Source organism: Malus domestica, chromosome 04, assembly GCF_042453785.1.
Source record: "Malus domestica chromosome 04, GDT2T_hap1".
Taxonomy (NCBI): domain Eukaryota; kingdom Viridiplantae; phylum Streptophyta; class Magnoliopsida; order Rosales; family Rosaceae; genus Malus; species Malus domestica.
Genome location: NC_091664.1, coordinates 5,402,460 through 5,474,548, shown reverse-complemented (window position 1 = coordinate 5,474,548; position 72,089 = coordinate 5,402,460). Strand labels below are relative to the sequence as shown.

At 36.1% G+C, this 72,089-nt stretch overlaps 5 protein-coding genes across 6 annotated transcripts; 1 reads left to right on the top strand and 4 right to left on the bottom strand.

The window, feature by feature from the left end:
- Positions 1 to 22,016: 22,016 nt before the first annotated feature.
- Positions 22,017 to 24,078, top strand: LOC103408194 (transcription elongation factor SPT4 homolog 2-like). Its single transcript, XM_008347060.4, has 5 exons — positions 22,017 to 22,282; positions 22,377 to 22,468; positions 22,577 to 22,632; positions 22,986 to 23,047; positions 23,820 to 24,078. Exons 1-5 carry the CDS (start codon positions 22,190 to 22,192, stop codon positions 23,868 to 23,870), a joined length of 354 nt encoding a protein of 117 aa, XP_008345282.1. The 5' UTR covers positions 22,017 to 22,189; the 3' UTR covers positions 23,871 to 24,078.
- A 3,824-nt stretch (positions 24,079 to 27,902) lies between these two features.
- On the bottom strand, positions 27,903 to 28,989 carry LOC103419198 (endochitinase EP3-like). The gene is made up of 2 exons (XM_029100931.2): positions 28,629 to 28,989; positions 27,903 to 28,471 (listed from the first exon to the last, which is right to left on the bottom strand). Exons 1-2 carry the CDS (start codon positions 28,930 to 28,932, stop codon positions 28,071 to 28,073), a joined length of 705 nt encoding a protein of 234 aa, XP_028956764.1. The 5' UTR covers positions 28,933 to 28,989; the 3' UTR covers positions 27,903 to 28,070.
- A 7,590-nt stretch (positions 28,990 to 36,579) lies between these two features.
- LOC114824338 (transcription factor bHLH143-like) lies at positions 36,580 to 40,636 on the bottom strand. 2 transcript variants are annotated; one of them, XM_029100930.2, is made up of 4 exons: positions 39,871 to 40,636; positions 38,951 to 39,530; positions 38,567 to 38,729; positions 36,580 to 38,483 (listed from the first exon to the last, which is right to left on the bottom strand). In XM_029100930.2, exon 4 carries the CDS (start codon positions 38,464 to 38,466, stop codon positions 37,366 to 37,368), a length of 1,101 nt encoding a protein of 366 aa, XP_028956763.1. In that variant the 5' UTR covers positions 38,467 to 38,483; positions 38,567 to 38,729; positions 38,951 to 39,530; positions 39,871 to 40,636; the 3' UTR covers positions 36,580 to 37,365. The 2 variants fall into 2 exon arrangements, with proteins under 2 accessions (XP_028956763.1, XP_028956762.1); XM_029100929.2 differs by having other exon boundaries at positions 38,951 to 39,541; positions 39,871 to 40,033.
- Positions 40,637 to 41,783: 1,147 nt separating this feature from the next.
- LOC103432766 (peptidyl-prolyl cis-trans isomerase FKBP12) lies at positions 41,784 to 44,745 on the bottom strand. The gene is made up of 5 exons (XM_008370970.4): positions 44,364 to 44,745; positions 44,195 to 44,228; positions 43,798 to 43,859; positions 42,767 to 42,819; positions 41,784 to 42,117 (listed from the first exon to the last, which is right to left on the bottom strand). Exons 1-5 carry the CDS (start codon positions 44,449 to 44,451, stop codon positions 42,016 to 42,018), a joined length of 339 nt encoding a protein of 112 aa, XP_008369192.1. The 5' UTR covers positions 44,452 to 44,745; the 3' UTR covers positions 41,784 to 42,015.
- Positions 44,746 to 45,479: 734 nt separating this feature from the next.
- On the bottom strand, positions 45,480 to 66,975 carry LOC139194904 (transcription initiation factor TFIID subunit 1-like). Its single transcript, XM_070819938.1, has 24 exons — positions 66,726 to 66,975; positions 65,989 to 66,186; positions 65,639 to 65,757; positions 62,839 to 62,896; positions 62,139 to 62,245; positions 61,891 to 61,953; positions 61,705 to 61,750; positions 60,594 to 60,845; positions 60,364 to 60,455; positions 59,082 to 59,229; positions 57,702 to 58,806; positions 56,868 to 57,070; positions 56,494 to 56,731; positions 55,872 to 56,208; positions 53,860 to 54,069; positions 53,638 to 53,730; positions 50,655 to 50,855; positions 50,276 to 50,482; positions 49,594 to 50,083; positions 49,096 to 49,280; positions 48,821 to 48,937; positions 48,327 to 48,386; positions 47,108 to 48,244; positions 45,480 to 46,138 (listed from the first exon to the last, which is right to left on the bottom strand). The coding sequence occupies exons 4-24, from the start codon at positions 62,882 to 62,884 to the stop codon at positions 45,776 to 45,778; spliced, it is 5,700 nt and encodes a 1,899-aa protein (XP_070676039.1). The 5' UTR covers positions 62,885 to 62,896; positions 65,639 to 65,757; positions 65,989 to 66,186; positions 66,726 to 66,975; the 3' UTR covers positions 45,480 to 45,775.
- Between the last annotated feature and the right edge of the window lie 5,114 nt (positions 66,976 to 72,089).

Genomic DNA, 72,089 nt, shown 5'->3' with positions numbered 1-72,089 from the left:
GCTTTGACTCGAATCACTAGAGGAAGGCACTGCATGTACGGCATCCTTGGTGGCAGTGGCAACGGATGCACGATTTCCCCTTGCTCCATTAGCGGCTCGTTCCTTGGCACGTAACTTTTTCTTTAATTCAAGGAACCATTCAGGCACTCCATGCTTTTGAAAACATGTATCTTTCGTATGACGAGTTTGCCCATAGAAAGTACACTTCAAATCATCCTTATTTTCCCGAGTAAATGGTCTAGAATTTGTTGGTGATGATGAGTTATAGGGTCGGCTAGCAGAAGGTGGCCGTGACATCATGGCCACGGGCAGGGATGGGGGTCCTCCTTGGTTCCCAACGCCACTACTTCCCATCATAGTTGCATGGCGTTGTGCTTCTCGCCTAACAATAGAAAACATTTCCTCCACGGATGGTAAAGGTTGAGTTCTCAAAATATCACTACGTACTTTATCAAAGATATCATCAAGCTCTGCTAGAAAGGCATACACACGGTCCAGTTGGATCTCTTCTCATTGTGTCTTCAAGTCAATAGCACATTCCATCTTGATTGGTCTTCTTTGATCCAATTCTTGTCAGACAGCTTTGAGATCGGTATAGTACACACCAATAAGCCGCTCTTCTTGTCGAAGTCGAAATGACTTCACCTTTAACTCATAAACCTAAGAGATATCAGACCCATCATAATACGTTTGAGCAACTTCAGATCCATGACATTAATCAACCACCCTTTCACAATTGCATTCCCTGTCTCCCAAGCTTCATACTTGGCATTATCCTCCTTAAACTCTTTGATGCTCCTTGTCACAAACCCTTTCTTACCACGCCCATCGATATGCATCTCTAATACTTTAGACAAAAGAAGGTAGTTTGATCCATTAAGTTTTACAGTACTCGATATGGCTGAAGCATCACTTTGAATTACAACCGGACTCACGACTGAACCATGGGTAGAGCTATGCGCCCCACCCTCCAATTTCAGCCTCAATTCTCCTTTGTCATTTGCCATTGATCATGGCAGAAGCATCATACAACACATGGCAGATACAGGCGCGCAGCAATAATCTCGGCTTTGCTGCAGGGATGCAGTGAAGAACCAAAAAACGTGATTTTTTTTTCCTTCTCACGATAGCAGAAGCACGATGGGATTAGGGTTACAATTTGGCTCTAATGCCAAATAAAATTTTAAGGCTTAATTTTCCTGTATTCCATAATTCTGAATAAAAGTACATACAATCCTTGTTACAAAAGGAAACAACAATAAAGGACACAATATTCTTCCTAAAACATGACTCTAATAACTAAAAAATATTTACATTCCTTTTCTCCTAAATGTTGACTTACACCAATAATTTATACTTCCTGTCATTTCCTCATTGTGCTACTAAGTAGTAATGCATAGGTGCAATGGTGGAGCCATGATTTCATGTGTAGGAGAGGCTCTCACATATAGGAGCACCCGAGTTCGAAAAATATACATGTAAGGGTCTTCCGAGGACCCTCCAAATGTTTGATACAGGTCATTTTTGTGCTTAATAAATGTTTGTTGTTATGAATGTTAGGAATATCTCAACATGTTTCATTGACAACACTCGACAAATTATCTCTATATCACCCATATGATTGCTTAAGCAAATGCCGATATCTGTTGACATGTGCACAACAAGCACACCAAGCAAACCAAGTGAATAAACTGATTTTTTTTTTTTTTGCGCACTATACGCTCTATTCCTATCTAAAAACTTGTATTTAACACAAGGACCCCCAAGGTTAAAATCCATAATCCACCACTGCTTACATACATAGGTAATTTGAACTTAGAACATGAGAGATTGGAGTAATTTGCTTAAAAACTAAACGATCTGGTAAATTCAATAGAGAAAACTAAAAACATTGCACAAACCTAGAAACCCGAATATGAGGTAGAGTAAGCAAGAAATTTTAAAAAAAAATATAGGGTTAATCTTAGTTTACTACCCTAATGTTTCATGGTTTTCAACATTTGGTACATGAATTTTTTTTCATCCTAGAGTCATACCTCAAGTCTTAATTTTGGGACAATCTCATACTTCCGTTAGTCTTTATGTTAAGGACTTTGTTAAAACGTGATGTGGCACTTGATTGGGCAATGACAATGCAAAATGTGGCACTGTGGGCCCTACATAGACCTATAAAACAATTAAATTATTAAATAATATTTTTTTGCCTAGCCCTTTCTCCAGTAAGGAGGAGACCAAATAAACAAAAAATAAAAAAATATATGATAACCTCCATCTTCTTGAAGTCTTTATCACTCACACCTTCTCCGGCCACCCTCACATCTCCTCCGACAACCCACTCCCAAGCTTTTCAACCCGTCATCTCATCATTCGACTCTCTCGTTGTCATAGTCATCTCCTTCACCAAACCCACAACCTCTCTCGCTGCCATAGTCGTCAATTACGGTGATCCAGATCCGAAGACCTTCTGGAAGATTCCACGGCTTGTTGAATATGGCCACAATAGTGATCGAGTACTCGGATTTGGCTGCGGCGGTGAGTGGGCTGTTTGAGATCAAGTACCCCGACCGAATTGGGATGAATCGAAGACTTCAGATCTTAACTTCGTTCGTACAATTAGGAACCGATTCTTTGAACCAAAAAGGGTCCATAACCTTGGCGACATCTTCAGAGCTCTCCCTTAAATCTCAAATCCCCAGCAACCTCTGCCCTCACGACCTTGTAACTAGGCCTGGCAATTCCTGACACGACCCGATAACCCGACACGACACGACACGAAATTAACAAGTGTTCGGGTCGACATGATAACCAATCGGGTCGTTATCGGGTAACCCGATAAGCACCTGTTAAGATAACGGGTTAGTTCGGGTATACACGTGGGTAACACGATACACGATAAGCAGAATATTAATTTAATAATTTTATAACCCTAAACAAATACTATAATTTTATATATATATATATATTAATTTAACAATTTTATACCCCTAAAAACTATAATAATTATATATACTATAATAATTATACCCCCAAAATATTAACTATAATAATTATATATATATATATATATTAAATTTTAAATTAAATTTTATACCCCTAAAAACTATAACAATTAATATGCATCTGCCATCCGCCCTTTGAAAGAAAAAAGGGAGGGAAAAAGTTTTCAAAAAAAAAAAAGAGGGAAAAATGAAAATGATAAGAAAAGGAAACAAAAAAGAGAGGGAAAGATGGGTGTACCAGTACCACTAAACCGTGTAGTGTAGGTGAGGTGAGGTGTCCGCCCTTTGAAGAAAAAGGGAGGGAAAAAGTTTTCAAAAAAAAAAGGAGGGAAAAAAGAAAATGATAAGAAAAGGAAACAAAAAAGAGAGGGAAACATGAAATACATATCCTACGAAACTAATTTCAACAATCCAACCGTCAAACATGTTTGTATATGTTTAGAGATCGTATACGCTAAAAATTGCAAAAAAAAAACATTCAGAGATCAAGTAACAGGACAAAACGTTTCGACGGTTATAAACGAAAAATCACGATTTAACGATTATTTTAACTCCGATTTTGATAATTTATTACAGCTACACTCCTTGACCCTATGTGAATACAATGAATGAACTCAATCTTCAATTTAAAATATTTACAATAGTGGATACCACAAAATCTTATGTTATACTTAATGAAAGTATAAATAAACTCTTAAGTATTAGTGAATCTATTATTTTTATGGGATACGCATTCTACGAAACTAGTTTCAACGATCAAACCGTCAAACATGTTTGTATATACTTTGAGATCACATACGCCAAAAATTGAAAAAAACAAACATTCAGAGATTAAGTAACGGGACAAAACTTTTCGATGGTTATAAACGAAAAATCACGATTTTAACGGTTATTTTAACTCCGATTTTGATGATTTTTTACAGCTACACTCCTTGACCCTATATGAATACAATGAATGAACTCGATCTTCAATTTAAAATATTTACAATAGTGGATACCACAAAATCTTATGTTATACTTAATGAAAATATGAATAAACTTTTAAGTATTAGTGAATCTATTGTTTTTAAGGGATATGCATTCTACGAAACTAGTTTCAAGGATCCAACCGTCAAACATGTTTGTATATACTTCGAGATCATATACGCCAAAAATTGAAAAAAACAAACATTAAGAGATCAAGTAACGGGACAAAACTTTTCGACAGTTATAAAATGAAAAATCACGATTTAACGGTTATTTTAACTCCAATTTTGATGATTTTTTACAGCTACACTCCTTGACCCAAAATGAATACAATGAATAAACTCGATCTTCAATTTAAAATATTTACAATAGTGGATACCACAAAATCTTATTTTATACTTAATGAAAGTATGAACAAACTCTTAAGTATTAGTGAATCTATTGTTTTTATGGGATACGCATTCTACGAAACTAGTTTCAACGATCCAACCGTCAAACATGTTTGTATATACTTCGAGATCACATACGCCAAAAATTGAAAAAAACAAACATTAAGAGATCAAGTAACGGGACAAAACTTTTCAACGGTTATAAAACGAAAAATCATGATTTAACGGTTATTTTAACTCCGATTTTGATGATTTTTTACAGCTACACTCCTTGACCCTATATGAATACAATGAATGAACTCGATCTTCAATTTAAAATATTTACAATAGTGGATACCACAAAATCTTATGTTATACTTAATGAAAGTATGAATAAACTCTTAAGTATTAGTGAATCTATTGTTTTTATGGGATACGCATTCTATGAAACTAGTTTCAAGGATCCAACCATCAAACATGTTTGTATATACTTCAAGATCACATACGCCAAAAATTGAAAAAACAAACATTAAGAGATCAAGTAACGGGACAAAACTTTTCGACGGTTATAAAATGAAAAATCACGATTTAACGGTTATTTTAACTCTGATTTTGATGATTTTTTACATCTACACTCCTTGACCCTATATGAATACAATGAATGAACTCAATCTTCATTTTAAAATATTTACAATAGTGGATACCACAAAATCTTATGTTATACTTAATGAAAGTATGAATAAACTCTTAAGTATTAGTGAATCTATTGTTTTTATGGGATACGCATTCTACGAAACTAGTTTCAACGATCCAACCGTCAAACATGTTTGTATATACTTCGAGATCACATACGCTAAAAATTGAAAAAAAACAAACATTAAGAGATCAAGTAACGGGACAAAACTTTTCGATGGTTATAAAACGAAAAATCACGATTTAACGGTTATTTTAACTCCAATTTTGATGATTTTTTACAGCTACACTCCTTGACCCTATATGAATACAATGAATGAACTCGATCTTCAATTTAAAATATTTACAATAGTGGATACCACAAAATCTTATGTTATACTTAATGAAAGTATGAATAAACTCTTAAGGGTTAGTGAATCTATATATTAAATTAAATTTAAAAATTTGACTAGTAGTGTATGAATGTTTTTTTATTAAGCTCTTATTTTCGAGTGTAGATGTAGTACTTAAACGATAAATGTGTTTTAATGTTTTGAAGTATTATTTATGTGGCAATGTGTGGTATGTGCAAATTTAAGAAAAAAAATTATTTTTCTTAACGGGTCGGGTCACTTTACCCGTTGGGTAAAGTGACCTGACCTGTTAAGGACCTGTTAAGATAACAGGTGTGACACGACACGGCCCGTTAAGATAACAGGTGTTACACGAAAACGACACGAACACGACAGACACGACCCGTTTGCCAGGCCTACTTGTAACCCTTAACAGAGGTTTGTAGACCTCGTAACCGTCGCCCTTCCTTTCGTTGACAATGGAAATGGGTGGGCGGAGATCGATTCGGCCATTGACAGAGGAATTGAAAGGGAAAATAAAGCATGCCCAATGATATGCATATCGATCTGATTTGCTTCCAAGAATTCAAATTCTTTGTCCATGGAGTTTGCCCATTAAATTTTTTCCAATTCCAATTTCCAGTGTTTTCCCTATTCTTGCCCTTAAAAAATTGCAACAATTTGGGGACGAAGATGAAGGCCAAAGAAATCCCGCTCATCTCTTCACTCCACGGCCAAATCTCACTCATTGGGTTTTCATTTCTTGTTCTATAATCTGAGGCGCGGCGAAGCTAGGCAAAGCCGAAGGCACGTCAGACTGACTAGCCCAGATCCCAACCATTTCTTTTCTACCTAAACCACCCAGCCAACCCTGATCCACCAGGACCCGCACCTATTGCTGCTCGACCGTGGCAAGCTTGCGCCTGCCTGACCACCTGCTGCAACCGGCCAAAACCACCAAAGTTACACCTCCGTCGTACCTAGATCCGCAAAAGAAATAATTGCAGAAGAGAGAAAAAGGGACGGGGAGAAAGGAAGCAATTGTCCCCACCTTTTTGTATTTTTTTTAATTTATTATTTTTCTAAGTTTTTTAATTTTTTGAATTTTTAATTTCCACGTGGACCCCTTAATGACATATGGAGCCCAGTCATTGTCCACATGAGCATCACGTCATCAGTTAATGGTAGACTTAACAGCCAAACTAACAAATGTATGAGACCATCCCAAAATTAACACTTTAGATATAACTCTGGGATGAAAAAAACTTCATGTACTAAATGTTGAAAACCACAAAACTTGAGGGTAGTAAACTGAGATTTACCCAAAAAATATAAGTTCAAAACCAAAGAAAACTTGATAAGATAAGGAGGGGAAGTGAAGATTGCACCGCAATAAGAGAGATGAAGAGAAAAATGAGACCTCGCTGGAACGAAAAAGATTTTGACTTTAGAACACACTTGAATTTTAAGGGTTTAGACTGATATGCAGAAGCAACAACATATGTTATAGTAGCAAGAAGAAAAAAAGGCAAGATAGGCTAGGGAGTATTCTGGTCCCTTAATGGCTCGGCCACGACGTAGGTTGTAGTATGCTTGTGAAATCTCATTCCTGGATTTTACTGTTATAACCTACGCATTCGTATTATTGACATTTTATATTATTTTTCTAGAAATTATTTGAATTTAGATTTTAATCAAACTAGTTACGAAGTTTGAAGTTTGGAAATTAATTATCTAAAATTCGTAGACCTTTGGAGGTCACGATTTATATTTTCGAATTGAGCTCAACCCTATGAGCATGTAGGCGAAAACCGTTCGTGAATCGAAGTTGAAACGAAGGAATTAGAGACGTTTTAATTGTTTAAAAAATAAAAAAATTAAAAATTAAAAATTAAAAAAAAAAGAGAAAAGACCGAAGGTTGCCAAATGGCAGCGGAAGAGAGGGGGAAATGAGAGAAGCAGGAGAGAAGAAGGGGGAGAGGGCCAATCAGAAAGGAGGAAAATGAGGGAAAGGAGGGAAGAGAGAATGAGAGGAACCCGAACCCTCCATTCAGCCCGTTTCCCTTTTCCAACCCTACTTGGTCCTTTTCATCACCTCCGGTGATTTTTCGTCGATTTTTCCGGCGAACCACGTTATCTAACCACCTAGAAAACGTTCCACGACCTTCCCTCTATCAATCTCACCCAAAAATTGATCAAATTTGGCTCAAGTTCATTAAAAACCGCACCGATGGGTGCAGTGGTACCACGCCAGCGATCGGGCATTTTTGAAGGCAATCACATCGATCTCCATCACCATTAGACTCTCCTTGAGGCTGAGAACAAAGCCCAAACCAACTTGGAGGCGGCGAAGCACCGGAGAAGTCGATTCGATGCCACCCATTTCTAGGGTTTCCGGTAAGTTCGTGGCGATTTAAGGCCTTTCCTGGCCAAATTGGCCTTAGTCATAGGTATGAAACTTGCTCCACTCATCAAGATCTTCAATTCTGTAAAATTTGATAATTTTTAGAGTTTTAGAGTTAGTTGAATTTTCCTGCGAGTTGGGGCGGGCGGTCGCCATGTGCGGCAGCTCGTGGCCCGAGGCACCCCCTGACCTTCCTGGCTAAATTTGATACCCCAATTCCATATGTGAAGTCAAATTGACGAAATCTCATCGTTTGAACATACTTTTGATAGAGACCACCACTTAATCATTATATAAATTGACGATCCAACCATTGGATCGTCACCAAAATTTAATGCATTATAGAGTGTAATATTTGAGGATATTAGGAATTAACGGATTGGGAATCTGACGTACGGATCTTCCCGAATTGAATTTCTAAGTTTGTAAAATCAATTGTTGACCGCCACCTAATCCTAGTAATTGGCGGAGATCCGACCGTTGGATCGCGATGAGATTTTAGTATGTTGTTTTTTGAGAATAATGTGAATCTTAGGAAGTTACGGGTCCGAAATACAATGTGTGGATCTTCCGGATTGAATTACTAGGGTTGGGGACCCCACTGTTGACTGAGAGTTGACTTTTGGTCAACATGTCTCGAACCATTTGAATTACTAAAATTAGTATTACTAGAGACTCAGTGAAGCTTTGCGGACTTGTCTCAGTGAGTGACTTTAATATATGTGATATGGTTATTACCCTGATTTCTTATATTGTATCCTTTGTGGATTTGAGTTGGTTTTATAAATGTGTTTTATATCAAAATGTGATTTTTCTTCACTTGGCCATCGATCTATGTTTAATAAATGTGATTGGACTTATGGATTTGAAATATTTGTGAAATGTGATTTGAAGTGCATATTGAAATGTTTGATAAACGTGAGGGCTAGTAGAGGATCGTTACCTAGTGTCACGGTGTTAGGTGACACCGAGTCTACACCATGTAGCAGTGGTATATTGATGGTCCTGCTTGATTAATCCGCGTTGGGGGACCATACTTTTTATGGATCGCGCTTGGTTAATCTACTTTGGGCAATCCTTATGGCCATGTATACTTAGGAGTGATCATGCTTGGTTAATCCGTGATGGGTGATCATTGCCTACCAGTTCCGCAGGTGTGACTCTGCTTGGTTAATCCACGTTGGGGGGTCACTACCTACTTGGTTATCTTGGTCCTGCTTGGTTAATCCGCGTTGGGGAACCATACTATTTATGGATTATGCTTGGTTAATCTGTTTTGGGTGATCCTTATATTTTAGGTATGGCCATACACATTTAGGGGTGATCATGCTTGGTTAATCCACGTAGGGTGATCACTTCCTAACAGTTGTAGGAGTGACTCTACTTGGTTAATCCTCGTTGGGGGTCACTGAAGGGTGGCTCTGCTTGGTTAATCCGCTTTGGGGGGGCCACTTCCTGTTTGGTTACTTATGTAGGCTTTGGCCTTACCGCGTCCCCCTAGCCCTAGTTTTTAATGTACATATGAACGATGGTTTTTGAGAATCTTGTGTTTTGAATTAGAAAAGTCGTTGGATGTCTGGGTGACTCCTTCGTAGTTTTCAACGACTTGATTATGATTTCATAAAGCATGATTTTATACTTGATGTTTATAGATTGTGATTGATGGTCTATTTTTATTGAATATCACATACTTGTATTATTGTCACTCACCTGAGTTTCGCAGCTTATCAAAGTTCTGGTTTGCCCAGTACACCATTCCCATGATGTAGCACTGATTATACATGTGATAGGTTTGGGTAGATTACGAGAAACTACTTGAGATTTTGTTTCATTGAGTGGTCTGGAATCCGATGTTACTAGATTCCATTGAGTGGTCCGGAATCCTTGCTCTTGCTCATTTCCATAAGGTTAGTCTAGAACCCTATATTTGATTGAGTGGGAACTACCCACAATAGACCTTGTGAATATAAATTAGAATTACCATGTTTATTACTTATAATTCAAATAGATAATTATGTAGAGTTCCTTAACTGAATTCGGGAAATGATATGTTATCGCATTGATTGAGTAACGTAGTTAAATGCTAAGATCATGCATCTTTGATTCATGAATTGATTAATTGACGGGATTGTGGAATGACATTGGATATGATTGTTATTATTATGATTATTTTAGTTGATCAATGTGGCTTGAGAATAATAATGTGTTTCGTTGGTTATTTGATATGTTACATGCTGTGGGTTGAGGTATCATGTTGAAAACATAGTGATTTATGCGATGGATGAAGTGGAAATATTAATTGTCATGTGGGATTGTTATGTAGCCTGAACCTAGTAATTTCATACATGTCAAGTTCTAATAATTGATTGATGAGTGCTATGATTTTCCACTTAAAAGTATTGTGATAAAAGTTGAGGGTAGTGTTTGGTGAACTACGAATGGCTTGATCCCTATTTAGGATACATAGGCAGTCTAACGAGGATGTTAGATGCAGCCATAAAGTATACGAAAATTACTACGAAATTGGGACTTGAGTTGTGTTTTGTTCATAGCCCGGAGGCGAGGTGCTATAGATATACGGGTACTTGGTGACGTCATGTGTCGATCCTGGACGTATGTTGGGATCGGGGCGTGACAATGCTCGCATGCCAAACGGGGTTGGTTTTGCGGGTTTGGGTTTGGTTGGTTTGCGAGATCCCATATTTTAAAAATATGTGTTTAGTATTTATTATTTTACAAGAGCTGTTTTATATAATATTTATTTTATATTTATATATATGGTTATTTTCTATATATCTGTATTTTGTAAAAGCTTAGGTTTGCATGATTTGCATGAACTATGGCATGAGGTGGATTTAGTTTGGCTGTGGCATGTGCTAGGATTAGAGGAAGAAATAAGCTGCTTTTCGAACATTCTATTTGCTGAGTGTTGGCAGCTATGTTTTGTAGGTGACATAATATATATATATGTATGGTTCATAGCTATCTCGTGGAGGCGCTTGTAAGCACTCTAGCTGGTGCATATTCTTTGAGGCTATAAATTTAACGTGGCATGCCCATGCTTAATAGCTACCCTTTATTAGTTATTAGCATATAGGTTTGAGCTGCTTGTAAGCAGCCTAGCAGTTGCACGTATCTCCTCAATCCAAACCATTCATGCAGGTGACACTTACTAGCTGATGCGAAAATTAACTTAACACACAAATTAAACCCTCTTGTTGACAATTGTAGTATGGATAAGTAGAGATCGTTCTGGACCGGGGATTAGGAGGGATTGCTAATCTATTCTAAACTGACTCAAAAACATTAAACTAGGCTTGAAAACACTTAACTAGACTCAAAGAACTCAAAACTAACTGACAAGACTCAAAACTAACTAGAATGACTCAAAACAGCTTAAAACAATTAAATAAACTCAAACTAGACACTAGGAATGACTTTGAACGAAAATTGGTTTTAACTTGACTCAAAACACTTAAAAACACAAACTAAGACAGATTCTAACTAATTTGATACACTAAAGTAAAGGGGATTGGGTTTTAGACGACTTTTAAGTAAAACAAAACAGAAACTAGAACTAGACAGATTTTGGACGAATTTGGTGAATTAAATGGATGATGGGCTAGTTAAAGGGTCCTTCTCCACACATACACACTTGCTTATGAAACGATTTCCAGTTGCTTTTCAATAAATTATGAAGCTCAACACCCCGGATTAACCGTGATGCACTAATTAACCTTCAGATTTTCCTTTACTCATTGAATTGGATGAATGCATGAGACAACCCAAATCATTCTCCAAAGGTCCCCTACATGAATGCATAATAAAGATACAATCAGAGATCATTACGTTCCATGAAAACCATAAGTGTTGACGAGACATTCGTAACTATGAATGCATGATACGTTTGCCAAGAATTCAATTAACGCGATTGTGACTAGCAACCTTCACTACTCATGAATATAAATTTGTAACGATTAGGTGAAACTCATTTATATTCTAGCATCAAATTCAAGCATGCAAACTAAGTAAGCCTTCTTAATCAACATACAAGAATAAGTTTTGAATAAAATAGTTAAGCAAATTGCATTCGCACTTTATGAAATCACAACTGGAATTAATCAATTTATAACACAAATATGTTCATGGTTTCGAAATTCCCCCTGGCCAAAAGGGGTTTAGTTCCTCATACTTGCAATTAAACAGAAACAATTGAAATTAAACATTGAAAACCAAAGTAGAATACACCTAGAATGCTCTAGCAATCCAAATTGAATGGCTAGCACAACTCCAAGCAATCCTCCTTCTTCTTCTTTGCAGCGGCACAAGGTGTGGGATGATGGATGAGTGGTAAGTTATGGTGGTGGATGGATATAGGTGAGTTATGGTGAAGGGTGGATGGGTCTCTCATGAAATGCACGGCTATTTATAGGGAGAGGATGGATTAGGTGAGTTAGGTGAGTGCACCATCCATCAATTTAGGTGAGTGCACCATCCATTCAATTTCTGGTAGGTTAGGCTAGTACAGCAACCATTCTTGCAACTTGCATTTGTTTCTCCATATTTGTAGCATGTTCCTAACCTCATTTAAGCACCAAAAACGTCCATCCAACTTGCTCCACATGCATGCACTCCAATTCAGCCCAAAACTGCACCAAAATGTACTTTCTTGCCAACTTTGTCATTTGAACCTACAAACACACAAAAAATAGCTTAAATCACTATAATAAGTAGAAACTAACTAGATAAATGCCAAGAAACAGACTAACTAAGTCGCATAAATATGCTCCTATCACTGGCCATCCATTAAACTAGAAGGTTTCACATAGATGCCATCTTCTCATGACACGGTTACATGCTAATTGACACTTCAAATGCCACCACAACCTAGCCGCAATTATCATCGAATTACAGATTTCATGTAGCCGCCCTCATTCTTCTATAAATAGGAACAATGCTCTTGTCTAAGAACGTCCTGCAAAAGAATTAGTTTGCATGAACTGCCCACATTGTGAGTTACGTAAAGAAAGAGAGAGATGGTTGAAATCAAGGAGCTTCCTCAAGTTCTTGGAGCTTGGCACTTGGGATGGGATGGAACACAACGTTTGGCTCTAACTTTGGCTAGTTTGATTATTGCTTTTGTATATGTCAATTTGGTGTGTGTGTGCGTGTGTGTGTGTATATATATATATTGTTAGAGTAATGTTAGGGATACTAAATTTGTAGACTAAATTTTGTAAACTAAATGACCTGGAAGTTAATGATTGGATTATTATTTAAACGTTGATAAACGTGCTCATTTCTTATTGGTGACACATCATTTAGTTTGCAAATTTAGTCTACAAATTTAATCTTCCTAGCATTACTCATATTGTTATGAATGTGATTTGGTTTTGAGAATTGGTTTATTATGATTATCATTATTGTCTAAAGAAAAAAAAAAAGTTTTGATAATTATTGATAATGTGAATTTCTGATTGCTATGTGGAAAAGGAAATAAAATCATTTGACAACTACATATCTCCTCAGATGAGAAGGAAAATCTGAAAATTATGGTAGTGGTTAGGATCTTTGTGTAGTTGTGCTTGAGGTAGGTATTGATAACATTCATCTAAGGACTCACAGATGAATGTATGCAGAGGAATATCAAAGAAATGAAGAGAGAAAGATAGAGAGAGATAGAGAGAGAGAGAGAGAGAGAAAATGATGAATGAAAGCTTTGTTATTTCATGAGAGATCAAAGATTCATTTACAAAATGATTCGATACATGCTTATATAATCTGCAAATGTAGCTTATCAACTAAGCCATCTGTGTAACTAACTCTTAACAAACTAACTCCAATAGCTGATATGGCACTTATGATGATGTGTCAAATGATGTGGCAGTCACTATATATCTTCAACATCACATGATAACATTCATCTAAGGACTCGTAGATGAATGTATGCAGAGGAATATCAAAGAAATGCAGAGAGAAAGATAGAGAGAGAGAGAGAGAGAGAGAAAATGATGAATGAAAGCTTTGTTATTTCATGAGAGATCAAAGATTGATTTACAAAATGAGTCAATACATGCTTATATAATCTGCAAATGTAGCTTATCAGCTGGCATCACCATTATAAGGAGTGATATGATTTAAAACTTCTACATTTGATGTCATGTGGTGAGTTGCACCTGTGTCAACTACCCATGTATCAGCAGCTGAAAAACCATGGATATTTGAGTCTTTATTTGTGACATTTGAGCCTTGAGCAGCCATCCCAGCAAGAGATGTTGGTGGTGCACTACCTTGATATGAGAAATTATTTCTATGAAAACATTCCAAAGCTCGATGACCTCTTTTCCCACATATCTGACATACCAAGAACCCTCCAGATGATTAACTGTTATTAGCTCTAAAGTAACAATTTGGTGTTGTATGTCCTCTTCTAGAACAGATTTGACATTCAGGAGATATAACATTTCTGTAATTTGTATCACCACTCCAAGTGTTTCCTTGTTTGCTTCCATTACCAAAGAAAGAACTTTGAGAACCTTCACTTTGAACACCTTTCCCATTATTCCCAAAAGTAGAATATGACCTGTAATTATTATTCCCACCATTGTAGCCACCAAAGAATTTTTTATTGTTGAAATTATTCCCATTATACCTCCTTTTATTGTTACCACCATTGTAATTATTCCTCCCTTGAGACCTCTGCGCATTTGAACTCTCCCCTTGTTCATAACTTTGAGCATTGCCCTGAGATCCCTGTGTATTCGAACCATTTCCCTGAACATACATAGCGGACATAGAACTTGATAAAGTTGTAAGTCTAGACTCAATACTCTCTTCAGCCCTAATCAGTTGAGCTCAAAAATCTTTCATTGAAATTGGAGTGTCTCTTGCTAAGATTACTGTCTTGATCATTTCAAATTCTGGGGGTAAACCGGATAAAGCAGCAATAACCAAATCATTCTCAGTTATTTTCTCTCATACAACAACCAATTGATCCTTGATAGCCTTCAATCGAAGCAAATACTTGTCAACAGAATCTGCACCTTTATGTGCAGTATGAAACTCAGGCTTGAGTTGATTAACCCTGACAACAAAGACAGATGCATATCGTTCTTGTAAAGATTTCCAAGCTTCTTAAGAGGTTTTACACCCAATGACATAGTTCATAGCTTCATCTGAAAGTGTAGCAATCAGCAAGCTCAATAGGGATACATCTGTTTTAACCCAGTCTTTATATGCAGTAGTAATTTCTTTAGTGTCCTCAGTCTCGGTATTGATTATATACTTTGGAAGACACTGAGATTCCCCACTATAGAAATCAAAGAAATCATAACCCTTAAGCACCGACTGAAACTGATAATCCCATTTGACAAAATTATCTTCTCTCAACTTAACAGTGATCATGCCCAAAAGACTTTCAATTTTCATAGATTGAATGCCATATTGTTGCTATAAAACTAATCAAGAAACCAACTACTCAAACAATCGTCAAGAATTATAACACTTCCAAGAACACACACTACTGGCTATCGGCCTTGTTCGTGTGAAAAAACCCAACAGACACTCAAACAAAATCAATGGCTATCGGCCCTTATGCTTTGACAGAAATACTTCAACAATCATACAATCAGGAAATGACTATCGGCCTTCAACATCATACTCCAAACATCAAGAAATGGCTATCGGCCTTCAATTTTCAGTCTTTCACAAAGAATTCTTCATTGCGACAATTACACAAACACTTAGAGGGCAAAAAGAAAAATAGCACCTGATAAACTCAAAGTCTGACCTCCCAAAAGCCAAAAGCTCATCAATCCACTAGAATACTTCACAGCAACCAAATCGAACCCTACGGCACAGCACAGCGGAAATGAACACCACAAGATCGAATCCTACGGCGAAGATACCATGATAACATTCATATAAGGACTCACATATGAATGTATGCAAAGGAATATCAAAGAAATGCAGAGAGAAAGATAGAGAGAGATAGATAGAGAGAGCGAGAGAGAGAGAGAGAGAAAAGGATGAATGAAAGCTTTGTTATTTCATGAGAGATCAAAGATTCATTTACAAAATGAGTCGATACATGCTTATATAATCTACAAATGTAGCTTATCAGCTAAGCCATCTATGTAACTAACTCTTAACAAACTAACTAACTCCAATAGCTAATATGGCACTTATGATGATGTGTCAAATGATGTGGCAGTCACTATATATCTTCAACAGGTATTAGGTCTCAGGTCAGTTCAAAATGCACATGGTCTTCATTGGGTACGTAATTCGAGACTGACGATAAAGAATCAAACAAAATGACTAATAAAAAAGTGAAAACTTTGGATGACTAAGTTACAGGTGTTAGTTTATATAATAAAACTTCTAAACCACCACTGCAGTGGTAAAATATATAGTATGAGACTTGCATATCTACTTGTTCTATTATATGAATTAATAGAAATAAAAACAAAGTTATGCATTGTATTCAGGAGATTTTGGCTATGCTCTTGAATGAATTGTTTGTCAATTTAATTTATTTTCTAAGTCCATGTGAATATCGAGATCGGGATGTGTTACTCAGGGAGTATTTGTGATAAATCAAATTTCATCATATAATTGTATACTTTAAGATGTATAATCCAATTAATGATCAAAATAATTTAATATTTTTTAATTGTCCAATCATAGCGGCCGTCAAATCAAAATTCTTTTGAGTTTTCACGAATCACCGAATTGGCCGCTCTAATTCCACTTCCTTCTTCAGTATTCGTGCTTTACAGCATATTTCTACTTTAGAGAGTCACAATGATTATATCAATAATTAGCCAATAGGAATTATTTATTTATTTATTTAAAATAATATTAAAACAGTTAGCATTAATTATAAAGAGTCATTGGAGCTCATTTCTCAGTTCTTATTTAGGAGTTTCTACATGAATTCCTATCTTACGAGGTGGCTATGGAGCATGATTGGATTTTTTTTTTTTTTTTAAATCCTCCCAAAATCCTAGTTAGGAGGTCATTTAGGCCAACTCTAACTCATGGCCTAAAACCTATAATTCCCCTTCCATTCCCCCCCCCCCCCCCCCCCAAAAAAAAAAAATCATTCCAACCCAAGTTCTAATTGGGACCTAAAACCTAAAACCTAAAAAGAAAAGCCAAGTTTAGGCCAAGATTAGTGGTGGAGCCCCTACCCACATGGGTATGTCTCCCACTTGTTTGCCAATAAAATTGAGCCCAACAACTCTTTTGGATCAACGGCTCACATTCAAATGGGTTGTTGGTTATCCAACGGTTCACATTTAATTTAGTTAATATTTTTGTTTTGTATTTATAAATTTATTGAATCCAACGACTGAGACCGAATATGATCAAATCTAACAGTAAAAAATTGATCTAACGGCTCAAATTTAAATTCAACGGTTAAAATAATTATAAAAAATTATTTAACTCAAAATTCACCCATAAAACTCTATAAATACCTATATATTTGTTGAAACATCCATACAAAACTCATTTTTCTCCTACAATTATTCCAATCTTTCTTTCTACCATCTTCCAAAACCATGTGTTTGCTCATGTGTCTTGTGTTTATACACCTCTATCATGTGTTTCATATTCTTTTGTAGTGTTTCATGATTTTCATGTGTCGATTTAGTGATTTTTCAATGTTTATCGGAATTTAAATATTTTTAGGTTAAAATATTCATAAAATTAATTTAGGATACTCTACATAATTTTTTTTAAAGTTAATTTCAAAAAATAGCCTAAATTCATTCTTTACTAATCTAGGGCTAAAATTTTAGGCCAGAATGGTTGGAGTAGAAAAGTTGTTTCTGGGTTAAAACCTAAATTTTATGGGCTAAAAATTTTAGATTTTAGGCCAAGGGTTGGAGATGGTCTTAGAGATTCAATTAAAGATGCTCTTAATGAATCAACAGAAGCATAACACGTTGAAGGAGATTTTTTTTTACATGTCATATAAACTTATACACTTTTTTTTTAATTTATCAGATGAACTAAAATTTTAACCTATTTGTCATATCATTTTGCTAAAACCAATAGTTGTTATCTCAAAATAAGTCTTGTGTTCAGAATTATTTCAGACTTTTGAGCACCTTTCACAGTTGTTTTTGCTTATAGAAGATATATTTGCACCAGGGGAAAATTAGTGTATGTTGCAGTCCTATTAGATTAGGAATGTGATTGTGTAAATCCTAGTGAATCTAGGAATATCTCTTATATTCCTATAAGGAGTTGATTACCTATTAAGAATTGTAATCCTAAAAGGATAAGGAATTAACATTCTCTACTACTATAAATAAAGGCACAATGGGGTGGAATAGAACACACCCACAATTACACATCTCTCTCTTTCTCTCTCTATACCGCACCTTCCCTCTCTCTCTGGCCTCATAATTGTTTAGTAAATTATGCCTACAACATGTTATCAGCACGCTTTTGACGCTGCGCTAAAGAGAGTTTGATCTTCAATCTGGGGAGTATTACATTTTAATCACTTTTTTATGATTAATTTATTATTTTATTGAAATTATATACATGCTATTGATTCATTTTTTTTTTTTTTGTGTTGAACATGATACAACGCATTGGAGATGCAATTTTGACTTTCCAAGAATGATCTTCTACAAATTCAAAGACTTTTATTGTTTTCTATCAATCAGGTACGCTTAAAATAAAGGAAGGTATTTGAAACAACCTTGAAGCATGAAAACATTCTCCATGATGCATGAACCCCCCCTATGTTTATATTTTCTTTCTGATATATATTGTATGTGTTCATATATTTGTTTCATGTATTACGCAATTTTTGCTATGTGGAAATTGTGAGTCAAAGAAACAAAATAAAATAGAAGCATAATTATTTTTGGGTTCTGAAAACCCTAATAATCTGAACCAAAAAATGGAAGAAATGAAAAAAGGGGAACTAACCGCGCCACTGTGAGATAGCAGCCCTTTTTGGGCTTTACTGCACATGTGACAAACTAGGTCAGACACCTGGGTTATTATCACTAGGCTTGCAGCACCTCCAACCCACGCTTAAGACTCTAATAGCTGACTGGGCTTGTCCCTTTATTCTCCCTCAGCCCGCGTTGCAGCAGCAAGCCTGCTGCTTTACTTGCTATGGCATACCGAGCCCTTGCCTAAAATAATGGGTTCATCCTATCAGCCTGAAGCTGTGATCCCTTACTCTTTGGGCCGCATACTTTTCTTTCTTTTTCTCGGCCTGTGACTACAGCAAGCCTACAAGTTTTTTTTTTTTTTTTGCAGGTTGTTGGGCTGCCTGCAGGAGCCACTCACAAGCCCAACCTGCAACCTGCAGCTGATGGGTTTTTTGCAAATTTAACAGCAGCCAGTAATCCAATGCTAGGCTGCCCCCCCTTTGTTCTCGGCCCAAAGCCATTTTTTGGCTTGTTTTTTTTGTCGCACCCATATATTTTTGGTGCCCAATTTCACGGCATTAACCAATTTTTAGGTTTTTTCTTTTGAATGGCCCGCAGCCATCTAGCCCAAAATATGGCCTGAAACTTTGTATTATTTTGCTTCTACGATCGACCCAAAATGGTCCCAATCTATTGAATTAATTAAAAGTGACATGCAGTCCATTAATCTGATAATTAATCCAAAATTATTGACCTGAATATCACTTTTGGACATTATCGATTCAATAATTTATTTGAACCGTTGACTCACTTTCGTGGTCCCGAAGCACTCACACTTGAGTTCTTGAAACAACTCAAATCCATTACACTCAAATCAGCATATTGCATTCTGTGTTCTTGCAGAAACTTCTCTTTTATGAACTAAATGTTCATAAACTAAATTGAACTTGTAGTTTCAAATTTAATGTCTTTGAAACCCGAAGTTTTCATAAAACAAATACACCCATGAAAACCCGACGTTTTTCATGAAATTTATGTCTTAGAACTTGAATGTTCTAACTTTGATGCTTATCGATGATTCATTCCCATAGCACCAATCACAATCTTGTTCCCCCTAATTCAATGGATTGTTGAACCGTCATAAGTTCGATTTCCTGATTTGGATGTTTCTTATAGAAACCACTCTACATGGGGTACAAGACGTGAATCTCCACTTGACTATCAAGAAGCTAAGAAACCATTGTAGCCAACAATGACAAGGAAGAGCTGAATAAGCCTTCACCATGATCTTCATTCGAAGATTTATGCCCGAAGCATTACAAATGGAAATACCTCCCAAACGAGGATTTCATGGCTCTTTGGCTCGCTCCTATGGATCGTCTAATCATGAAAGACATTGCCTGAAGCACACCATGATTACGTCCATGAATGAGTACAATTCTGAAGTTTATAAATCCGATCGAATTTTGACTAGAGAATACTTTTCTCGTCCTTCCATGTTTCTAACTCACCCCTGAAGCAGCAATGTAGAAAGTGGAAGTTTACCAAATTCTCAGATCTGATTACTACCACAAACGTGAGAGAAAGGTATGAACCTAATTCGACTGAAGTCTATCGAATGGATCGACCCAGTTCGATCAACGCCTACCAAACGGTGATGTATTGCTTCAGCAGGGATGCATAAAAGGGTATGCTTTGCTTCGGCAGAGATGCACCAAAAGGTATTGCTCTACTTCAGCAGAGGCCTATGTAATTATGTAAATCCTAGTGAATCTAGGAATATCTCTTATATTCCTATTAGGAGTTGATTACCTATTAAGAGTTGTAATCCTAAAAGGGTAGGAATTAACCTTCCCTACTACTATAAATAAAGGCACAATAGGATGGAATAGAACACACCCACAATTACACATCTCTTTCTTTCTGTCTTTATGATGCACCTTCCCTCTCTCTCTGGCCTCCATAATTGTTCAGTAAATTATGCCTACAACAGTGTAGGACTTTCGACATTCTTGTTACAAATTTTTTTTTTCTTTTGGTACGAATCAACAAATTTTGGTTGGTAAAATTAACATGCCTAGTTCGTTTCAAAATCTTATTGTTAACTACTAAAAAAGACATTAGACTTACTAACATGAATTTAACTAATCACTAATTTTGAGAATGTCATTCATGTCGATAAAAACAAGAAAGTTGAAATATAATAACTTTTAGGGTAAATTACACAAAACTACCTTAACTATTGGGCCAATCACAATTTCATACCCCATTTTTAAGAAATGTCAATGTCATACCTCATCTATGAATTTATTACAATTTCATACCTTTCGTCAGTTGTCTGTCAATTCCTCGTGGCTTGAGGCGGGGTCCACTTTGTATTAAAAAATTAATTAAATATTAAAAAAAACAAAAAACCTAACCCACCTTCTTCCTATCCCACCCGTCCCCCCCCCCCCACTCTTCCTCCCTTCACTCCAAAACCCCACCGCCGCCTTTCTTCCTCCATCTCCTCCTCCTCCAGCCATTAGACCTTAAAATCACCATCAGAACCAAACCAGTCTATCCCGCCATCAGAACCTAACTATCTCCTTCCCCATTCATCAACCGTTCGACGGCACTGATCCCATCAGACCTCAAACAAAAAATCAAACCCAATCCAAAATCAAATGTCATCATCCCACCCCCAGAACCCCAAAAATCAAATCCAAAACCAAAATTTCATCACCTCCAAACCCATCAAGAATCAAATCGCATCCCACTTTCCTAAGCAGTCGCCGTTCTGGGCTGTCAACAAAACAAATCGCATTTTGGGTCGTCAACGCCGACGCCGTCTACATCGCCCTCCTCGAACCCGAACCTGGTCGGGTCCACATTTGGCCTCTCGCTCTTCCATTCTTTGCTATGGGTGTAGAGAGTCGAAGAGGATAGAGAAGACTAGAATAGAAGGGGAGAGACCGAGAGAGAAAAGGGGAGAGGTGTGGGGAGGTTAGTGGAGGAGGAGATGGAGGAAGAGAGGCGGTGGTGGGGTTCTTGAGTGAAGGGAAGAAGGGTGGGGGGGACGGGTGGGATAGGAAGAAGGTGGGTTTGGTTCTTTTTTGGTTTTTTGGTTTTTTTTATTTTTTATTTTTTTAAGTTAATATTTAATTAATTTTTTAATAAAAAATGGGTCTCACCTCAAGCCATATCAGCATTTAACGAAAGAATTGACAGACAACTGAAGGAAGTTATGAAATTGTAATAAATTTGTAGATCAGGTATGATATTGACATTTTTTAAAGATGGAGTATGAAATTGTGACTGGCTCAATAGTTAAAGTAGTTTTGTGTAATTTACCCTAACTTTTAACATTTCTGGAATAATCTTGAAGGACGGTGGGGAATCAAAATGTTCAAATATAAGTTGATATTATTAGTAATGACCAAAAAAAAGAAAGTTGATATTAGTAGCAGTCAATTGTACGGAAATTGAATCAGATCAATAGAGAGCAGAATCATCTGAAAGAAAGAGAGACAGAGAGAGAGAGATGGGAAGCGTACAACCAGCCCAGATACCCACGAGCTTCGGCCACGAGCTTAGGGCTTGCCTCCGTTGCCGCCTCGTCAAGACCTACGATCAGGTTAGGGTTTCGCTTTTAGCTCTCCCACAGATTCGATTTACGAATTTAAGAAACAAATGCAATTAAAGATACAAATACAAAATACAAAATGCAGTTCAGAGAATCAGGATGCGAGAACTGCCCCTTCTTCAAGATGGAGGAAGATTTCGATCGTGTTGCCGATTGCACCACCCCCAATTTCAATGGGTTCGTCCTCCCTCCCTCCGTACTACGTTTCTCTCGCATTTTTCTGTTTAATCTTCTCTATTTTTTCTCTATTTCTTTAATTTGATCAATGCATTGCTTGGATTGCAGGATTATTTCAGTTACGGATCCAACTAGGAGTTGGGCTGCAAAATGGCTTCGACTTGGTATGCTTTTTTCAGCTCGCATTTATGCATAAAAACTCGTTACAAAGTTACTTAGTTCTTTCTAAACTATTGGGTTCATGTGAAATGTTGGGTTCATACAAATATTTTCTGCTCTCCTTTCGTTGCCCGTTTTACGTTTCGTTAGGTTCTGTTTTGTTTTTCATGGGCATATGTCATCTTGTTATGTCTCTTATTTGCATTCTTTTAACACGATATCTGATTCACCCTTAAGCTTCTAAATCCGACTCCACTTTGTTTGCTTTTAAGCATTTTCAATGCTCTAGATTATGCATACAACTTGCCATTTTATATGTATTTATCGGTAATTCGGTATGGATTTTAATCTTTTACAGGAAGATTTGTACCTGGTGTTTACACTCTTGCCGTTTCAGAGGTTCTTTCAGAGGATTTGCGGGTAATTCAATATCTTTCCGATGTTAATCATACAAAGTTCCATTATATTCCATAGTGGACAATCATACTTTTACAATTGCTATGTTAATTATATGGTCGATCAATAAATCCATGCCATTCGAAATTCGATCTATGATAGCTTTTGGGTTGGCATCCTGTCCAATAGCTAGTTAGCTACCATATCGTTCAAACGAATGTAAAAGTCTGCCATACAAGACATTGGGAGTAAGGGAATTGAAGTGCACTTAGCAAATCAGTCAAATACGACTAGCTTTTGTAATATGTTCTTTCTATCACTGGTTGAAGTTGAAAACATAGGAAAATAAAATACCCTGAAGAGACTATGATTTGGGTTTTGGACATTGAGCTGTTGTTCGAGCTCATGTTTGTTCTTTTATTTGCCAGTCTGTGGGTCGTAAAGCATATAAAAAAGGCTCTCTTTTGTTCTCTGTTTTTTAATACCATGGATTCTCTGCAGTTTATACTCAATGGCCCCATTCATAGTGATGGTTTCATTGATAGAATTACCAATAAAGCAGAATTGGGGTAACTCTAGGACATAAGATCGTATAAGTAGTGTAGTGGAAGATAAAAATCCTTCTCTAGTTCCTTCCAATCTTGTTACTTCGGGAATAGGAGCTTCAACGAAATTACTGCTGATTCTTATCATTTTTTGCCTATGGGTTATGGTTCCTTTTTGCCTTTTATTTTTCATTGATCAATCACATTATGTCTCAGCTGATTTGAATAATTTTTCTTTTCTCGTTTTGCAGAATTTGTGTGAAGATGAGCAGGTGCAATACGTACCACCCAAACGTGTATGAATTTGACCAAAAGAAAAGAAGGTGCATGCGTGTTCTTTTGTCAGACCAAAACGAAGCTGTGGAAAAATATGTAGAAGCAAATACCTTGGTATGAAAACTGTTGGTGGTTTAAAGTGAAAGTTTTGTACGAATTTCTGTTATAGTATTGAAGCAGCTTGTAACATATTGTTAGCATAAGAAGTTATAATTTAGTCTCAAATTTTCAACATTTCTCTTCTTTTTTTGGTATGTGATCAAGGTCCTTAGGGTAAATACGTTTCTGGTTATTGTATTTTGACTTAAAATCGTTTTCTGTTCACCATGATTCCCAATCGCCCTTCTCTTACCCTCTCCTCCATCTGTTGCACCACTGTCGCCACACCGGCTGACCAGCCACCAATAGTTATTAGCCTCAACCACCACCAGCCGGGGGTTACCTAAGCTCTCGCTGCCCTCCCTTTTAACATGTTATAGTGTGTTTTGGTTGTTTTTTATAGGGTTGTGATATCCACACATCTCATTTTACTTCTCACACACCTTTTTAATTTTCAACCGTCGGATCAGATGAATTGAAGAAGATCAACAGACAGAAATTATTAAGGGGTGTGAGAAGTAAAATGGGGTGTGTGGATATCACATCCCTTTTTATATTATTTATTAGTATTATACTGGAGAGAGGACCATGAAGAAATAGTGTGGCAGGCAGATCCAGTGGCTGTTTGATTGCCCAGCTTGTTGCTGTTGGTGATCTTCGGTTCATATATGATGTTTGCCTTACTCATCTGAGCGTCCTTGTTACAGAGTTGTTTTTTAGGCAGTGAGAGAACCAACATGGGTAAACGATTGACAAATATTTCTGGGAATTTTTCAAGCTTTAGTTGTTGAATTAGAAACAAGGATGTGAAAGACACTAATGACGGATTGAAGGATGAAAATGCCTAAAGATAATTTCCCTTTATCTTCTCATCTTCACACTCATCTCTGCAACCAAAATGAAAATCCAGTGTCCCAACATATTTTCTTGGAACAGATCTTCACCCCTTGAAACGCAGGGTTGTATGTATGCCTGGCCAATGGCATGATTTGTCCAGTTATGGTCGGGATTGAAATGGAGAAGATAAAGGTTGATACTTTGGTCCCCATAAATATTTCGGCAAACAAAGAAGACAAGCATATATAAGTTATAACAGAGACCAACTCGTCACTTAGGACCTCTTAGTATTCTGATCTAGAGTTGTATTTCTCTTCATTTATAAGTGAGAGGTCTTAGGTTTTATTCTTGCCAAAGGCAAATTTGAACTACATTATTGCTAGCTCATTGTGATGCTTAGCTTACTCCCCCATCCCCTTAGTATAGATATATCTTTTGTTAAAAAACAAAAAAACAAAAACAAAAACAAACAAACAAAGACCAACTCATGTTGTCTAGAGCGTCATTTTATAAAAGTTTCTATATAGGTTTGAATCTTGTAATGGCGAGTTCAATACCGCTTTAATCTTCTCACTCATTAGTTTAAATATAAGGAACTTTAACGAAAAACACCTGGTACTGTTCACTTTAACGAAAAACCATATTTTTACACTAAAAAGTCAATTCTGGTACTATTTACTTTACCCTTTATTTTGTCCTTATCATTAAAACTCAAAGTTTTCAAACCATTTTCATTAGTTTTTCTTTAAATATATTGAAATGGTGATTCGAAATTATGTGTAGGAGGAGGACTGTGGCCAACTTGACTATATTTAGATCTACAACTCACGCCTATACTTACACTTTAAGCCGGCGTAGCAAGCATCCTGTTTGAAGACCTAAATTTGCTCTAATTACTTGCATATATTGATTTAGTTGTTTGGAAATTTTAACAAAAAGCTTCTGGTACTGTTTACTTTAACGAAAAACCATATTTGTACACTAAAAAAATCAATCCTGGTACTATGCACTTTATCATTTAGTTTGTCATTATCGTTAAAACTCAAAGTTTTCAAGTATTTTTTATTAGTTTTTTTTTAATTTTAATCATGTCTTAGACTATCTACATAGCTACCGAGTCCCAACCACGATAGACCAGATCATGGTCCAAACTGCAATTACAAGACCAGATCATGGTCCAAACTACACTTACAAAACTACAAGCCACCCGCAGCCACAGGAAACAAGTGGTCGAGCTATGCACTGTATTTATAGTTGTTATATGTCAATTTATTATGACAGAATCTTTCATTCTTAATGTAAATATATAATTGTATTAATAAAAAAAGGAAACATTTTTCGACATCAGAAAGATTACTAACAGATGAATAAAAGGTAGTTGATGGGTTTATCGATGCATGTTTGGACGTGTTTTTATAATGACTGAAAACAGTTTTAATAAAAGTGTTTTTAAATTCCAAAAGCACTTAAACTGCATTTGACAAGAAGCATCAATTTATACTTCTTGCAGGAAGTATTTCAAGGTCTTTTCCAGATTTCTTTTGTATTTTAACCAAGACTTGGTTCTAAAAATCCTTTCATTAAAAGTGCACTCGGTCATTTTTGAAGTACTTAAAAACACACGCTTATACACTTGGAGCATCTCCAATCATTTTTTATTTTATTTTACATTTTAGTTAAAAATAACAATAATAACATGTTTTAGGAGCTCTTTATAAACCACTTGAAGATGTCCTTGTATATCAGTCATTATTGTTAGGAGCTTTTAAGAATATCCATAATGCAAAACTTATATTCTTAGAATATCCATATTGTCCTTTTATATTAGTCATTATTGTTATAGCCTCTCTAGACCCAAAATGGTAAATAATCATGACTTACAACTAGTTGTCTCTCTTCTTAAAAAAGGAAATACCACCCATCTAAGTTCACTCCACCACATAATCTTAATTTTGTCTTAATGTTTCATTGTGTGAAAAGACAACATAGAACATATTATTTCAACTTTTTAACTTATGATAATATTTTTATTGAAAACTAGATTATAATCCTTAAATAAGATGAAGTTGAGAAAAATGTCTTATACAATATTAAAAATTAATTTTAGTCCCTAGACTCTATTTAATGCCAATATATGTATTCAATGTCTCTCTTTTTTATTTATAATTTTATGGTGTTCAAATTAAATTTTATGAAAATATTATAAATTTTAATTCTTATTATGGTAAGTAACTTATACAAGAAAATATTTTTGTACGGATTTTTCGGTACACTTATGTTTTTGCATATTTTCTTATGTGCCACTAATTCATTACAATATATTTAGGTACAAACGTTTTGGCACACTAGGCTAATATAATATGTTTAGGTACAGACATTTCGGTACCCTAGTTTAGTATAATATATTTAGGTATTGACATTTCGGTACACTAGTTTAATATCATATATTTAGGTATGGAATTTTTCGGTACACTTATGTTTTTGCACATTTTCTTATGTGCCGCTAATTCACTATAAGATATTTAGGTACAGACATTTCGGTACACTAATTCCTATGTTTTTTAGAATTGCATTTAGCATGGATGCATTGTTGGCAGCAATAACTTTCTAGAAAGAAAAAAAAATACACTTGAAAACGCTTGCTTGTAGTGTTGAATCAAATATAAAACAATTAGATTTCAAGTTAAAGTTAGGGTTTGTGGCTGTGGCGTGTTGGTGTTTAAGGGCATTTGGGTAACAAATGTATTGTTCTTAGAAAAGTTAAAATTCAAAGTTTTTAAGTAAGTGTAAATAAAATTTGGGGCGAACTTAAGTAAATTATGGTGTTTAAAAAGAAAAATTCAAAAGCGTGGTGGCTTTGACCATTTTGGTGTGATTCTTTGTATTGGAGAAAAAATAATTGGAGTCAAAACTCGAATGTTGAGTTTTGACAATTTGTCATGTGCATTGGCTTGTTGGAGTAAACTCTCAAATCTTATTGTTGAATAACAGTTTATATAAAACAAAGAAATGGGGATGTTTATGATATGTATTAATTGCAATGGAATGGTTGATTCTCAGGCATAAAAAGAATTAATTATAGGATTACATTTCAATCAGATCATATCTGAAAGAGGCCAACCTTCTGAGCACGATGATCTTTATTTTTGTAATTTATTTGGTGGACTACACAACAGGAGGTAGCCCTCTCCTTAATTATTCCACGGGGCTTGGAATTTATTCGTATTCTTTTAGGCTGCATTATTTATTCGTTCGAAGCATACAAGTAAGCTAATAATTATAATTATAATTTAGCAAGAGAGATTAGTGCCAGGATCAACACCAAACTGGGAGCAATAATCAGTGTAATAGTTGACGCGGGCTTGAACTAGGGCAGGCTGTTTACCATCACATTCCACAGCACCATTAATGGCTCGAATTGTGGCTCCAAATCCTTGACTTATAACAGGACGGACATTGGTTATCCAAAACCACAATGCAGTCTTGAATGCAAGGACGGGATCGGAGGCCACGGATTCAGGTGAGTTTAAGCCGTCAAAACCAATGCTGTTTCCAGCAGCTCCATAGTTGTAGTTCCATGTTAGTTGGAGAGGTCCACGTCCGTAGTACTGTTTGTTAGGGTTGCATGGATAATCTGTTCGACTTGTATCGCAGTATGTGTCACGATTTATCTCTTCTATGTAGCAGAAGTCTGATAATATTTAAAGAAGAATACAAAACAAAGATTTAGTATAATTGCACGTTAATTAGGACGTTAACTACTTAATTAATTCAACTGTATCTTTTTTGTTTTGCTTTTATAAATATTATATAGTTGGAGGTAAAAAGAATAAATAGGAATATCTTACGGCCAGTCTCATGGGTGACATGAGCAAAGAAAGCTGCAATTTCACGTTTGGAGTCATCCGCCGAACCGGTGCTGCCAAAGTCGGAATACGAGTTCACAGCATCAAGAAAAGATTGCCGTGTGTAGAAGTTCTTGCCAGCACAATCTGCAGCAGCCTGGTTGATGATCCCATCGAAGAATGCCTGAGTGACAATATCACCCACAGAAGTTTGCGCTGTTACACTTGTGGGCAACAGGGCTCCTGCTGCTACAAATGCCACTGCAATGAGGCTTAGGAGGTAATTGTTTCTAGGATAGATAGCCATTTTTTTTTGTAAGGAACTAAGGACCAATGAAGAAGCGAGCGATGAAATGATAAATGAAAGTTGAGATAGTTGGGCATATTTATAGGCAATGAAATTTGCAGCTAGGGTTTCTAGAAATTCATATTGTACTATAAATGATTCTCTTGAGGACACGTATGGTTTGAAATTTCAATGGACCGCCATGGTCATGATTTCCAAATTGGCTTCTGTTCTGATGGTCAATAGTAAACCACTATTATCTGGTTAGGTATTTTAATCCTAAATTTTTGACTTTGTTAAAATGAATTAAAGATTATATGATGACAAAAAGGCTTTTTTAACCTTAATCTACCTACAAAGGCTACGATTATCTGGTACTATAGAAAGAAGTATAGAAATCTGTAGTAGATAATCGTGTACAATGCAATATAATTATATCAAGAGTACTGTATTCAGTGGTGAAGCCAGCATGTGATCATTGGTTGTCCATGATCCCCCAACAACTTCAAAAATCTACTAATTACAACCTCCTCCTCCCATTGTGTACATTAACTAAATACTTGATGAAATACCTCAATTGACAAGCCTTGACAATCTTTAACATTACCATATTTTTTCCTGTAGCCACCCTTGAGAAGTCTCGACATATAGCAAGAATTGGTATGTTCCTATATAATGTTCAACGAAATGGTCCAAAGAAGTTTTTTTAGTTGGAATTGTACGTGAGACTGAGCCCTTCTAGAATATACTTGGCTAACACCTTGGCAAACTGGACAACCCTTTGTCGAAAGCTGAGTTTGGCTTCAATTTCAATACTCATTAATACGTACTATGAGAGCCTTTGGATAAATCAAGAAGTTGAAAGTAGAGATTCGCTCCATAAGTAACGCATCATTGAGCAAAGTGCTTTTGGAGACAATCACACATCCCTTGGAAGTATCACATGAGCCATCAACAAACTTCCCAAGATCATGACCCGGGTTTAATCTGACAAAGCTGGAGAAGATAGTTGGATTCAATAAGTTCGATAATGTTCAAATATAAAATTTAGAATCACTTATGCATGTATGGGTGTAAGTTGGATTGGAATTTTCAATTAAGCCGTTTAAATTTTAACTCCAAATTGGATCATTTTCTGAAAAAATTGGATGCAATTTTGAATGCATTTTGAGATTTTTAATTTCGATCTGATTTTTTCTGAAATGTTCTAATTTTTTATAGTTATTTACTAAACTTATGTACCTTTGTATTTTTATCATGTTCATTTTTAGTTAATTTATAGGTTTTAGTCATTGTTTTTATATTGATTATACATTTGTATATTAAAAATGGTAAACATATTATTATACTAAAAATGAATTGGATTTTTACACAAGTATATACCAAATGTTACGAAAGAACAGTAAATTACATATTTATCCCTATAATAGACAGTGAGTGAATAGGACTCACGCTTTGAATGTGTTAGAATGAAGATGTATAATAGTTGACTTTTTTTTATAAGCATATACAAAGTTCTTAATGCTCCACGTCTTGTTGTAGAGGAGTAGGATTTTCTCTTTTTCAAATTCTCCTTCACCCAGCCTCTTCTTATTTGAACGATCATTATTATTAAGTCACGTCAACATATTATATTGATATATTTATAGAAAAAAGGAAAGTAAAGAGTCCAAATGCCTTTTTTTGTTGCGTCCTAATGTCTTGTTTTTTATAACCGTTAATCACGGAATACAGCTCCTTAAGCTATGTTTTTTTTTTTTGACAAACTTCTTTAGCTATTAAACTAAACGAAACGGTGAAAAGTAGTTCCACATAATATTCTAGTAGTTAAAGGTATTGAACCGGCATATAATTATGAAAAGAGTGAGGATCTTGGGGATCTTCAAATCATATTCGTTTATCGTATATCGTGCGATCAGAAATCATTATAAATTTTTTTATTTAAAATTGAATATAAACAATACTTGACGAAAATTGACCGCAAGATGCACAATAAACCGATATAATTGGAGGATCCCCAAGATCCTCACAAAGATGATCCGGCGAGGATCCTCTCTCTTATGAAAATGTCAAACAGGTGTAGTTTTATAATATTTAAAGGGTGGTGCTAACCACACCTTCCTTTTTATTAGTTCGGTCGGAAATTAAAAAAATTGTGCGGGAAGTAAATAGAGTATTTAAATAGCACCGCCCAATTTAAATTATCTTTCTCTTATTAGATTTCAGAAAGTAACAAAAAAGTTGAAAAAAAATTCACGTAGTAAGAATGTTAATGATCACGCGATTATTTTTCAAAATATATCTAAAGTTAAAAAAATAATAAAACAAAGTAAATCGTCACACGGCTACGTGTATAGCAAGAGGCTAATTATTTTATAACATAACATGTCAAGTTAAGATTTGTTGTGTATCTATTAAGGTTCACGACCTAATAAATTTGGACATTTGTATTAAGCTTGGCGGCACCACTAATTAAGGAGCAAACAAGTTGTCCATATCAAGTGTATTCCATTGAGTGCCTAACTTTTAAAGTTATCAATGCATGCATTTTTCCCTTTCCTTCATGATGAAATCGGTCCATGTATCAAATACGTCGTGCCGTCGAGCAGAAGAAAGACAGCTTAGTAAAATGGTCAATCATCATGACCAGCACGGCATCACAGAATGTACCAAATTTTATAACTTAGGAAAGTAGAATTTATTAATGTTTGATTTATTTTCAGCTACGCTTTATTAGGTCTCACTTTATTTTATGTGTTTCTTTTTTGTATTTCATTTTTTTCATTCCGTTAACTCAGTTACTGATGTGATGTGATATGTGGTCTGGATTTTTCAACAGTGAACATATATAGAAATAGGTGTTAGAGGATAAAACACCGCATCAGAAATAAAGCATAATCAGTGTATCAACTTATATGTGAGAGGTTCATTTCTCAATACATAGTCACTTATTTCTCTTAACTGTCTCAAGTTCGTAGTTTCTCTACTTTTTTTTTTAATTAAGCATCAGAGTCCTTTTGAGGCCACCCTCCTCTTTTTTCAGTGTTCATGAATAGGTTAGCGGATGTTTCTGCTTAATGTAGGTAGAATTTTGTCAATTCAACTATGTACTTAATTTTCATCCACACTTTTGTTTTAATATAACGAACAAAATTATTGTTTATTATTCTTTATTACTAACATGTGATAATAGATTTGGGAACTTAAGTAAGTTAGGTTGATTTTGTCAATTCAACTGCACACAAAACATTTAGTACTATAGTCTAATGATATTCCTCTTAACTTCTACAGGAAAGGTCTTAGGCTCGATTCTCACCAAAGACAAATTTGAACCACATTATTGTTAGTCCATAATGAGACTAAGCCTATCATCTCTCCCTTAGTGTAAATAATATTGTTTATTCTAGAAAAAAAAAATATTGTGAACACTATTTGTATCAACACTTTTGTTTTAAGGGTTTTAATCACAAATGGTTCTTGAAATTGATTTCTTATTAAGATATTCTCTGAAATTGAAAATTGATCAATGTGGTGCCAGTGTTGCAGATCAACGTGATTCTTCTGATACAATTCTGTCAAAAATTCTGTTATGTACTAATGTGATACAAAACTGAGTCTCACAAGTCCAATTAAATATTGCCCTATAAGTTAAAAATATTTAATAATAAAAATAAATTTTAGTTTTGTATAATTAATAACTTAAAAAAAAAAGAAGAAGAATATGAACAGTTCATCTTCTTCCTCCCGCTCCCATCCGAGCAACCGTTACAGCCCCAACTCCACCCCACCCGGTCGCACATGTAACCGCAGCCAATAAGAAGGCATTTGGGCTTTCGAGAAAAGCACTTGTGGCAGAAGCTTAAGCTAAAAGCCGTCGTCTTTAAGTATCAGAAATCTCAGATTTCTACAGATAGTGGAAGGGGAAGCAGCTGCGTCGTTTTTTCGGTCGCTTTGATCTGAATTTCCTCGGAATCAAAATTCAAACATGTTGAATTTTTCTTATGGTCAACGACTCGAAAAAAAAAAACAAATAATACTTGGAAATAATAATAATAATCCTGCGAATTGAAAACAAAATCAGCTGATTAGGAGATGACCAAATGGTAGACTTTTGAGGTTATCGTCGGTGGTGTTGGAGATGTTTTTAGGAAGGAGGACCAAGAAAGTTAAAAGATGTCGACACAAGTTAGGATACGCCGTGTGCGTAGGAGCACTTGAGTTGAGTTTGAGGGGCTGAGGAGAGGAGGAGGACTTTGTCAATGGATTTGACAAGGCTAGGATACGCAGTTGTCGGGTCAGATGGGAGGAGAAGAAGAAGATGAACAGATTATATATATATATATATATATATATATATATATATATATATATTTCAAGTTTTTAATTAAACTTGTAGAACTCGGTTATGTGCCACATCAGTATATACAAAAATTTTGACAGATTGTGATGGAATGATCATATTGATTCTACGACACTCATTTTTCGGAACCACATTGATCGATTTTCAATTTCAATTATCATCTCGATATGGTGAGTCAAATTCAAACCTTGTGTTAGTATAATGAACAAAATTATTGTTTATTATTCTTTAATACTAACATGTGATAAAAATTTGGGAATGCAACCTAAATAAGATAGGTTGATGAGATCATTTCCGAATAATACGTTATAAACGTTCTTAATTATAGAATCGTCGTCAATTGGGCATCAATTCTGCAAAAACTAGTATGTAATGTATTGTGTTTATAACGCCACGTCTCTAATCATTGTGTTAATAATTATTAGTTCATAGCTGCTAGAAGAAAATTTATAGTCAGCCATCTTTGCTTTTTTAAATCGCGACTGCATTGCTGAGTCTTTCCTGACCGTTCCATGCCAAAGTTGTGTCATTAGTGTAGAGTCATTGGTTGATCTTTGATTAAATCAAAGTGTAAAGTCATTGGTTGATGTTTGATTAAATCAAACGTCTGTAACATCAAAATAAATGGTATGCGTCGAAAATGATCCACTCCAATACACAGAAGCGCTCAAACGACATAAACGACGATACTTGTACCTAATATCGACGTCATATTAACAACATTATACTGACATATTGGTACCAAATATCAAAGACATATCAACAATATCTATCAAATAACGACGACATGAAAACACCCACTGATTTGGAAAAAGTACACCAAATTTTAATCAATTAACATAGGCATCTTTGGTTGCTCAACGACGACCATCTAATATGGATGGTGAAGAAAGTTGATGTTCTACTATAAATTAATTGGTAATTTGAGGAGCAACCCACCTTATTTATAGGCCCATATAATATCCCTCCTTCCATCAATGTAGGGTTCATTCTCAACACGTCATCTCACGTGTGTCAAGTTTTCAAGCCTAACATATGAACCACACAAAGGGAGTGACGTGGAGAACATGCAACTGTTGGACTTCACACATAGGACAACTTACTTAAGGCCATGAAAAAAGTTGGGGTTCCACCATAAAACCAATTGACAGGGAGCGGCTTACTTACTTATAAGCCTATGCAAAACCCTTCCTCCCATCATTGTGGGATTCATTCTCAACAGATGGTGAGAGAACCAACCCAATGTGTATTTGAAGAAAGTGGAGGTTCTATAATAAAGCCAGTTGTTAAGATGAAGAGTAACCTAACTACTTACAAACGCATGCAAGGCCTTCTTTCCCCAATGTGAGTTTTATAATTTGAACAATTTCTAGATTTGATTTAAGATAGCTCAAAATTTGAAAACATGAACAAATCAATTTCAAATGCAAAGTTGGTGTGAAAGCTTTTTTTTTTTTTTTTAGTTTTAACGAAACGCTCCCCGGTACTGTTCACTTTTAACAAAAAACCACATTTTTTACCTTTACCTGGTACTATTTACTACACATCTATTTGTCATTTTTCATTCAAACTAAAGTTTTTTTGAACTTTTCGTTAGTTTTCCTCCTTTTTTTTTTTTTTTTTTGCCAATGTTGTGCGAGAATAAAGATCTTAAGAAAGAAGAATAGTCTCCGCGCTCGCCTCACTTACGACGAGCGAGTTCTTTGTGACCAGGCATATCACCTAGGATAATAGCTACAACACAAGAGCAAGAAGCTAGGAAGTTTACTCGCGTGACTTAAAAGGAAAGGTAGTCTACTCGTTCAACCGTGAGAGCTTTACAAATATGGAAATTGTGTTTGACTGAGTAGAAACACATAAGAATAAATGTGCTCTGACAACGTCATGCACGACACATTTACCTGGCACAAAATAACATAAAAAACATAAGATTTCGGACTTAGACTTACAAGCCAAGTTGTTTTTGGATCAACCTGTTAAACACCCGTTAAGATAACGAATTGGTTAAGGTTTACTCACGGATAACCCATTTCAACCCGAGTCATAAAAGAGAGGTTCCTTTGGTAATTTGGAATACAAAAAAGGCCTCTAAATGAGCCGTCACCTTTCTCAGTCTCCACATCGTTCACAAGTCACAACTTTACACCACCACCAGGTGGATTCCCTCCCCACCGTTACCACACCATCTCTGTCCCCCAACCTTTTTATCCGCCTCTAAGCATCACCCATCACCCACTCCACCGGTGTCACATCTGGAGGTCGTCGAGGTCCAAATCCACCTTTTTCTTGCCTCTCTAAGTAACATTTACGTGGCATGTAGATGTAGCGCTTAATGAATTGATGGTAATTGTATTGTTGAATCAAAACAAACTTCAGCATTCAACTGTTCATGTTTAGAAATTTAATATCAACTATTAAGTTTTTTTCATTTGATTATTTATTGAGGTAATGTGTTGTTCTTAATGGGTGCATCGGGTCAGGTCGGGTAACAAGTTAATTTTAATGGTCGGATTTGGATTTAATTTTTAGACCCAATAACATAGTAAGTTTGACACGATACGAGCTCTTAAAATAACATATTTACACACAAACACGTTCCGTTTTCTAGGTCTACTCAAAAGGGAAAACTAAACTAGGCGTTGGGTTTGTACTCTCAAGCATAGTCTAAAATATCCATAATATCCCGATATTTCCATCGAAATTTCCGTGTTTTTGGACTACCGATATTTTTTTGAACTATCGATATTTCCAATATCATCGATATTTTAGACCTTGCTAAGTCACTCATGTATCTTATCATGCAATGTATAAAGTGTAAAATATTGTACTAATTCATTATATATAAATGATTATGGTGCGTTTAAATTTTTTTCATTAATTACTACATATTTTCTACACTCACAATGTTTGCCAGCTCGCTATATAATCAACTTAAATCAGTTATATCTATCATGCAATGCATTTCCTTCCAATTTTTTGTGATAAACTAATAGATAATTGACTAAATAAACATCCTGCAAAATTTCAATAAAAATTTCCAAGTTTTTCTTACAATTTCCGTGATTTTATTCAATTTTTATCGATATCGATAATATCCCGATATTTCTATCGAAATTTCCGTGTTTTTGGACTACCGATATTTCCGATATCATCGATATTTTATACCTTGCTCTCAAGACAGTTTTAGTATGCTTTTCTCTCTCGGCATACCTTCGTTAGTTAAACTTTTAAATTAAACAAATACATAAAAATTATGAGACAAAAATAAACAAAACAGGTGTAAAATGAAAAGAAAAGAAAAATGAGCGTACAGAAATCAGTTCCCTACGGAACCCATATCCATTCAACTCTTCCACACCATAGTTATTTACAGACACTTTGTCTACAAACTCAGAAAAGCATAACACACTCACTCCTTGCAGACTAGGACTCCTAGATCTACTCTTGTTGTTAACCACACCCATCCCATAAATCCCACCGTACAACTGCATTTACTTTCGGACTAAGATTCTCTCACCTCCTCTTTTCACACTGCCAGCATATGTAAAACAAACAAACCCAAACTTTTGCTGCATCATTCCAATTTCCATCACCAGAAAAAAAAGTTTAAAGACAGGTGAAGATGGGACCCGATATCACCTAACCCTAGCGCGCATGCACTAAATCAACACTTTGATGAAAACAGGAGGGAACAGCAGTCCCCACCACTATCATCCCTCCTTCCCCACATGCCTTCAAATCAAATCTCTGGTGACTTATTTTATCTTTAATCCCACCCCATAAATAAAGCTTAAACATAATCATTCTTACTTTTTATTAGGCCCCACATTATCCTACTAAATACTAAGAGAAGGACCCCACCTCTAGTGATTTCAAATTCATCGAGTAATACTACACTCATCACATTTTTCAACATCTGTATCAACTCTCTAACAGAAGTAGGATCCACCGACACGTAGATCACATCTCTATTAGAGAAGTGGTGCAAACATAGTATGAAAAATGCGGTGAAAATAGCATTTTAGAATTCTGAGGCTTACCACGTTTACCACTCTGCTACAGCTACACATTGGTTATCCAAGGACCATAGTGGCTTAGTGGAAACTCACTCCCAGAGTTTCGGCTTTAAGCTTCATAGACTTCAAGTAGTCTATAGCTTCGTCGATGATCAAAACCGGGTCCTTGCCCTTAGCACCAGGAATTAAGCTCTCAAGAACTCGAACTGTCTCGCAAATCTTGTCTGTTTTCGACTTCATCTTACCCTTACTCCAACTTGCTTCCTCTCCTTGGCTCTGGCCAAGAGTGTTGCTTGACTCCGTATTGTTCCCGTACTCATGAGACTTATCGAGTTGTAACGAATTAATGACAGTCTTCACTGGTGATAATTGCACGTAGCCACCGTCAAGCAATTTGTGTCTTTTGTTTGGAGGATCAGATTCAGAACTAAACATCTTCTCTGCTACTTCCTCAACATCTTCGTTCTTTCCATAATTCTCTTGACGGCAGAATGGAGAGTGACCCGTGCTTTTTACTTCATCATCCTCCCCGCAATCATCATCATCATCATCATCATCAGAGTAGAGCAATGCATTGATTTCTTCTGTGTCTTCATGCATCTCACTCTCTTCAATTATATGATTCTCACCGGTCTCTTCAAATAAGAAGCACTTGGTTGGACCAATTTGGTCCATGCTGGTTGTTTGTTCCAGTTTATGTGAATCATAACCACACCCAAGCTTCGCGCTGGCCATAGGTGGATACTGGCTAGGAGGGCAAACAGAATTGTATATTAGCCTTGTTTCATTCCCAGACTGGTCGAAAATAAAGAACCCCTTCTGAGAAGAACCTGGATTTGCATTTGGTACAGCCATCCCACCACCAAATTCAAAAGAAAATGGTGACTGCTTTTCATGAAGATACGAGTTTGGAGGAGGAAGTAAGTTCTGCAAATGTGGCGGTAAGTATTGAAGCAACCCACGGTCTTCATTTGCTTCGTTAGCATTCAGACTCCGAATACCAGAAACTGTAGACGCTGGCAATGCCATATGTCCAGATACTGGCCAAGTTCCCTCGTTGGTAGATGATGGAAAACATTCATGTTGCACGTGCTCCAGCAACATGCTCGTACGATTCAGATAAGGCAGTTTCCGAGCAGAATGCTGTGTAAAAGGGAAAGAGTTGTTCGCCTTGACCATCCAACTAAAGGGATCACCTATACAAGACAGAACAAAGATGATCAGTTATGCATGACCCATGAATATCATAGCTACAATGACAAACAAGACATTACAATACCTGACAGGAGATAAATAGTTCTTTGATCAGCAACGTTCAATTACTTTCTGGGTCCTTTACAAACAAAAAGGAAAAAAATACTACAAATTCTGGCTTGGTAAATGACAGGAAATCTCGAACCAATTTACGTAATAGGCTTAAGCAGCTGTCGAAAGTACTCAGCCTGCGGAAAACCATCGAAAAACACAGTTTAACTACACAGTCTACACTTATAACAGAACTCTTACGGATATGAGAGTAAATAATTCCGAGCAAACCAGTAAGCATAATTCATTCTCAGAAAACGCATAGTTTAAAGGAAAATAGGCCAGCAACTGACCATGCCAACAGTTAACAAAAATTCGGGAACTGAGAGAAACTGAAAGTTGATTACGCAATACTAACCTGGCAATCCTGCAAAGGTTGAAAGCAAGCAATAACTCTAACTATAATTGTTGGTCTTCCAGCCATCCCATTTTCATGTTTCAAAGCCCGAAATTTCGTCTGGCTTGCACCTTGACACACCATAACTACACTTGAACCTTGATGAAACCACTCAATCCAGAGGATTCCAGAGGGAAGAATAATAGAGGCCAAGCTAGATGAGAACCGAAGAGACCGATACAGTGAGGATTATATCAAACAAAACTAGAAGAGAAACTTAAAGGGGGTTTGAGATTGAAGAAAAATACAGGTTTGGCTTTCTACCTTCAACTAATTCTATAGATATCGGGACACACAACGAAAAACTGATTCGACCCCATGAAAGCTTGAAGAAAAATCAACAAAAGGATGAACAACTTGAGGGTTGAGTTCAATGAAATCAGAACGAGCAATTTACAGAATAACCCTCCAATACAAGTTCAAGTGCACAACTTTACGAAAGACGTCAACTGACAAACCCAACCAAGGCATATTGTTCTATCTGATTCTTCACTGGATGTCCAACGATTGTTTGCCTACGGATATTTCACCAATTATTTACCTGCACATAAACTACATATATATAATTGTATATGTAAGATCGGAGAATTATCAGAAAATCCTTTCTGTTCGGAAAGTAGAATAAAAGAAATCGATAACTTTCGGATGTTTATTTTCTTGAACAATTTCCTCAATTTTTGTACGGAAAGAAATCCAATTTTCATGGCTCCCAGAGAATCAAAATTTTAAGAAGCAATTATCCAAATTCCAAGTCCATGTCTTCAATTTTCTCAGCAACCAAACACAGGATATCGAAAACGAATACAAGAAAGAAAAAAAAAAGAAACCAAACACCACGATTAACAAGAAGAAAAACGAAACGGAAAGGATGGCAGACTTACAGTGCAAAGTGAAAGGACTTGGATGGATCTGAAATCTGATCTGAACTGAAGAATCTTACAGGCTCCCTCTGGTCACAGTAAGCACAGAAAAGCAGAGGAAAGTGAACGGTTTCGGAGCTGAAAAGAGTGAGATGGTGAGACTAAAGGAGCGCATGCGTTGGACAGTTGGTAACATTATATCGACCTCTATATGACCCTTTTGCCCTTACCACTGAAATACAAAACCTAAAAGATCCAATTAAATTTGGGAGGACGATAATTTTTAATACGTGTGGGGTTACAATGTCACGTGACTTCCAGCTATTGTTCACATAGACGTCAAGTCAAGTTTTAATGATAGTTTCGACAAAAAGACTAACAATGGTACGAAAGTGTTACATGAAACTGGAATGGATAAAGCTTGAAAATTACGATACTTGAGGATAGTAAACTAAGAATTACTCTTTTTAATTTCTCACGCACTGTTTTTTATTTTTTATTATGATAATCGAAAACAACGACCAGATTCAACAAGAGGGCGATGTGGTGCTATCAGAAAGGAGATGCGTTGGATCCCTCCTCTCGAAGGTAAATACAAGCTCAATGCAGATGTGGTGCAATTTTACCTGTTGCTTTGCAGTCGTTAGAAATGATGAAGGGGAAGCGATGGCCGGAATGGCTCGCCTGGTTGTCTTATACAGGTCGCAAATGTCAGTTGAAGCTGAGTTCTCTCAAAATTTGAAGTTCATGAAAGCGCAATTTAGAAGGAAGGTTTCATTGGAGTGCTCGAGCATTTTCTATGTCCTTTGAACGGATAAGCATCTTTTAGCTAACCTAGCCTACTCCTCCGTCCCTCACCCCATCTTATTAACCTTTTGGATCTTATTAACCAAAGAGATACGATTTTGCACTCAATTAGCATTTACCATGCTTCACCACATGACATGCACCAAAGTAATGGAGGGCTGTATGTCCGGGCGAGAATCCATTGACAAGCAATCTGAGGAGAGAAGACCGAGGATCCAAGTTTATACCAAAAACAACGCTCCCAATCCATACATATCCTACTCTCATTACTAAACAAAAAGAGGTAAGTGCATCTCACGTTGAAATTAGGCATGTCATACCCAATATAAAGTCTGGTTTGGTACTAAGTTGATTCTGAAAAAAATGGATATCAAAAAAAGTTGAGAGCTTTTTTGTGTTTGGTAAACATTCAGTTTCAGTTTTTTTTCACAGTTTTAGGTTAAAAAAGCCAAAAACACAAAACTGCAAAACCCCAACTTTGAAAAACCGACTTTTTTTCACATATGTTTTACATAAAAGTTTACCAAACACTATAATACTGTTTTTTTTTTTTTCAAAAACACTTTTACAAAAAAGTTTACCAAACACTATGCTGCTTTATTTCACAGCTACTTATTCTCACAGCACAGCAGAAGCAGCTTTTTTTTCAAAGCACATCAATACCAAACTAGCCCTAACTCCAATACCTAAGGTATCATTTGGTATGCATACGGGACGGGACGGAACAGAATGAAATAGGACAGGACAGGATAGAACGGAGAATGAGCAAAGATGCTCTCGGATGGAAACAAGGAGGAAGAAGGAGAAAGAAATGTTATAATTTTGTGTTCCACGGATGTGGAACGAGACGTTCCAAAGGGGTAAGGCGGAACGAAAATTCACCCAAAACTCGTCTCGTGAAACAACGCGTTCCATCCGTTTTAGGCGCACCAAACGTGGGACGGAACGCCTCGTCTCACTCAGTTCCATCCCATCCCACGTACCAAATGGTACCTAAACGACAAGGTATAATTTTCGTAACAGAAACAGTAAGTAAACATGCCTAAACAGGAATGAGAATCACTGAAGCAACTAATCTAAGAACTAAAGAAATGACTCAGGGTTCAGCTTCCAAGCAACTACCATAATGATCATACCATGCTCCAAACAAAGGGCATTTCGTAACATTGCAATAGAACTAACCCTTAAAACATGTCTGATATAACAGGGCACAACGAGAATTTATTCGTAGGGTAACCATATGGATATATCCGCCAAATTTTAACAACGAAAGAGGTCACGGAGGTTATACGGATGTTCGTAATTATATCTTAGTATAACCATAAGGATATGCGGGATGGTCAACTCCATACCCGGATGTTACTGCGCACTCAGGACTTCAATCTCAAAAACCAGAACCGAGTGAGGTTGTATCCCCCATGCAGCAAATCCATCTTTGCCATATGCATAATCTGGAGAGCACTGCAAAGCCATCAACAAGGAGTGTGAGATGTGTTAATGTTTAGATCTCCTTCCAGATCCAGATTTTTTAAATGAATGCATACCAAATGAAAATAAGGGCACAACACATTCCTAGCTTCTTACATCTTAGATCACTAATTTAGAAATGCCATATCGCCCATGGAAACCAACAGATTTATGACACGGGGGTCTGAGACCATACGGTTACAAGAGGAATTCATATCAATCAGGGAATATAAAGAACTTTATGAAGCCACAAATTCAGTGTCTTAAAAGGTAAATCGGTCAAGAGGGAAATCAACTCTTTTACTTTAAAAACATCGGTCATAGAGTATTTGACTACTTAACATTGTATTAAAAGGTATATACAAAACAATGCAGGACTATTAGTATTAGACGAGCGAAATAAATGAAACAAGAATTATGATAGCATGACATGTTTATAGAATTTTATTGCTAAAAAATGCAAAAGATCATTATGACACACATACGGGGCACTTCAAAGTTTTCCAAATGAGTCATTAACATCATGCCAAATGGTTCCTTCTCCGATTCAACTATAACAATTTACAAGAAACTTCAACGTAAATCAAAACTATTTGATAAGTCATAGAGCACAAATTTTTGGTAGCACAGAAGATGAACATACCCGCAGACGAGCAACTTCTCCCACTTGCATTTGAAGAACACCTTCATCCCATCCTACAAAGGAAGTGAAAAAGAAATAAACAACTTGAAAAGAATAAACATGCATACATAGATACACCCACATATATACACACATATATATATAAACACACTTCTTATGGACTCTGTTGAGAATGATTCTCATCTAGTTCGCACCAACCATGAGCAATCCACCAATCCACGTGTGTGTGAACAATGAAAATTGTGTACCATAATCAGTAGCTAAATACGGATAAGGATGAGCCAGCCGATCCTAACATCATCTATGAGGAGCCCGACGACAAAGCCTCCTCTTCCTCATATATATATATATATATATATATATATATATATATATATATATATATATATATATATGCCCTTTATGTAAAGGGATTCCCATTTTTTTTCAAAAAATGAGAATTAGGTGTGGGGCCCATTCCACATCGAACTTCAACAATCTGAACCGTCTATTTTGTAAGTCTCGATTTATAGATATATATATATATATATATATATATATATATATATGCCCTTTATGTAAAGGGATTCCCATTTTTTTTCAACAAATGAGAATTAGGTGTGGGGCCCATTCCACATCGAACTTCAACAATCTGAACCGTCTATTTTGTAAGTCTCGATTTATAGATCATCTTTGTCAAAATTCAATTCAATCTGAAATAATTTGCCTATTTAATTCTTAAAATAAAATTTTATTGTTCCTTATATAACAAATTATACATTGATTTTTTTTAAACCCGAATATATATCTTAAATATTTCTGATTTGGCTAAAATTTTGCAGGGATGATTTATAAGGTGCAATTTGAAATATAGACGGTTCAGATCATTAAAGTTCGATGTGTGTGAACCTCACAACTAATCCACAGTTTTATAGAAAAATGAAGATCCCTTCCCTTAAAGAATTCCTCTATATATATATATATATATATATATATATATATATATATATATATATATAGACACACACATATACACAAAAGTAGTTAGTTACCTTTTATAACAGATCCCAGGCCTATTTTGAAGCTGAAAGGCTGCTGCCCAGGGTCCTTGGTGCTACAAAACGCAAACAAAAAATATAAATAACTAATTTTTTAGAAGAAAAAAATATATACAAGCCTCAAAAAAGAAGATTACCCATTTTTTCTTAGGAAAACTAATGAAAATGGCTTGAAAACCTTGAGTTTTAATGATAAGGACAAAATAAAGGGTAAAATGAATAGTACTATGACTTTTTAGTGTAAAAATGTGATTTTTCGTTAAGATAAACAGTACTTTTCGTTAAAGTTCCCTTTTTTTTCTTTCCACCAACAATAAATAAAATAAAATAAATAATAAAAAATAGGGAAAACAATTTAAAAAATAAGTAAAAACAAAAATAAAAGTCTTACCTCCAGAACTTCTGACTCAGATCGCCATTTTTTCCTGCGATGAGGACAGTAAAATTAATCATTCAATCATTAAGCAAATAAAAAAAATTATAAAATTAGAATTTTGATTTTATGGTTTTTAGTTGGATTAGTGGGGAAATTAGGAGAGAAAAAGAATGAAGGGACAAACCAAAGCCAGTGCAGTGAACGGTGACGTTCTGTCCGACGGACGGTTTGGCACCGCTTCCAGCCCTCACAACTTCCTTCTCCACTCCCATTTTCTTCTTTTCTCGCTGCTTCTCGATGCTTCTCTTTGCTTAGGGTTTTGTACGTCCAATCAATCTTACAATCAATCTAATCGGTGACCATTTGGGCCTGCTATCTGTTTTAGTGGGCCTTGTAACTATGTAAATCAACTTGTCCCTCCACAGCTTCTTGTATTACGGTTTTAAAATACTTCTGTGAGTCTTTTCGGCCGTTTGAAAAGAAGGATAACCGCAGTTTGTTACCAGTTGTTTTCTTTTTTTAAGAAAAAATGGCAAGTTCAAATCTAATTATAATTGACTTAATGTGTGGCTAATAAAATATATGTTTTGTAGATATAATTAGAATAATTTCTCTAATAAAGGTGGTGCCCACCAATACAAGTAGATCTCATCTCAAATTTTTAAGAGGTGAGTTAAACCTCACAACGGGTTAGCAATAATGTGGTTCATATTCGCTTTTGGCTAGAATCGAACTTAAAACCTCAAATTATAATCAATCTAAAAATTCTCGCTTACAAGTAAACCTAAAATATGAAACCTAAAACCTCAAACCTCTCAATTCAAATACTCTTAAAGAAGGCTCTCTCTTCTTTTCCACTGGTCTACATAGAGTGTCGAAGGCAAGGATTTGGATATTCGGACTCTTGAAGAGAGAGAGAGAGAGACAAGACCCTTGATTTGTGTAAAGTAGGCTAATGGAATGACAACACTTTTAAAGATCATGTTTTAGAGTTTCAAAAGCACTTCAAATGCATTTCCATGATTCATTTTTATTTTACTTAAGATAGATTCCAAAAACATTTTCATCAAAAGCGTTTTCAGCCATTTTAAAAACACTTCAATACAGCCATAACAATCTAAGGCAGAAATTTACTGCAGCCTGTTTGATGAAAATGCTCTTACCCAGTTTGCTGTACTTTTAGATTGTGATCCCATTACATTTCGAAGATAATGCGATTGAAGTCGTCAAGTCAACAAGTGCAAAGAACGCCTCCGTGCAAATGTGCACAAGCCGGAATCCGGCACTCCGAAAACCGACATTTCAAAGGAAGTAGTGATACATCATCGTAAATTTTAAGCATTGCACTGTACAACTAATACAATTTCGCAACCAAATGCTACTGAACAACATAAACACAGATTTCAACCGGCAATCACAATTTTACCGTGCACTCGGAGGGCGACTGTTTCTTTCTTCGATCCCTCCTGACGTGAGACGAACTCAAAGCCGTCACTTGATCCCCATTCCCCAACACATAAAAAAATGCTCCAGCAAAACTGGGGCATTTTTTCTCAGAAAATAAAGAAATGACCGATAAAATTAGAATCAATTTATCTAGATATCTACATATTCAATGCCCGCTTCGGCTTCAGTCAAGCTTTCGTCGTTCTCAACCAACATATAGTCACAAAGCTCTAAGAGCTGATCTGCAAGGGGAGGTATGCCTGGGTTGCGTCCATCGTTATATCTGTGGGCATTATAAGTAATCTGCCACACGTCGTGCCTGAATTGCTCCCTGCTCTTGTACTCCATTTTCCTCACCTTCTCCTTGATTGTAGACAGATCCATGGGGCGCTCTATGATGTCCAAGTAATCAGGAGCTTCCTTTTTGGATACAGGTTTTAGAAAAAGATATGATACTTCAATTCGATCTTTGAGGGTTTCTACAATACGCTCTAAGATGTTTGCCAGACCAACCTGTATAAAAAGTTAAGAACAAAATTACAACGGTTTGTACTAAAACAATTTCTAAATGTCACTGGTATGTAGACCGGCTAAGATAAAATAAAATTAAAAAAAAAGGTGGTTTTATTGACACTCAGCACTCCACAATTTGTTAAATACACCCCTTGAAATTTTAATGTTGAATGACTTGTATGCCCCAACATGAAATGACTCTTTTGTCAAGGATTGGCTTGGCTTAGGTAACCACTAGATTCAATGAATGTTGAATAAAAAAATTGACGTCACTTGCATACTTTGTCCAAGTGAAGGTAGACAATGGAGAAGTCGTAAAGAAAACTTGTCCCTCTCAATCCAAACATTTTTGTGGGAATTATGAGGGGTCCATCTTCCACCTTCACTTGGACAAAATATGCAAGTTGGCATTCATATTTTTATTTAACTTTATCCGAATCTAGTGAATTATCCAAATGAAGCCAATCCCAAACAACAAACGAGGCCTAAAAATGTTATACAAAACAATTTTGTTTTCTGAATACTCCCCCTTTTAGAAAAATTATTATGTTTTCTGAATACACCCCCCTTTACAAAATTATTTTGTTTCTAAATACACCCCATGTCCAATGTGAGATAACCTTGCACCCCAAAATCCTTTTTCTTCAAGGTCTCAAACCTACCTCCATTGCAGAACAAAGAGAATCCTAACCAGCAAAGGCACAAATAATCACGCGATCTAAAAATACTACACCAACTCAATTTAAAAGTTGGTGTAAAAGCTGAACCTACTGGAAAAGGATTCTAATTCTAAAAGAAAAAACAGTTGCAATTTATAGCTGGTGGACTGAGATTACTTATCTATTACTAAATTTCACCCAAGTGCAGGCAGAGTAGAATGAGTGCACAACCAGTGGTAATATGGGTGCTGTGTGCGAGGGAAAAATTTAATGAATTATAAGTACTTGAATGTAAGCATGAACATATTACCTCACCCCCTCTACGGCGCTTTGTTGCTGGGGTAGATTCTCCACCATGCCTTCCCAATTCAACGACTGGCCTCCTTTTTGCACCCCGATCTCTTTCTGGCATCCTTTTGTCTAATCTTCGTGCACGTGAGTCCTCTAAATAATCATCTCTTATCTCAGACCTTTTCTTCTTCATTTTGTTCTTTGCTTTCTGGCGTTCTTCTTCCTCCCTCTCTTGTCTGATTAATGCTTCATATCTTCTAAGCTCTGCTATTCTTTCTCGCTCCTCTATCATCCTCATTTCCTCTTCATAAAGCCTCCTGGCCCTCTCTTCTCTCAATCTGTCTTCATTTATCCGTTTCTCTTGCTCCTCTCGTAATCTCCTTTCATCTCTAGCTTTCTTGTTTGCTGCTTCCTTAGCCAAATACACGTTCTCCTGCTTCCTGTGCTTTTCAGAACTTGTCAATTCAACAATTCTTTTAGTTTTCCTGTGTTCAACAGGAGTTCCCCCATCCTGACTGATCTGATCTATATCAATAATTTCTTTTGGACGTTTAATTATAATTTTCTTGTGATGTTGCTCTCTCTTTGCCTCCATTGACGACCGTTTAGCAACTGAGAGCTTTTGAGACTCCCCCTGGTCTCTATCAGTATTTGCTGGTGGCCGTATAACAATAGTTTGCTTTTGTGATTCGACATAACCCCTATCTGTATCTGTCAGAGGTCGCATCACAATAGGGGGCTTCTGAGGTTCAACAGGTACATTTTCAGGTTTCATCTTGTTCGAAATTATTATTTTGTGCACCTTCATAGTGGGCTTCCCATTTTCGGGATCAGATGTGACCCGCTCAGAACTCTCTGTCTCTCCAAGAGGCTGTTTATCAGGAAGCTTTTCAGTTGACCCACATTTGAATTTCAATGGAAGAACCTTTGTGCTCAGCCCAAGGTTTTCAACCTCCGAAGCTTCAACCACGGCAATTTTAGTTGCACTTTTAGGTACCAGCTTCTTTGTAGTAGTTTTCTGTTGAGACTGACTAGATGAATTCAGAGCCGTTGTCTTTCCAGATGATTTATCAGGGTCCGGAGTATCATTCTGTGTTTCCTGATCTTCTCCATATCCGTACTTGGGGCAGTGCTTGTTTGTCCTCATGTGTCCAAGCTGGCCATCGAAAAGGTGAGCAATCAGTATTTGATTTGGAGTCGCATTATTTAGCAGAATATTACCCAAACTCTACACTAACCTGACCACATGCTCCACAGATAAATTTCTCTCGTGCTGATTTCTTCTCCTTAAAAGTACTCTGAATCCAAAGAGGAAGTCAAAATTATTAGCACATACTCATGTTAAAGGCTAAAGTAGGACACATAAGAACAACAGTATAACACATTATCGCCTCCCAAAGTCACAGCCAGATTGAGTCTTGTATTGGTATAGAATAGAAGAAAATCTACAACTGCATATCAAAGTATGGGTTACAAACAAAAGCGAACAAGGTTTTTTAAACGTCTGACAATCAGACCTTCATAGTGCAGGAAGTTTACTTGTAAACGTAAATTAAAACATAAATCAGGGAAATGTATGTGTAAAAAGAAAGTTATGGCCAAATAAGTTTAAAAAAAAAAAAACTAAATACAGAAGTCGGTAACAGCGTAAGTAATATAGAAGATTAGAAATACAAAGAAAAAGGAATAAGCTCAAAACACGAAGCAAGAAAAAAAATGTTAGAACACTTGCCTTGACACCATCTCCTGATATTTTCAGTTTCTTGTTCATCAGACCCGTATGTGTAGTATCATTCTTTTTCATTCCTTTTAGTTTTCCAGTCTTGTTTCTTTTAAGAAAATTTTCCACCTGCAACGAAAACATAGAACATCACACACAGTTCAAGCAACATACATTGAGAATGAATATCTTCATGATCGGACATGACCTACATGTTGAAACAAGAGTGGAATTAAAAGAGAAAATAAATAAAGAATAAATATGACGAAAAGGTGAATCATTCTTACCACTTTCGCATCTCCGACTGAATTATCTTTTGGAGTATAGAATCCATCAGGTTGTACAGCAGCAATTATTTTTTTCCCCCTATCTGCATTTTCTACGATATAACTTGTTCGCATGCCAGGAGCCAGCCCAACTTCCTCCCCCAAAACTCTTGTTTTCTTCTTCTTTTTCCTCTCAGTTTCATCATCTGTGTACAAGCTGTCATGGTCAACCATATATCACAAGTAGCAGCACCACAATGACATCCAGCAGATAGAACTCAATATCATACGACCATTAGAAATTCCAAGAACCCCATTCACCAGAAAAAAAGTGGTTGCCCAAATATTTAGAAGCACAAAAATTCCCACTTATGTACTGTGGTTTTGTTGCAAGTTGCAACTACTTTTTTTTTTCCATTGTCCATTCTACACAACCTATACTGGGATAAGGAAATCTTCTAATTTAGTATTTTCTTCATATCACAAATGTAACTAGTTAATAAATAAAAATATCCTTACCATCCATGAGCAACCTGCATAACTCAGCTGCTTCAGCTGCTTCATCTTCAATTTCCTCTTCTGCCTGAGCCAAGGAAGGGCGCCTTCTCATTTTAAGCCCTTTAACACCATCTGATTTATCATGATTGGATTCATGAACACCACCTAGCCCTTCTTCACATTCTTCTGCATCAAGCAGATTTTCTAAATCCCCAGCAAAGGAATCTAGATCACTATTATTTCCTTCAGAGTCACTCTCATTTTCTTCCCCATCTATAGCTGAAAGACTCTGCACTTGCCGATCCCAAATTTCTTGGCACTTCTCCCGGTTCTGCTGCTGCAGCTGAAGGAAGGACATACGCTGGCCACGTGCATATTTACTGATAGTGTTTGCATCAACTTTAACCCCAGATGCAGCTTGCTCACTTGAAAGCTTGCGTATCATCGCAATACGATGCCATCTAGTCTGCCTTGCAATCAGCTCATCAGAAACGCCAAATTTAAGAAGAACCTGGGAATTAGAACACAATCCAAGATGCAAGACAACAAAAACAAATAAAGTTAGATTACACACAAAATTTTCAGAAGGGAACGGTGATGCATAAATATCCTATTCTACAAAAGAAGATAAATTTATGTTGAGAGGCCATAGACAAACACTCTAACAAAAGAACAATAAAAAATTAGAACAGATTTAATGCACCTCTCGTGCAGCCTCCATGCTTAATCTGCGTAGATCAGCATCTGTTCCAGTAACAGTGGAACCTCCTCGACCAGCAGCAGATTTTTTCTTCACGACTGCACTTGACATTGATGGTTTTGGAGCAGCACGAACATAACTGAAACCTAGGCCCCGGCCAGATGGATCACCAACACCAGATATTTCCAAACGCTCAATATTTTCTTTTCCCTTTGAAAGGAACAAAGAAACTCATGTAAATAAATATATAAATAGAAAGAAAGGTACTGATGGTTTCAGTAATTCCCAATTGAATACTAGAACAGAAAGAGCATATGATGCAAAACAAATAAAAGAGAAAATGATGAAAATCAACTATCATAAAATCAAAGAGATAGGTTACCTGTGTACAGGTTACAAAGTTGCTACTCAAGTTCCATGGAGTGATCTGCAGTTCTCTTTCAATGTGAGATGCAGCAGCCAGAGTAATTGCTTCATCAGGGAGACGACTCATTGCAGAAGATATGGCAGACGGATGTGTTTCAGTAATTCCCAAATGTTTGAGCCGGTAAAGACCAGCTTGCATGCTTTCATAGGCACACACCTAAACTCAAAAGTAAAAACAACAAAGTGACATGAGCTACATATCTATTCGGTAATAAAACCATTTAACACACTGAGTTCATACATCAAACCAATAGCTTATTGCAAACTTGAAATACAAAGGACAGATATATGAGTTGTTTCCCTTATCTATCTTTGACAACAGCCATCAGGATAGAAATTATGGTGCATCCATTTATCTAATATTCAGAGGATTCAAACAAAAGATTTACGAGATAAAAGAAAAAACATTGTTACATATCAATCACAACACTGAACACTATTATGCGCATATGTAGCTACACAAAAAACTTTTAGTGACTCTAAACATTGATATTATCATCATCATCAACAAAATCTTTTGTGGGGAAAAAGTAGAGGAAAATGGAGCATGCAGTCCAAGACTCTATAACAAACTTCAGGCAAAAAATACGAGCTTATGGGGGGAGAGAGAGAGAAGGAGGGGAGAGAGAGAGAGAGAGAGAGAGAGAGTAAAGAAGAAATGTAAAAACATTGTAAATACACTCTCCAAATAGAGCAGAAAGAAGCCTATTTAAACAGAATAACAAAATATGGCTGCGGCCCTTCCAACAGAAAAAGGAGAAGAGTTTCCAAACATGAATGCATCTTGAAGAATATGCAATCGTGGAATTATGGGGATCTATCAAGTCAAGTGCCAGAATCATTTTAATTTTTTTAATGTGGCCTATTAAAATAAAAAAAACCTTGGTTGACGAGGTAGAAATGGCACTGGCCCTTATACACTAATAAATTTGAGTCATAATTTTGGGTAACAATATTTCTTTAACAGATATGAAATCAGAACAACTACAGTTTTAGGGAGCTGATTTTCACACCCATCTTTTTTTTTCTGGCCATGGGATTGAATAAATCAAACAGAAGCAATGGACGGGTTAAATAGGGGTATGTAGGAGGAGAAAAAGGGTGTGTTTTATTGTCCTTTAAAAAAAACGAGAGTTCTTTCTATTTTATTTAAGAGTAACAAAAACTTTCATTAAAGACAAAAGTACAATCATGTGAACAAGAAGTCCACCGGTACAAACAAGATATTACCGTACCAGCGTTGGGCTAAGGTCAGCTAAACTCCAAACAAATAAAATGAGAAAGGAAGACTTAAACTCTGATGCATTAGATGCATACAAGGAAGCCAAAGCATATCTACATGTAGGTGGTTTTATTGCCACCCCCAATCTACTGATGGCAATCGCTAAATTTTTCATATGAAAAATACATGTTCTCAACATGAAATGACTACTGAGGCCATTATAAGGCACCGTATTCAGTAGCAACAAACCCAAAAGTATGTAAAGGTTCAGTGGCCAGCAACCAAAAACCCAAAAATATGTGTTTGCTGTCCACTAAATACTAGAAGTTCATCATAACAATCAACCGAAAACTATGAAACTGTTCAGTAGCAAGAAACCGAAAATCCTCTTCAATTTATTTCTGCTGAATACTGGAAGTCCATCATGAGTCCCAGTATTTGGTCGCAAATAACCAAAAACTCTGCAAATTTTCAGTAGTTCCCGACAAAATTCCTCCCCATTTTTGGTACTTTTCTAATGAACACAAGCTCAATAGTAAGTATCACTGTTGCCGTAGACATTGCAATTTCCAGCAACAATGAGATCTTCAGTGTTTTCGTCATTCAAGATGAGAATTTAAGGGTTCTGGGAGGAGTTCACAAGTTAAGGCAATTGATGTGTTGGGTGGTGTAATCTATTTTTCAACAATTGGTGGATAACTACTAAGGGCATTTTGGTTAAGTTGGGTGGGTAATTTTAGTTAATACGTTAATTTAAAAGTATGTGGCGGGTATTTTCAGCACGGGATGTGACTTCAACAGATTGGGGGTGGCAATAAAACCACCCTATTTACATTTAGATAAGATTTTGGTGAAGAATGATCAGAAGTTCAAAACCAACAGCTTAAGGATAATACAAATATTGTTGAGAATATCGCAGTTAAGAATGGGAAAAACAAAATGACTTCAGAAATCAAAAAACAAATAACCAAGATAAATAACACCAAGAATTTACATGGTTCGGCAATACGTGCCTACGTCCATGGGACAGCAACAACAATATTTCACTATATCAATAATGAGTGCAACCAATAATCTTGCCAAATCTCTAGAACTATGACTTGACGAAAAACCTGAAAGAACAAGAACAAGAAATACACTCTCTTTTCTTCTCTCTCACACACACTTTACAATATTCTCTCACTCTAATCCCTTGAGTGGTATACAATTTATTGTTTTGCTCCCTTAAATTCAAAACTAGTACAACAGCCCCTTTATATAGACATAATAAAGGTCTTCTTCAATAAGGATTATTAATCCTAATTGGAATCTAGTTATGAATCCTACTCCAATTGAGAAACTAACTCCAATTGGGAAAATAACTCCAATTGGGAAAACAATTTAATCCTCTAAGACTATAATTCCTTATAGACTTATGACAACTTATCATGGGCTGGAAAAACCTAACAAATATTAGGGGTCAACAAGAACATATTTAGGATTACCATTCAAGCGTAGAAGAAAACTTGATAGAAGGCTACTAGCAGGGCAATTAACAGGTCAAGAAACTGATAATTTGACCCCAGGACAAGGTCAGATAATGGAATACTCTTATCACATAACTTTGAAATAATTGAAATCAGTTTTTATATGTATTTTCCCCATCAAAAATCAACATTTAGCAAGTATAACTCACTTAGTAAAAACATAAAAGAAAACGATCTAAAGTGTAACTCACCTCTTCTGGTTTCACCAAATTCCTTAATTCATCCTCCGACAAAATCCGGAAGTTGCGTTTCTTAACCCACATACATTGTCCATTTGATGCTCTCTGGAAATGTGTTGTATATCCATTTATAATGTTCAGTTGAGTGAGGAAAATGGTAAAAACGAATAAAATAAAAATAATGAATCAAAAGAGAACATGTGGCATGAAAGAACTGAGCAAAATGAAAATCACCTGGAAATTTGCATGTTCCTTCAGCTTCTTCCGAAGAAAGGGTTCAGATAGATAAGGAAATTGTGAAGGTAACTCATCTGCGCGGATACAAGGAAGTAAATGGCGCTTTTCGGCAGCACGGAACTCTCGGCAGATGTAGACAAGAAGCCTATTGATCATATAATTTTGAAGATTCTTAGTTCCAGGAGACATTACATCCATGAGTGGTTCCTGCAAACAATGAATGCAGAGAGTTCAATTTTAAAGATACTTTGCTCTCAAAAGATTGTCTTGTATCACATATAGATATACTGATATTGTTATTGGCTGGCAGTGCACAATTAGACACAAATAAAATAATACTCGGACCATGCAATTATGATGAGGAAATTTTATTTTTTATATTTTGAAACAAAACCAATTTTACTAATCTCCTGGAGAAATTAGAAAACTGAGGACAAGGAGTCCATGTCAAATAAAAAACACAGCTCTACATTATAAAGACTTATGAACCAAATGAATACTAGAATAGAAAGCAACTGACGTAAAAGTAGCCTTCCTAGATAAAATAATAGAAGAAAACAATAAATCCATAAGTTTAACTAATAAGTAAGTTCAACTATTAAGGACCTATTGCCATTCACAGTTTCTCCACCCGACCCTTCTGTAGTTTTATCACTATCACCATATAGTATATATGTATATTTTATCGCAAGGAAACAAGATATTGAATTTTAAAGAAAATATGTACAAAAAGTGGATAAGGAATACAGAGCGAAATGCAAAAGATTAAACTTCAATTTGATTGTCGATCAGAGATGAGCGTTCTCATTGGCAGAGAGTCGAGTTCGTTAGTGAGGTCACGGAAGTGAGAGTTTTAGAGATCTGGTCCGTTGTATTGTGGTGGTACTCGTCTGAACCCGTCGTATTGGGGAAGGTCGAGAAAGTTGACGGAGTTAAAGAGAGGGAGTTCCAGAGTGTGCACTTTGGTCGGAAATTAACCACCCCTTCCCAAAGACAACCTATTGTGAGCCCACTCCCCACAATATTTATTTCAGTTTTTTTATTTTTATTTTAATGTTCCATTCAGCTTTAAGATTGTAGGATGAATTTCAAAATTTAACAGAAAACTGGACAGGGTTAACGGAAAAGAGTCTGTTTGACACCACAATCACACCCCATTACAAAAATTCCGGAGCAAAAATGAAACATGAGGAATAGTTCAGGGACCATTTATGCAACTAACATAGAAAAAATATTAGAAAACATGAGTGGAATTAAATATAAAAATGGCACCACACCAATCATAACATAAAGCCTGAAAATAAATATCCCTGCACTCTGCATATAGCAGCATCCAAAGGGAAGGACAAAAGCAAACTTTATCCCTCACTCCCTTAAATTATCTTTAATTCCGCTCCATCAACACCACCCAAAAAATTGACATCACAGTACATCTCCCCAACACTACCTAAAAAAACTTCACCAATTCACCTGGCCTCCCTGGAAAAACTTCACCATAAGGACATGTAATGGGAGCAACAAAACATTTCAGTAGCATTTTGCACATCCGGTACTAATGGGAAAAAAGGCTCCAATATCGCCATCTACTATGAAAAAAATCAAACCAAGCTAACTTTATAATTCGTCTACAACAATACCCCTCCCTGAAAAACTTCACCACAACGACATGTAATGAGGGCAACAAAGCATTTAGGTCATCCAAAGTTTCAGTACCATTTCTCACATCCAATGCCAATGAGAAAGAGGCTCCAATATAGCTGTCTACTCTAAACAAAATCAGATCAAGCTAACATTATAATTCGTTTACCACAACACCTCAGATTCACATGTCATCCAATTGGTTTGCATAACATCATACCCCATCGAAAAGCAAGATCAAGCAAGGGATTAAAATCCATCACCAATAAATCACCAACAGGAGAGTGAAGGGAAAAAACAATTCGGAAAACCCAAGAGGAAAAATAAAAATATTCAAGGGTTAAGCAATGAAGAGTTTCGCTAGAACAAACCTGTTGCCCAACAACATTTAGGCGGTCAATACGTCTAATTGAAAGCTTCCCCTTTGCAGAACGAACTAACAAATAATCAGTTGAGGGCACCTTATGAGAAAATACAGGTGCTCTATACATATTTGTTTCAAGAGATGACTGACTACAACCAGCTTTTGTATCTCCAAGAAAAGGTGATTTATCAGCTGGATTTAGTGAAATGACATGTCCCAAACTGTGGTTATCATTGCGTAACAAAGAAGCAGTTTGATCATCTGGGGCTGATTTTTGGTAATAAGTACATAATCTTGCACCCATACCAGCATTGCTCAAAAGTAAAGGTCTTTCTTCACAGTACCTGAAAAGATAATAAAAACAAGGGTTTAGGCACACCTTCATATTTGTACAGTTGAAAAAAGTTCATGCAAGGCAAAAGAACAACTTGCATGTTCACGAAATTTATATTGTATTTATGGTAGTAATGAAGTTTTGTTACCAAAGAAATGAAAAATGAAAACTAACATGACACTCTTCTATATGCAAGATGTAATTTTGAACAAATTAAGATGCAAGCAAACCATCTCGTACTGGAAATGAGGCAACCACATAAAAGATTGAAAACAGGTATTTCAAGGCTGCTTACTCCATTAGGAATACATGACCATCTTTCACAGAAAGATCAGATTTCTTCTTAAATGCTCCAGGAGGCCGCAAAGATTTATTTTCACCAGGAATCTTTTGTGCTCTTGGCAACAAATATATTTTTGTGCGAACAAGATGAAGCAAAGAATTTGGTTGAACATTCTGGACAGTAAGAGATTTATCATCTTCAAGTTCCTTCCCTAAATAGAACATCTTCACTGTTTCGGATGGCTTAAAATCTACAAAATAAATAGGACTGAGTAAACTATATGACTTGTATACAAATTTCAATGCAGTAGATTCTTCATAAGATCTTCATCAATTATTAAACTTCAATTTACATAGAAAAAACACAGACAAAAAAGAAGTGACAACCTAACTTCTTTGAAGCTTTTGCTTTAACAGAAGATATTGTTTCCTCAGCATCCACATGAAGCTTACTTCCTTTGCCACCCAAGCTTTTAACTATAATTTTCATTGGTCCTTGCGTGGGGAGCTTTCCTCGTTCTTTTACAGCCACTTCATTGTCATGAGGATACCATAAAGATTTTGGTCGGTGAAAATTTGCCACATCCTTACTGAAAAATATATGTATATATAATTAAATTAAGAAAGGCAGCATAGCATGTAAGAGCAGGAGTCGGATGGAATACAATATTTAAGTACAAATTTAACAAATAAAAATCAACATGAAACCCATAGGATATCTATCAGGTACAAGTACAAGAAAGCTTATTCATTATTATAACCAGTTCCATTTGTGTGCTTCCCCAAATAAAAATGATTAGAATCCAGCATGCCCATTGTAAGATAACCTTTAGATGGACATATTTTCTGAAAGCGATAACCAGAACTACCTAAAGTCAATCATCAATTCAAAATCTCAAAGAACTTGCAAGACCTACTCTGTTTTTATACAACTAAAAGTAATTACAGATTAGCTGTAATTTATATTTCTTTGTGAAGGAACATGGCTTATACAGGACTGCCAATATATCTACCCATATGGATATTTTCATGCTTGCTTATGAGCGACCTGGTATAGCTAACAGCAACTTGTGCAGAGAAGCCCCATTTACAAACAGAGTTGGGCCAAATGACTCTAAACCATGCCTACTGAAAATCAAGAATACAACAATTTAACAAGACAAAAAAGCATGGAGCGATACTAAACAAAAAAGAATAAGTATTATAAAGAATACATCTTACTTGCTTAACCTCAGTTTCATTGTCTGTAACATCAGTGCAGGTTGTGAATGATAAATCTTTATGCCCTGCGCTGTGCGTTTTTTAGAATTTGATTTCAGTTGCTGAGAAGTTTTCCTATTTGAATAGTGTTTATCATTAGAAACATATCGCCACCCAGATTGACCTCCATGACCTGGAAACTCAAAAGAATCCCCATTACTTGACTTTATTGGGCGAGTCACAATCATGGCCCCGGAATGAAGCCTGAGATGTTCACTTTCCTTGTTATCCAAAATCTCAAAAAGCATTTGCTCATCTTGAAGATCAAGGATAAGCTTTGACTTCCCAGTAGGCATATCTGGGTCCCATATTATCTGGTCTAACCAAGATCCTTCCAGCATGTCTCTGTTCTGTGAAGTGAGTTTGCTAAATTGCCTCACAGCGTCACTCTGATGAAGCTTCTTACTGACACTCTCCATTGCACCATCAGCATGGTCATCCACTTCAAATCTAGATTCTAGCCTTAAAAGTTGGGGATGGCGTCTGCTTTCCGAGAAAGGAAGAGATGAAAATTCTGATGAATTTCTTGAGCCAAAAGGCTCCAATAGACATGAGCTACGCAGCATAACAGCGTGATCCTTCTCATCAGGTTCTTTTTGGGGCTTTAACTGAATATTTTGTGTCCCACTATAAGGTTCTGTTTCACTATTAAATGAAGCTTCGTCAGGTCCCGAAATTTCACAACTCTCAACAGAATTGTCACTTGCTATAGGAGAATTTCCCCAAACAATTCCCTCTTCCCAGTCTTGTTGATCAAGAGGATAAAATTTTGAACACAAAGGTGATTGCCTTTCCACAGAAATGTCAACTATTTGATTCTCTTTCATTCGTTCCGCAATGAGACAAGAGTCCTTTATTGCCCTGTCATCCAGCAGATCCACTGAATTTGCCCCTTTTAGAACACGAAACTTTGCGAAGTCCGAGTCTTCATCATAGAGTGCTGAAAAAATGTCATGTTTGAGTGCATCTGCCTGTTTCAAAGATTGAAATCCTTGACCAGATCCTTTTAAGAATGACTCTTCATCCTCTTCAACAATCTCAGAAACATCCATGGATTTGTACCTATCTGAAAGGATTGCAGTTGTGAAAAAAAAATACTAAAGATATCTTGATAAAGCAAAATATAAAATAACTAAAACGTTTTTTTTCAAAACAAAACTACAAGGCCTACATGATAGGAAGATAACCTTAATTGCTACCAAAATTTTAACCAAAAAAGAAAAGAAGTACACATATTTCCTAGAATATGCTTTGAGATAGTAGTTTGCCGCCATAAAGATAAGTAACTTCTGCCTAGCAAAATTACGTTATTAAGGATGATTACATATATAAGCCCCATACCTTTAGGAACAGAGTACCTATGATCTCTTTTCTCCGCCTTCTTCAAGGGCACATGAATACCAAAGATTTCCGAGAACCGTAATATCACCTTTCCATCTTCTATGCATAGAACTGGCAGCGGTGTGGCACTTTTATCTGTAAGCACTTCCTGTAATATCCGAGAGAGATGTAAACATCAATGAGGACTAATAGAAACATGATAAGCACTGTTAATATACAATTAAGTTGAAGAGTGGGAAAAAAAAAAAGACACGTTCCCATGACAAAGAAAACACCTGCATTCACAAATTAGCTCCCCCCCCCCCCCAACAACATTTGTTATAGCGTCTCAAACAAATTAGAGAAAATATAGCCATATCGCCCATATCACATAATGTAGTAGTATAATGTAGTTCGTATTGCCTGGCATCCTACCAATGAACGAAAACTATGTCGTAATATCCCCGATCATGCCCCAACTTGCCAGAACAGATGATTTTCTCAATACAAAACAGAATTAAAATATACCGGGACAGAACATTCAAGCTCCAACGCAACATCAGTGACATAAAAAGGCACTGGCACTAGGGGTGGCCATTTTCGTGGGTCTACCAACCAACCCACCCTTGGCAAAAACTCTCTCACAGGATCCCAAGAGCGTGTTTCCACCTAGAGAAAACCCCGAAAATTCATTGGCCAATATCCCACCACACATGCAAACCTACTACCAAGAGACTGCAGCTTGGCTCTTTTGGAAATTAATTTCTGCCATGATGCTTTCTAGTATTCACTTAGCCCAGAATGAGCACAAAAGATCTATCCTACATAATGTTAAGAAGACTCTACATCTACACAACATACGCCAGGAGTTCAGGACCAAGTGGGAAAACCTATTTTCTAAGATAATAATATAACTTCAACACCATGGGGAGCTGCAACAAGTGAAAGGAACCAATGCTATAAATCAGAGTGGCTAGGATGTGCTGTTAGATTTAAGATTTGCAAAGTGAAACTCCTGTGATCACCTTCAATTTTTTTTATTTCACTGCTTGAACCATTTAAGGTTTATACTGTAGTCCACCACTCTTTTTCATGCCTTACTAGAATTTAAATCATGTTTTGGTTTTACAATTACTGTCAAATATAATCTATCCATTTGATCAGCTTTAAACAAGCACCTAATACAAGAAAAGAAGCCTTACATGAATGAAGATAATCCTTTCTGTATATCTTAACATGTCAATTTAAATATTATCCAAAAGCCAGAAACAATATGGATTTTTTTCTACTCTCAAAATCTGACCTGAAACTCTTCTGCACGAGCAGCCAAATTTCCAGAGTCCAGACCCCCAATTTGACAATCATCCTCAGAATATTTTTCTCCAGTAGAAACCCCTGCAAGACAATCTATTGAATTATACAACTGCATCAACTTGTATCTTATCCATCACTAATATCTAGGTACACACTGACAAATGCACCATGAAAAAGTTGGCAAAAAACAAAAACCTTATTCAAATGAAAAAAAAAAACCTGGTAAAGAGATAGTTTGAACATCTATGTTGCTTTCAACCACCTCATGTTCCTGTCCAATTTCTTCATCATAATCTTCATCATCAAACATAGAATTTGTGGGCTCCAAAGTAGCAAATGAACCTTGAGCAGAAAAATATTCCTTTCTTGGCAACAAATGGTCCTCCTCAGTAGCAGCTTGAATCTCTGGTCCCTCAAAATCCTCATCAATATCAAAATAATTAACTGCATTTTCAGCCTTCTCTTCATAATCTGACACAAGAGAGCAAAATGAGAGCTTACTCAGAACATCAGAATGACAACATTGAATTTCTTTCCTATTCCCACATTGTTATGATACAACTATTCCCGCGTTGTTATGAGACAAACAGACTAGCTACGGTCGAATAAAAAGCAGAGAATATAAGAACCACCCTAACTTCATCCAGTGCAGAAGTTCAAATTGTACAATGTACAACCCTAAGGCACAGACAACACAAAAGTTATCTGAGGTTAAACATCTCAGCAACACAGTAGAAACAAACTTATCTAATTTGCAGCAACAATTTTTACTTTTATGACCATTGTCGCAAAATCCATCTGCTAGGAGACACAAGCGGCCTCTCAAAGTGGATATTAGGAGATGAAGGATATAAATTAGACAGCCGGAAATAAAATATTTCATTAGCATAAAAATAGGGAGTGGAAAGGGAGAGAGAAAGGAGTGAACTAATGGTTGTGATCATAATGTGGCATCCAAACTCATCTGGGTGTTGCAAGATTGGAAGGAGAAAAAGTCAGATTTATCACATCCGAATTAAATTAAATTTATCACAAAACTACCCCAGTGTATTCACAAATGAATTGAGAGTGAGAAATCATAGTGCACTCACAAGTAAACTGTGAGAGAGTAATCATATTGCATCACAAATAAAATTAGGGGGAGTAGTCATAGTGCATTCACTAGATACCTATTGTTCTCAAAATGATCTTACTTGATAGCCAATAGAAGAAAATGTCATGCCCAAATATAACTTAAAAATATGAACCGGGGGAGGGGGGTGGATGGTGAGTTAATAGCAAAACATCACAAAATTGCATAAGATCATTTTTCCAGGCTCACAACACTCACCTTCTTCAACAGCATCAGTTGATGTTTGTGGTGATTTTACTGACAGCTAAAAATAAAATAAAAAATTTTGTATCAGGGACTAGAAGTAAAAAAGAAGAGATTACAAGTCATGACAACCGGACCCAAAATAATATGGAAGACTACAATTAAGAGAAAGTTCAAAATGGATGGATAAGGAATCCATACATTTATGCCTGTTAATGATGGACCCAGCTTGTCAGCAAGTGCAGCAAGATGTTCCTTTGCATCCTGTGGGTTAGCAACAAAGATTACATTACTAAATTAGAACCCAAAACACTCAATAAGAAAGATGGAAACACCAATGAATATCCACATGATTGATTATGTTATAGCTAACAAATTTCATTGCTTGCTCAAAACCACAAAAGTATAAAATATAAAGGAGAGAGAGAAATTAAGGGGGGTAAACTTACCTCATCAAGGTAATCAGCATCAAGCCCACCAGAGTCATTGACATTGCCAAACATAAATCCAAGAAATCGACTACCCCTACCAACGTCCTCATATTCTTCCTCATCATCTATCATATCAACAATTTCAGAACACACTCAATCAGTATGCAAGACTATAAATAACAGTAAATGAGTACTGAAATACAAAGGTCAAAACAATTAAAGTTGAGTTTCTGGCTGAAGATGGTTAACGAGATGGGTATCACTTGGGTAATCCCAAAGGATTGTTCCTCTTTGGTAAACCTCGTGCTTTGACTTGGTAGGGTAAGAAGGCCAAGGTCATGTGGGGTTGAATGTTTCATGCGGTCATTTGCGTAAAGAGAAACAGAAGGATCTTTCAAGATTTTGCTGGAGTTGGTTTAGCAGAGCTCTGGGTAGGATTCTGTTTCTGGCTGCTCCTCTTTGGGCTTCATTTTACTAAGAATTCAGGGGAATCTTCTTAGGCTACACTTGAAGGCGGATATCCTCTACTGTCTTTTAGGCCTTCTCAGCTGTTCATACTGGCTGTTTTCTTTGCTTTTTGTGCGGGGGAATTTCACTCTTTTGGCCAACCTCTTTGTTAATTTTCTCCTCTCTTAATACAATTGTCTCTTTAACAAAGAGCAAACAACTCATTGAACTGCAAAACACATTTATGAATGAGATAAACATCCAACTGTACCTTCATCCCTTCCATCTTGGGAACCATCATATGAATCACCACCCATGTTGTAACAGCACTGCAATAACCATTAAGAAATTTCAGAAGACTGAAATGAGAATATAAATATAGCTGCTCAGCACATAACAAAGATCCAAATGAAGAATCTAATAATTAGATCCAGGGCAAGCCCTGATGTTCTTGGGCCATAGGCAAGGTAATTAATTGGGGACCTTAATACAAACAAAAAAGACAAAATAAACCTCTAATTATAAAAAATCTCATAAAATATATAACTCTCAGCACAACAAAATAGAAGTAGAAGTCATCAATGGAATAAGAACTAAGAATCAAAATTCCAAAACCAACAACACCAAGAAATAGAAGAAATCTCTCTAACAAATACTGGACAAATCTCATATACGGAATATAAGGAGAATCCATCAAAAAAATTAGAAACAACATAAATGTGCTAGGGCAAACAAAATAAGATCAAATCACAATAATAACCAGATAGAATTACAATCAATCAATCAGAAAGGAAAGAGGAAAGGAAAACTCAGAAGAATATTTGAATACCCAGTTGGGAAGAACTTGCCGCTTGTTTTACAAATAGATGCAGACAGGATAAACCTAAGTAGACAGCGTACTTTTGGCTTTCCCTATACCAGTACGAACAGTAGAGGATTCAAATGCAAATTTGGAGAAAGGGAGATTTTGCCTTTCATATGGGGGAGAAATATCCATATGGTGGTTCTCAAATTTTCAAGAAGAAGCCAACGAAGGGGGAGTATGGGGAGAGAATCAGAGAGGCAGTGGAATAAGGAGAGGGAGATGGGAAGAAAGAGAGAGGAGAAGAAAACCCTAAGGGCCTGATTGGTATCCTATTCAAAAAACTTGAATTGTTCTTAAAACTAATTTTCAGGATCATCTCTTAGAAACAGTTTTTTTTAGGTTTCAAAAACTTGTTTGGCATTGAACTTAAAAACTACTTTTGAATCTAAAAATTTGAAAACTTGTTTGGTTTAACTCTTGAAAACAGTTTTTTTTCCCCAATTATGTATTTGTTTTAAGATATACAAAACATATCAAATTAAACCTTAAACATACTATTTTGATATCTATGTGCTAATACAACACATACATGCTCGATAATCAAATTAAACTTCAAGTCTTAGACAATAAATATTACATTAAAACATTCTAGAAAACCAATAAACTTTGAGACTAATTGTTATTGACGTAATCAAGCCACATTGATCCGGTTATATGGTCTCTAACATCATTCGTAACATTGTCGTCATTCAAATGCATAAGCTTATTCATAATCAAGCCATATTGAACCGGTTATATGGTCTCTACCACATCAACATCATTGTCTTCAAATTTTTGAAACAAAGTATCATTCCTTGATTGCATTCTAATGAAATTGTGCACGGCATAACATGCAACGGGAATGCATCTTTACTTCCTATTTGGATAATTTGCATCAACTTATGAATGTTAATGCTGAAGTATAATATTAAAATTTATGCTAAAGTATAATGTTAATGTTAATGCCATTAGATAAAATAAGAGAATGGTAAAAAGAAAGCAGCAGCAAAGAAAGGGATTTGAGAAGGAAAAAGACCACACACAAAAGAAAAAAAGAGGACATGGAGGAGATGTTCATAATGATGAGCACCAGTAGTACTACTACCACTCCTAGCCCTGAAAATACCAGAAATATTGAAATCACCACCTCCACTTTCCCAAACTGGAAACTTTACGAAAACCCTTTTTATAATTATCGAAAACTCCATCAAACTCCACCCCTCCAACAACAAACGGATCTATAGTTTTCTGATTATAATAAATAGTTACATACTATTTGTAGGTAAGTAGATGCTATTTGTACCAGAGAATCCAATGTATCTAATGAAAAAAACAAGATATTCACAAAGGCTCCTATTGAAATTTGCCAAGTTCGGTTAGATGGGAAGTGCTTCTACCACTGCACTCATCCTGTCTTTCCAGCCTTTGAACATGATGAATCAAATGGAGAATCAAAGCAAATCAAGGGTTCCAAAAAACAGAAGGGTACATGAGAACACAAGTGAAAATCACTAACCTTGTTGAATTCCAAGGGTTAAAATCCAAATTGCACAATTTTTGACACCAAAATGAAAATGAGACTTCTCTTATTAAATCCAAACTGGAACCATCGCTAAAAAACACAACGTAATTCAAACACCAAGTCTATCATTAAAGCATTCACAGAGAAAATATGAAAATTTCATTTTTGAACTCAAACATTTGACGTTTTGGCTACTCCAAAGACCCATCCAATGAAACAAGTATATCACATAATATTACTTGCTACATACATGTAGCAAATGTCAGAAATCCATTATATGAAACAAGCAACCATATGAATTTTGTAACCAACCACATATTTACCGTGTCAACATAAAAAAAGGATATGAACCCATCAGCTAATTCGTGCCATCTATCGATTCAAGATAGCAAAAATCCAGCTTAAACAGATGATTTTCAAGCTCTTAACCATCGAATAAACAAACCCCACTTCCAAAAACTCCTCAAAAGTTGAGTTTGATTGGAAAAAGGGATAGCAAATAATGACCATCAGACTAACAAAGAATGGATTTTTAATACACTTTTCATGTAAATTAATCACAACCAGATGGTGGTTCCCAATCCTTTTCTGCAACTAACTAGGTAAAATGCGAGTGATGAACAATCAAAGCATTAAAGCATGGTTTTTTTTTCTTTTAATATATATATATATATATCAAAGAACAGAGAAGATGAGGAGGAGGACCTTGTTCGATAATCGGATTCTTGAGATCGTAAGGCTTGTCCAGAATGCTCTTCACCGAGAATGAAAACGACCTAGTCCTTTTCAATGTCCTTGTGAACAAAAGCTTGTATTTGTTCTTCCTGGAACCGAAATTGATCAGTTTGGATTGCGATTTGCAATGCCACATTGTCGGTTAGGTTAATATATATATATATATATACACACACACACAGTACATAAATGAATCACACCAATTAGACAGATAAACTCAATTTCTCACAACCCAACACATAAAACACATAAATCCAACTTTCTGATCATTTTCTCCATTCCGAGGGACCAAACAAAACAGTGAGAGAAAGACCCATTACCTTGATCGTTCCTGACAATGAAGAGAATGGCCCAGTCTCGTCCCCAATCAAGCACTCAGAGATTCGAAGCTTAAAGCTATTCGCGGGAACCTTCACCCTACTGGCCAGAATCTCTTGGTCGTTCGTGGTTGGTGAGGCAGAAGGCCTGTTCGTGGTCTGTGCGGCGCAGGTCACTCAGACGTCCATTGCGATCTGAATCTGTGAAGAAAAAAAAAATACTAAAACCTGACTTTTGTTGTTTTCAAATTATAATAGGCTGTTCTTAAATTAAAATTTGTTTTTGAGTTAAAACTTTGTACTCAAATTCAATACCAAACAGGCCCTAATTTTCTGCGAAGACAATAAGAACTACCATACAAGAACATTGGGCAGCTTGGGCAGCTCGGCTTTGATTCAGTGAGAATAACGGCGCAAATTAGACGAATTTCCATCAATCTACGGCTGAAATTTTACAACTATTTATTGACTCCAGTAAAAGAACCATGGAAACACCAAGTTTTAAGGGCAATTGAGAATTCGACAACACATTCCAAAACATCTAAAATCGTTTCTTGGTCCGAGAGCAGGTTTGGGATAGCATTTCCATATACAAATCTCCAGAAACAGTAATAGCAGGGAGAGGAAATTGCCAGAAAACACGAAAACACCGCCTTCAAATTGCTGAATTTCTACAACAAAATGGTATTTCTCTGGATATTTCAAATAAATAAACTAGGGCTTGATGAACAGATACAGACCTTAATTTGAAACCTGGTCTTCTTCCGAGCATTCGATTTCTTGAATTCCAGATACGGCAGCAAGCCCTAAATCCTCCACACTCTTTTCCTCAAAACCGGAGAGCAGCTTCGAAAATTCTCATTTCGGACACCATAAAAAGCAACGGGAGATGGAGATTGGATGTGGAGGCACGCGAATCAGAAGAACTGGGCAGAGGAAGCCTTTCGAGCTTCGATAGAGGGGACACAATTTTTCCTGTATTTTGCATTGCATTTGTTTTTATAAGAAAAATGTATTTGAATTGTACGAAACAATACCCCATTAATTAAAGTCCACGTCATGCACAAGGCTAATTAAGTCATTCCACCTTTATTAACTCACTTGACGAAAATCATTTTACGTAAACGTGGCATAACCCTGAATTGTAGTTTACGATAAATTTTTAATTGTGACGGGTAGGGCTGGCATTTTGAACCCGATTCGTTAACCCGATCCAACCTGACCCTTTAAAACTAGTATTTGGGTAAGTGCTTAACGGGTTGGGTTGTTAATGGGTCAACCTGTTAGTCACCCGTTAAGTAACGGATCATTTTAGGTCAACCCGCAAAACCAGTTAGCACATGTTAAGAAGGACTTTTGTGTAATTTTATAGTTGGACTTTTGTGTACTTCAATCCCCACAAATATATATATATATATATATATAATGTTTGTAATATTGGATAAAAGATGTGTAATTTGTATTGGAATGCAAAATGTTAATAAAAAAAACAAAAAACAAAAAACAAAAAAAATTGTTAACGGGTGAAAACGGGTGACTTATTAGGCTTAACGGGTTGGGTCCGGATGACCCGTTAGCTTAACGGGTTAGGTTCGGATGACCCATTAAATTAACGGGTCGGGTTGAACCCGACCCAAACCCAATAAACCCGACCTGTTTACAGGTCTAGTGACAAGAACACAAGTGGTACATCACGTGTTTTGATAGAAATGGTGGGAAATTTTATTTTTTTAAGTTATTAACTTTTTAGCACACATATCTCATCATTTATATAGTAACATGTGGTGTACCACCCCATGTACCGGTCACACTGAAAAATCTCTCATAGTTTACCTATCGGTATCTGTCTCTGATATTTTGGGATCTTGTACAAATTTTAAAAATAAATAAATAAAATCTTCATATTTAAAAACATATTTATTGTTTGTTTTGGGGAATAACATATTTATTGTTTGGACAATATATTTATACAAAACTCAACAATTAATATTCGAACTTAAATATAATCAGTATCTCACTTTTACGAATTGAATATTGTCCAATTGTCATGAATCATGATTTAGGGTTCATCCATGAAAAGATAGATACCAAAATATGCTTGTATTTGTGAAATAAAGTAATACACAAGTTAATTTTTTATTACTAAAATAGAGTGAAGAAAGTCTAGAATGTTATCAGTATACTAAAGTCTCTATGAGGTCCTAAGGCGGATGTGGAAGTTGTGGCGATAAGTGGAGAGACAAATACACGCTTGGCTTTCTTGTTGTTGTCAAAATGTACGCATGACTTTATGGCAAGTAATACACAAGTTTTTTATATTGCTAGATAAAAGTGGAAAGTTAATATATTAAGTAGACCTGTAAACGGGTTAAGTTTATTGGGTTTGGGTCGAGTTCAACCTGACCTGTTAAGTTAACGGGTTAGGTTTATAAGGCCCTGTTTGGCACACCGTATAAGGTACTAGACAGTACTAATAATACGGAGTACGGTGTTTGGTGCCCGTTTGGATTAAATAGGCACCGGATTATATAATCTTGCCCAACCTAATTAGTATTGCTGATACCCGCTTGGTTATACTTTCCAAAAGGACGGTATTATTTAGTCGGGTAGAAGACACAACCTCTCTCGCTCTCTCCGCCTCTCTTGCGTTGCTTGCTCTCTCATCTGAACCCAGGTTCTCATCCTCCCTTCTGTTTCGCCCTCTTCCTTCTATTTTTCTTCTTCTTCTCTCTCCGTTCTGCCCTCCTCCTATTTTTGTGCAATTTTCAGATCTCAAAAAAAAAAATTGATCTGTATATATATTTTTTTTTTGCTTGTGCGCCCATCTCCCCTGCCAGAAGAACACTACCCACCTGGTTTGTTTGCCTGGTATGGATCGAATCATTTGAAAATAAATCAATTTGGTTGGGTTTTTGCAAGAATTGCAAAGATCTTGAGTTAGGTATGTTGAAAATTTGAACCCAGTTGAACAAATTAGTTGGGCGATTTTTCCCAACTTCTTGAACTTTTTGAACTTTTTGGTGAATTGGGTTATTATCTCTGTTAATTTGCTAAATTGGTTTACTTTTTGGTTGGCATAGATTATTACCTCATGAATTTCTCTCCTGTTTTTTTTTATCCTCGAGCATTTTGGTGAATTGGGTTATTATCTCGGTTGAATCTTTTGAGTATGAGTACGGGAAACAAGTTCACGCTCAAGTCTGGAAGGCGTTGAATAATGTCCACTCTTCTTTGCGTTTATCCGATTATGGCTTGATATGCTGCACTCCTAGGTTGGATACTGTCTCATGGACATCTATGGTTGCAGGTTGTATTCAGGATCTGGATATGCTATAATAATATTTTTGTGTTTCTTATCCAATAGAGTACCAAACCAAACACAGTATAAATAATACAGTCATTAGTCCGATACTGCACCAAACGTCTGACTAATTTAGTCAGTACTGTCTGGTGGCTATTTATCCTATCCGACAGAAATAGTCAGTACAGTCCGAGCTGCCAAACGAGGCCTAAGAAAGTCTAGAATGTTATCAATATACTAAAGTTTCTTGTTGTTGTCAAAATGTACGCATGACTTTATGGCAAATAATACACAAGGTTTTTATATTGCTAGATAAAAGTGGAAAGTTAATATATTAAGTGGACCTGTAAACGGGTTAGGTTTATTAGGTTTGGGTCAGGTTCAACCCAACCCGTTAAAGCTAATAAATCACCAATTTCATCTGTCAACAAATTTTTTTGTTTTTTTTTTTTTTACATTTTGCATTCCAATACAAACACATCTTTTACCCAAAATTACAAACATTTTGCGTTTATCCGATTATGGCTTGAGATGCTGCACTCCTAGGTTGGATACTGTCTCATGGACATCTATGGTTGCAGGTTGTATTCAGGATCTGGATATGCTATAATAATATTTTTGTGTTTCTTATCCAATAGAGTACCAAACCAAACACAGTATAAATAATACAGTCATTAGTCCGATACTGCACCAAACGCCCGACTAATTTAGTCAGTACTGTCTGGTGGCTATTTATCCTATCCGACAGAAATAGTCAGTACAGTCCAAGCTGCCAAACGAGGCTTAAGAAAGTCTAGAATGTTATCAATATACTAAAGTTTCTTGTTGTTGTCAAAATGTACGCATGACTTTATGGCAAATAATACATAAGGTTTTTATATTGCTAGATAAAAGTGGAAAGTTAATATATTAAGTGGACCTGTAAACGGGTTAGGTTTATTAGGTTTGGGTCAGGTTCAACCCAATCCGTTAAAGCTAATAAATCACCAATTTCATATGTTAACAAATTTTTTTGTTTTTTTTTTTTTTACATTTTGCATTCCAATACAAATTACACATCTTTTACCCAAAATTACAAACATTAACTAACAATCTACATCTATTTATATATATATATATATATATATATATAATACTACAATCTTCCAAATCACCATCGAACCCATGGTAGAACTAGAAACGGATAAATAGAAGAATAACGTATGTATGTGTGTGTGTATGAATCGAGTGTGTGCGGGATGGAGAAGTGGGAAGTTCTCTCTCTATCTAACTTGCGAATGAAGAGAACAAAAACACAATCACACACATAAAGCACCATTTGCACAACAAAAGCACAATTGCAATTGAAATCATCAAACACAAATCAACTAATTCCAAATTAATTCGAAGCTCAAGCAAAAACTGAGACAAATAGACGAAAAATATAATCTGCAGAAACAAAAAGTAATCACCATGGAAGAAGAGCCGAAGAGGTGAAAGGGAATTGGAACTTACTAGAGAGAGGGTGGCAGAACTTAGTGAAACCTTGATTTTTGAGGAAGAAGATAAGGGAGAGAACGGCACCCCGGGAGAGGAACGTGCAATCCGAGTTCGAACGTGAGAGAACATTCAGAGAGCTAGGTTTTTTATTCCAACTTTGAAATTACACAAAAGTCCTCCATAATGGGTGCTAATGGGTTTCGCGAGTTGACCCAAAATGACCCCTTATTTAACGGGTGACTAACAGGTTGATCTGTTAACAACCTAACCCGTTAAGCACCCACCCAAATACTAGTTTTAACGGGTCGGGTTCAAAATGTCAGCCCTAATATTAAGTATAAGCTCTACTAGATCAATTGTGATAAGATTTTTTTATCACAAATGGTCCTTAAATTTGACCATCACCATCAAGATGGTATCTAAAATTAAAACTCAATCAATATAGTCGGTGAAAATAGGTGTTAACAAATCAAGATGGTACCTAATTAAGTCATTCCACCTTTATTAACTCACTTGACGAAAATCATTTTACGTAAACGTGGCATAACCCTAAATTGTAGTTTACGAGAAATTTTTAGTTGTGACAGGAACATAAATGGTACATCACGTGTTTTAATTGTAATGATGGGAAATTTTATTTTTTAAGTTATTAACTTTTTAGCACATATATCTTATCGTTTATATAGTAACATATGATGTATCACCCCATGTACCGGTCACACTGAAAAATCTCTCAAAGTTTACCTATCGGTATCGGTCTTTGATATTTTGGGATCTTGTACAAATTTTAAAAATAAATAAATAAAGGGAGGGATCAAGGGACAAAGATTTTGACAAACATTTTTACATTCCTTTTAAGCCGTTAGATTACATAACATCTAAGGGTCTTCGATGAATCATTCAATGACTTGGATGCTTACGTGGATTATAATTAACATTGAAAAAGAATAAAAACTGATAAAGAATAAAAACTAGAAAATTAATTAAAATTTGAAAAGAGGAAGACAACCTTGCGCACAAAGGCCTCCATTGATTTGTGCAAAATACCTTCAAGTCTTTTGAGTCTTCATTCTCATCTTTGGGTAAAAGCCCCATAAACCTCTTTGATTCTATTTCAAATCCACACTCAGATTTAATTGTATAAAAAATTTTTGAGGGAGGCAGTTAGAGTTGTTGATTTAGGGTTTAGTTTTGTCAATTTATTGAAAAAGCGAAGAACGAATACTTGAAGCAGATTGATACTTGATCTGCTTTTATATCAGAATTTTGTATCGATCAATTGAAGGAACGATACTAAGTTTGACAACGTGAGTGATAGGAATTT

Bases quoted from the DNA above. Each gene is read 5' to 3' on its own strand.
- LOC103408194 (XM_008347060.4), top strand. From the start codon at position 22,190: ATGGGAAGCGTACAACCAGCCCAGATACCCACGAGCTTCGGCCACGAG. The intron at 22,283-22,376 runs GTTAGGGTTTCG...TACAAAATGCAG, and splicing joins TCGTCAAGACCTACGATCAG to TTCAGAGAATCAGGATGCGA. The intron at 22,633-22,985 runs GTATGCTTTTTT...AATCTTTTACAG, and splicing joins TGCAAAATGGCTTCGACTTG to GAAGATTTGTACCTGGTGTT.
- LOC103419198 (XM_029100931.2), bottom strand. From the start codon at position 28,932: ATGGCTATCTATCCTAGAAACAATTACCTCCTAAGCCTCATTGCAGTG. The intron at 28,472-28,628 runs GTAAGATATTCC...AAATATTATCAG, and splicing joins TGTCACCCATGAGACTGGCC to ACTTCTGCTACATAGAAGAG.
- LOC114824338 (XM_029100930.2), bottom strand. From the start codon at position 38,466: ATGGTCAAGGCGAACAACTCTTTCCCTTTTACACAGCATTCTGCTCGG.
- LOC103432766 (XM_008370970.4), bottom strand. From the start codon at position 44,451: ATGGGAGTGGAGAAGGAAGTTGTGAGGGCTGGAAGCGGTGCCAAACCG. The intron at 44,229-44,363 runs GTTTGTCCCTTC...TCCTCATCGCAG, and splicing joins CGTTCACTGCACTGGCTTTG to GAAAAAATGGCGATCTGAGT. The intron at 42,820-43,797 runs GTAACTAACTAC...CTTCCTTTGTAG, and splicing joins CCTGGGATCTGTTATAAAAG to GATGGGATGAAGGTGTTCTT.
- LOC139194904 (XM_070819938.1), bottom strand. From the start codon at position 62,884: ATGGGTGGTGATTCATATGATGGTTCCCAAGATGGAAGGGATGAAG. The intron at 60,456-60,593 runs GTTTTTTTTTTT...ATTGTCTTGCAG, and splicing joins TCAAACTATCTCTTTACCAG to GGGTTTCTACTGGAGAAAAA. The intron at 50,483-50,654 runs GTAACCTATCTC...TTCCTTTCAAAG, and splicing joins ACTTTGTAACCTGTACACAG to GGAAAAGAAAATATTGAGCG.